This window comes from Bufo bufo, chromosome 8 (assembly GCF_905171765.1).
Source record: "Bufo bufo chromosome 8, aBufBuf1.1, whole genome shotgun sequence".
NCBI classification, from domain to species: domain Eukaryota; kingdom Metazoa; phylum Chordata; class Amphibia; order Anura; family Bufonidae; genus Bufo; species Bufo bufo.
In genome coordinates this window covers 19,226,536-19,287,483 of record NC_053396.1, presented here as the reverse complement: position 1 = coordinate 19,287,483, position 60,948 = coordinate 19,226,536, and the positions used below count along the sequence as shown (strand labels likewise).

Sequence of the window (60,948 nt, the reverse complement as noted above, 5' to 3'; positions counted from 1 at the left end):
GCAGTAACACAGTGATCACTATAAGCCCCTTTAACAGAGGCTTATTTAACAGTACTATGATGCTAGACTCCATATAACTATGGTGGCATCACTAAGTATAGACCCCTTTTTACCTGTGTGTGTGTGTGTGGGGGGCTGTTTTATTAGTGCTTGTTATAATTATGTCTGCACGCAGCCACCACTAGGGGGAGCTAACGACATATGAATATATACAGATGGGAGCTGCATACATCTTTAGGCATTGAGCTCCCTCTAGTGGAGGCCGCATGCACCTTCTATGATATTTCCAAAGCTAGCAGTTTAGTCAGCGCTGGTCTTCCAACCCCATAGCAGTTGTGCTCCCTGCTTATAGGTAGGTATGCCTTTCACAACGTGGGCCCCAAGGTCACTGGCATGTTTGCAAATGGAACTAACCTTTACTAAATGTGTGCCTCAGTTTTAATGTAAAATGTATAAAAAGAAAAAAAAAAGAAAGAAAATGACCTTATTAAAACAAAATGTGCCAAAAGGGCAATGTAATTGGTTTCTATGGACAGTACCGTCACTTCCTAACATCCTAATGTAAACGGGAGTTTAATTTCCGATAATGTGTGTTTCTATGACGTGTTCCTGCTTAAAAAAATATATATATAAAATTACACATTCATGCTTAAAAAGAAAAAAAAAGGAATATGAAACGTATAACATTTTTTTCACATTTTTAAAATTATTTAGAGATTAGTTGTTGTTTTTTGTAAATAATTATTGCATATATGGCATGGAAAGGGTTATACTTCCTTGTGACCAGCAGGTGTCGCTGTTGTCATTACAGCCCTGTATAGAAAGCAGCACTCTATAGACCCACATTATGTCACAACACTCGGTTTATTGAAATATATCACATATTTCCGGTGAATTTCTCTCTGTACAATAATCTAAAAAAAATCTCTGTTACATACTTGCTACATTATGATACAATTCTTCCTATGGATATTCCACTTTTAGGGCGGCATAATGAATCAGAAATTAGTAAAAAAAAAAATTATATATAATAAGTGTCCGCTCCTGGGAATGCATTCCGAGAATGCATTCAAATATATGTCTGCACGCGGCCACCACTAGGGGCAGCTAACAATATATGAATTTATAAAGATAGTATTGAATTGAATGGGCTGCATGTAGCCACCACTAGGGGGAGCTAATGACATATACATTTATAAAGATAGTATTGAATTGAATGGGCTGCATGTAGCCACCACTAGGAGGAGCTAATGACATCAATTTATAAAAATAGTATTGAATTGAATGGGCTGCATGTAGCCACCACTAGGGGGAGCTAATGACATGAATGTATAAAAAAAGTATTGAATTGAATGGGCTGCATGTAGCCACCACTAGGGGGAGCTAATGAAATATACATTTATAAAGATAGTATTGAATTGAATGGGCTGCATGTAGCCACCACTAGGGGGAGCTAATGACATATAAATTTATAAAGATAGTATTGAATTGAATGGGCTGCATGTAGCCACCACTAGGGGGAGCTAATGACATATACATTTATAAAGATAGTATTGAATTGAATGGGCTGCATGTAGCCACCACTAGGAGGAGCTAATGACATCAATTTATAAAAATAGTATTGAATTGAATGGGCTGCATGTAGCCACCACTAGGGGGAGCTAATGACATGAATGTATAAAAAAAGTATTGAATTGAATGGGCTGCATGTAGCCACCACTAGGGGGAGCTAATGAAATATACATTTATAAAGATAGTATTGAATTGAATGGGCTGCATGTAGCCACCACTAGGGGGAGCTAATGACATATAAATTTATAAAGATAGTATTGAATTGAATGGGCTGCATGTAGCCACCACTAGGGGGAGCTAATGACATATACATTTATAAAGATAGTATTGAATTGAATGGGCTGCATGTAGCCACCACTAGGGGGAGCTAATGACATGAATGTATAAAGAAAGTATTGAATTTAATGGGCTGCAATGCCGCCAACAGACAAGGGTGGCGTTGTTTCCAAAAAAATTATAAAAAAAGACTTGCTGCTTTATATGGAGCAAACCAGTGGTGGCAGCAAAAAAGAACATGATTTCAGAGCCCTGTATGGCAGTGGTAATCAACCCATGGCTCTCCAGTGGTTGCAAAACCACAACTCCCAGCATGCCTTCGGCTGTCGGCGCATGCTGGGAGTTGTAGTTTTTCAGCCCCTGGATACCCACAGATCGGACAATACCGCTCTATTATACAGAACCTTATTCATTTTCATTATACTTTGCCTTTTTACATTTTATACATATTAATTAACATTTCTCTCATATAAATATACAAAGACGTAAACCAAATCCCGCGACGTCCCAGTCCTTTCATGTACGTACAGCCTATTACAGTTCTGTGCTTGAAACAAGTGCCGGATTATCGGACTTTACGGGTTATCGGACGCCAGATTAAAACCATTTGACTACAGATGTAGCAGTGCTGAGTGTGTCATTGAAGAGCTGATAAGTTGTTTTATCACAATCTACAGCTTTAAGACACTAGGGTCAAGGGTCATGACAATCAATTAGTTGCACAAAACGGACGGGTCAGTAATAAATTCAGCTCTGCTACATCTGTATGTGTCCGGCAGGAGGTTTTACATGTCTTGGAGGTCTGATACCACATAGGAGAGGTAGTTTCCGCCTAGAATATCCTCCACATCTGTGTGTTTTACCAGCCAACATTTGGACATGTGCGTCTGCGAGGACGAGTCCTTCAAGGATTTTACCACGAGAGTCGCCGGAGCTGTGTGATTGCCTCTTGTCAGAGTTCCGGAGAAGGTCACATCATTGCCCTGTTTTCGATCAGTCACTTCTATGCGGGCGTTTTGGAACTGTCCTGAAACACAAGAACCAATTTTTTGGGTTAGCCTCTGTCATCCCCATTTAGCCTTCATCAACTCTGCTACTGCTATTCTGGTCTCAGTACGCTGCATCAACTCTGCCACATTACTCAGGTATTCCAGTCTCAAGTATGTTCAATCAACCCTGCTACATCAGTCCGCTATTCTGGTCTCTACTACACCACTTCAACTCTACATCGCTCAGCTACTTCGATATCTAGTGAGCTGTATCAACGCTGCTACATAACTCAACTATTCTGGGCTCTAGTACAGTGCATAAACTCTGCTACATCACTGAACCATTCTAGTCTCTAGTACACTACATTACTCACAATTGAAGACAACTCTACATTACTCAGCAACTCCAATCTTGAGTACATTGCATCACTCAGCTATTATGTTCTCTAGTACAGTGAATCAAATCTGCTACATCACTTTGCTATTCTGGTCTCCAGTACACTGCATCAACCCTGCCACATCACTCAGCTATTCCAGTCTCTAGTACACTACTTCAACTTTGATCTCTATGCTTCATCAACTCTACCACCCCACCCAGCTATTCCGGTCTCTAGTACAGTGCATCAACTCTGCTACATCACTAAGCCATCACCAGTCTCTAGTACACCACTACAACTCTACAACATCACTCAGCTACTCCAATCTCTAGTACGCTGCATCACTCAGCTATTATGCTCTCTAGTACACTACTGCAACTCTACTACATCACACAGCTAGTACTTCAATCTCTAGTATGCTGCCTTGACTCTACTACATCACCCAGCTATTACGGCCTCTAGTACAGTACATCAACTCTGCTACATCACTGAGCCATTCCAGTCTTTAGTACACTTCTACAGCTCTACAACATGACTATTACGCTGCATCAAGCCTTCTACATCACTCAGTTATTACAGTCTCCAGTATGCTGCATCAACTGTGCAACATCAGTCAGGCATTCCAGTCTCTAGTACACTACTATAACTCTACAACACCACTCAGCTACTGCGATCCCTAGTATGTTGCATCAGCCCTGCTACATCACTCAGTTATTCCCCTTCAGCACTTAGTTATTCCAGTCTCTAGTAATTCTACTACAACTCTACCACATCACTTTGCTACTCTGAGTGTACCCTAGTATACTGCATCAACTCTACTATACTGCTCTTCTATTCCACTCTGCCGCATCAGATCTCAGTTTAGCTACAATATATATACAGCTCCGCTACATCAACTCTACTAAACCAGTCTTCCTGCTCTGCTGCATGAGTGCCACCTATCTATGTGGTCAAGATCTCCATTTACAGACAAACGGCTTATCGGATCCACCTTAGCAGGTGAAAACAAACCAGTATAACTGCGTATGCAGTGAGCTCCCCCTAGTGGTGGCTGAAGGCAGTCAAATTTGTATCATTAAAAGTGATGCTACAGGCCACCCCTACTAAGGCTTATTCTCCTCAATTTATTTTAAGAAATTACCTTGTAATCATCAATCTTTTTCTTATCTCCAGTTACTCTGCTTTGCTAGTCTGCATCAACTCTGCTAGTTCTTTCAGCTTCTACAGTCTCTAATATGCTGAATCAACTGTGCTTCAGCACTCAACTATTCAATTTTCCAGTATGTTCAATCAAGTCTGCTACATAACTCAGATATTCCTGTCTCCAGTATGTTCAATTAACACTGATATATCACTCAGCTAATCTGGTTTCTAGTACACTACTACAACTCTAGAAAAACACTCAACTACTTCGATCTCTAGTACTCTGCATCAACCCTGCTTCATCACTCAGCTATTTTGGTCTCTAGTACAGTACATCAATTCTGCTACATCACTGAGCCGTTCCACTCTCTAATACACTACTACAACTCTGACCTCTAGTACGCTGTATCTACTCTGCTGCATCGCTAAGTTATTCCGGTCTCCATTACTCTGCATCAACTCTGCCACATCAGTCAGCTATTCCAGTTTCCATTATGTTCAATCAATTTTGCTACATCACTCATCTATTCCAGTCTCCTTACGCTGCATCAACCCTGCTTTATCACTCAGCTATTCCACACTAGTACAGTGCATCAACTCTACTATAGCACTCATCTATTCCACTGCATCAGCACTGCTACATCACTAACTAAACCACACTAGTACAGCACATCAACTCTGCTACAGCACTCAGCTATTCCACTCTGGTACAGTGCATCAACACTGCTACAGCACTCTGATCTCTAGTATGCTGCTACACCAGTGACACTTGTTGTGTGCACTTACCTAGCAGTCCTCCAGAGCTGGAAGACAGCCCATCTCCTCTCACAATGTAAAAGCCCAGGTGGTTTATCTGCAGGTAGGTTGGATGTTGGTAGCGATGAAACAGGATCAGCAGCTCCACATGACGACCGATCCACACAGTGATATTGGAGGACGGCGCGATCTTGATGGTCAGTCTGGGCTTCCTCAGCAGAGCAGCTCGGTTTAAGGGGAGAACTATCAGTTTTTCTCCCTTCAACATCAAACTGTCCAGGGAGACATTGATCACGTAGCCGAACCGCGGCTGGTTAACGGTGATCGTAATGATGTCTAGGTAAGTCCGCAGGCGGTTTTCATGGCCAATTCTCACAGGAGCCTTCATTAAATGTCCATTTACGGTGATTCCTAGAGAAACAAATACAACAGTTACACCCTATATCATAGTTTAGAGCTGCATTTACAATTCTGCAAGCTTCAGAGCTGAAATCTTCCAGAATTATTTGCTTATATGGAGGTTGTGCTGGTGATTTGTATTCTAAGAGGTACGGACCCATGCAGTAATGTGTGGAAAACTAACTGCATTCTAGGAGATGTCATGGGAGTGTCTAACGACAAGCTTGTCGACAGATTCCAGTAGAAACCAGCAGAATTATGAATTCAGCTCAGGGTACTCATCTGTAGAATATCATGGCCTGACACACGAATTTAGAGTGGTTTCTCAGAGGTGGTTGTAGCTCACCAGTGCCGATTCTTGGTTACATTTTTGTTCCTGACCCAACCTGTCCCTGACAATGTCTTCTTCAGTCCATACAGCCTTCTACAGTACTTCTGGTCACTACGCCTCTCACCAGTAGGACACGTCTAGAGGTTGTGAGTTACTGGTGACCATTCCCAATGTTCTTCACCTTGTTTAAGGTCCCTTCATTACATTTAGTGGCTTACGGGAACTTAGTCCAAACTCAGAGGACACTGTGTATCTGGTCAAAAGTAGGTAGAGGTTCAAGAGAGATACCTGTAACTGGATCGGAGAGCAGCTTCAGAATATCTCCCGGACGTCCATCTAGAGTGAAACACAACTTCTCCCGGATTTGAGGCAGGTTGACCACAAAGTGAGGATCACCATCAACTGTGACAACAGAACGCCATGATAAAATCACTAAATTTATCAAAATTTGTGGTCAATTCTTCAATTTTTAAAAAAAATATTCTGTAACATCTCAAATCCACAGATGATAAAATTGTTAACAAAATTCAATCAATTCATTTGTAATTCTATACATTAGGAGGAAGTTCTCACCAGAAGACATGAAGGTCTGAAGTCCAGGAACACCCCCAGAAGCGCCTGTTTTGCAGAAGGAAAATATGTGAGTTCAGCAATGGAAAGCAAAGTTTATAACATAATCTAGCACTGAGTGACTGGAGCTCATCCGCAATACCGGATATGGCCCGAGCACAAGAGTGGGCTCTTTAAGTTTCCCCAAGTAGCACCCTGCCCCTTAGCTTGCTCCTAAAAAGCAGCCCCTATTTGTATTCCCACCAGTCTCCACCCACTTTGATCTGGCCTTGAGGACCTGTAATGCCTCATGGTGGCCCCAATTTAAAGACCCCTCCTGACATGTCTGTTTTCGAAACTACTTGCATTCCCCACGTAATAACAATTCTGCAGCATCTATTCTTAGAACTCTATGTTGTGCCATTCCTCTATTATTCACACTAGAAATTATAAATTAATTGCCAGCAGTCTGCAATGAAGTTCCAGATGGGTGTTACCACTTGAGGGAACGGGTTGTCCCCACACAGTCTGACACTGACAGCACTGATTGGATAGTGCTGGATAGTGCTCCTGTCTGGTAACACCCATCTGGAACTCCACTGCAGACTGCTGGCAATTCTTCATAACTTCTAGTAAAAAAATAATAGAGGAATTGCTCAACACAGAGTCATAAGAATAGATGCTACAGAACTGGTATTATGTGGTTATGAAAAGGCAATTGGTAACTCCCGTCTGGACCTTTATTGCAGACTGCTAGTAATTCATTCATCTATTACACATATGTCAAGCTTGTGGCCCTCCATTTGTTGCAAGCCTACAACTTCCATCATGCTCAGACAGCCTACAGCTATCAGGGCATGGTGGGAGTTGTAGTTGCGCAACAGCTGGAGGGCCACGAGTTTGACATCCCTAATCTAGTAGGATTAATCAGGGGCGGATTGTCATAGACCCTACAGGGAATTTTCCAGGTGGGCCGATGCCCATAGGTACCTACTACTGGGCAGGGGTGCGCCTAGTCTTTCTTCTGCCTGAGGCGAAAATTGAAACGGCGCCCAACCCCTCCAGCCCTACTGTTTAAGGCATACTGTGATACAGTTGAATATAGAGAGATATTTCCACCGCCCTGCCACCGCCCCCACTTGTCTCTAGGTCTTGCCGCCTGAGGCAATCGCCTCACCTGGCCTCATTGGTGGTGCACCCCTGCCACTGGGGGAACAATAGGGGTCATTATTAGAGGAAGTCCAGGAAGCATGCTGGAGGCTCGGTGTTCTGGCCCACATCTCATCTTCGAAGCCCCTGCTCTATATCCATATTAGTGAAAAATGGAGGAGAACAGAACATGGCCACCACAGAGGGACAGCTTGGGATGGCACTCTGTGCTGCATTATGATATTACTGACCCTGCCACCTTGTATTGGCCCCATCTACTTGTGTTGCCTCACCTTCTGTCAATTTGGACTCTTTTAATTTTAGGGCCACTTTAATTTCCCAGTCTGTCCCTGGGATTAATAGAGGAATAGCACAGCAGAAATTATTCAGAATATTATTACAAGAGGGTTGCAAGTAGTTCCTAAATTAGGCATGTCAGGAGAGGGGACGGGTCCTCTTCATTATCCAGTCTCTGTACTCAGCTGCTGAGATTCTTCCTATATCCGCAGACCTTTACAATACTCACTGACATGGTCCGTATCTGGTCCCCCGACTAAATAGTCTATGTCATAGTCCATGTCCGCTTCTCCTATATTTTCGTAAATGGAACCTGCAAAATCAAAGAACATTGTAAAAATGGGCTGCAACACCAGATACAGCCTAAGGTCAAGGGTGGCGCTGTTTGCAAGAGAAAAAAAAAACAAAACAGCTTTTTATAGTCTCTAATTTTGGATTGAAGTAGTGTGTTTACTGGGTCAGCACCAGTAGCCGCAGAATCCGCAGGCAGGGTGGGAGAGCCTGCCCTACAGAATGTGTTTAGCTGGCAATGGGCGCCATGTGCAAACACACAGCGCCGATTTGTGGCTTGCAAATAAACATCTCGGAGGGTCATTTAATATCTGCTACCTCAGGGCTATGACGGCTGCTTGTTATTTCTGTAATCGTCCACAGCCCCACAATCTGTCAATGTGATGCCAATGCCAATGATGTGCAGTCTGGCAGGACTGGGCAGAATCCTCCTGTGGGCGCCGGTGATTAATGCTACCGACTATACAGGATATGGACAGAACAGCAGAGGCGACTCTGCGTGACCATTTATCAGTTACAACAGCTATTTTATTTCAGATTTTTCCAGAATTTTAATATTGATGACCTGTCCTCAGCAAATCTGATTGGTGGGGGTCTGACTACCGGCACCCTGTTAATCAGCTGCTGGAATGGGCCACATCGCGTCCATCAATCACATGGCATTTCTGCAGCTCAGTCCCATTCGAGCAAATAGGACTGACCTGCAATACCAAGCACAGCCACTATACAGTGTATGGCGCTGTGCTTGGTATACTATGAAGAGGCCGCAGAGCCACAATCCCTATGATTGATAAGGTCTAATAGGTCATTTGTGAGTCACCCTACAAGAAATATTGGAAGGTGTTTGGCTGCCAGTTGAGTTGTCTTCTGCTAGACCTTGGGTGCCAGTTAGCCCGTTAAAACCTAGGCCCACTGGAGGATTCTCTGGCACCCTGGTGGGCCACTCCGACCCATAACACCTTATAGCATTTCGTTTCTACAAGTTAATTCATCCCTTTCCTACTAAATTTACCTGCAATCTCCTCAAAATAGCTGTAAACCGGGGGAGGATTCAAGGACTCCACAAAGGATGAATATGAGAAGGTCCCAGGTAGAAGTTTAGTATCATCAGGAAGAATAAGAAGCCTCAGGGAAGTAGGGTTCACAGGGACAGAAGTCGGAAATACTGTGGTCTCTTGTACTTCATCTTGATCCTGTTCTTCCGGCATAACTGTACCTACAGAAGAGGTCGAAAGATTTCCAGTCTGTGTCTCTTGGGTGGGTTCTGTCGTTGAGATGATAGGCCCACTGCTTGGAGCCACTGAGATCTTTGGCAGGTTAGAATTCGAGAAAGTAGAAGACGTTTTTTCTGTCTTGGAGACAGCTGTCACTGTGGGTATAAAACTGCTCGGTTGAGGTGTTCTGGTGGGAAGCAGAGGGGTATTGTGGTGGTAATTTGTGTGAGTAGTTGGAAATGGACTAGTAGCAGAAGCCATCGCGGTCATCCTACCTAAGATACCAGTCGTGGTAATTCCTGGAGTTACAGTAGCTTGACCTCTAGTTCCTGTAACTTGAGAGATGGTTGATGGTCTTGAATTGGTTGGTCTTGTTGTGCTTATGTTTGCCGTATTTGATGTTCTGGATGTTTTATTGGCTGGCCTGGTAAGTCTGGAAATGGTGGTGGTCTTGGCTTTTACAGGAGGAATAGTTGGAGTAGTGATAGATACTGTAGTAGGGGAGGTCACTGGCATAGGTTGAGCTGTAGTGCTAGGCAGTGATGTAGTAGAAGTAGTTGTCGCTGGAGTTGTTTTGGGTTCCTCTGGATCATCAGGCTTTACTACAATCAGGGAAGTGACTGGTGTCACAAAGTTATACTTGAGGGACAAATTGGTGGCTTTTTCAGTTAGGATCTTCCGAGCAATAGTATCGTTTGTCTTGAACTTTGCCTGTAGTAAGTCCTGAATGGTGAAATAGGCCCAAAGCCTTTGAACAAACCACTGAACTTCATCCACACTGCCTGAACATCCAAAACTTAATTGCGTGGCATTGTCCTCCACTGTGATGTCATTTTCTAAGCTGATCTTCTCTTTCTGGTCATGAGCAGTCATCCTAACCTGAAGGTTCTTGGACCCGGATTTTACCTTCCCGGTGACTACCAACTCTGAGCCTTCAAAGTAATTGGGAAAAAGGGTCTGCGTTACGTTTTGAGCTGTTTCTCCAAGGTAAGCCAACTCGATATCGAAGAGGAGAGGACTTGCAATCTCATCGTAAAAGCCCTTCAGCTGCAGTGTGGCATCAGAGTACTCATATATGCGTCGTGCTATACCGCGGTTCTCTAGAGACAGTCTACGCATGAGGTTGTAGTCAGCATCATCGCCAAATGCCAGACAAAACAGTGAGATGGTCCCCTTGAGGGCCTTTTTTGCGTTTTCCAGTATTCGGGTGGAAGCTGTAACACCGGAGGTGGCCTCTCCATCAGTCAGGAATATGACGAGAGGAATCCTCTGCTTTGTTCCACCTTTCTCCGGTTTAAGTGATGTCTGGTTAAGGATGGAAGCAGCAGCCAGGATTGCACCATTGATGTCAGTCCCTGAAGAGACATGCAACGTTAGTTTTTTTCTGACAATTCATCACAAACTTATCATGAACTTTTTTTCTACCCACTGGACCAGACAAGGCCTTGCTAGGACCATGTACTAGTATCATTGTACAACATGGTGGCTGCTTATCCCACATATTTAAAGGAAAACTCCAGTCATAATTGATAGGACCTGCTCAGTTCCATCATACAACTGCCTTCTGATCAGTGACTGGGAGAGAGCTGCATCAAAAGGTCATTCCTCCTGAGCGGATATGCTCCCTGTGCAGCCGGCTATATATAAACCTAGTAGAGCAACTGGAGCAATGAATGGGGAGGTCTCTGGATCCATGTTAGGTAGAGGGCTGGTTCTAGCTTTGTTAGAAAGAGACTGTCATGGACTATATAATGTTTGATTTTAATTTTTTACATTAATCATGGGATAAGCCTTTTAAGAGCATCTCTGGAGGGCCCAGCATATGCACAGATTACATGGACACCATGTAATGCTTCATTTATCCTGGGTGGCACTGCAGAGAAAATTATCCCTTGCTGCTAGGTTTCCTGCAAATCGCAACTGATCACTGGAGGTCTCATCATATTTTTGAGGGACAAACCCAAACTTAGAAATTAGAAAGGCAAAGCAACCGTACACTTGTCCATCTTGGTTGTCTGGGAACTAGGCCAAGAGCCTATTTTTGGTTGCTATGTACATGTGACAACTCCCTGCACCTGGTTAAAGATCACCAGGTAGAAGTCAGTAAACTTTCACAGCTGCTTCCACCTACAAACATTGAAGATTCCCAGTTCACCATAGAAGCTACTTGGCCCTCTCTTTACAGACATGAAAGCAGAAACTTCCAGGAACATGTGGAGTTTGTTCTACTCCCTTCCAGAATAAATAGCCCCAATATCCTCCTGTCTACTTTTTCCAGGGATTTTTTTTTACTAATTACATTTTTAAGTCTTAACCTTAGCGTCTCCGAAGCTCGGTGAAGTCATCTTACTTACATCCGTCAGCTTCAAATTTATTCACATACTCCTTAGCACTCTTGACGTTCTGGTGTGTTGCCTGGAGGGATGTGGCAGGTTTCCAAACTTTTACCACATCTGAGAAGGTGATAATATTGAAGGAGTCATCTCGGTGGAGGTCACTTAAGATGACATGCATTGCACTTTTTGTCTGAGGGAGCAAAAATAAGAAAAATTATGAGAACAGTGTTGGTATACATGGCGGTCTACAGAAAGGTGGTACATGCTTTACAAATAGAAGCCAGTGCCAAGCCAACATTGGGATGAGTAGCTGAGTCATGTGGTTGCTACAGAAAACTGCCTAGCAACCTCAGTCTTTTCAATGAGTTTGTCAGACAGCCCCAAGACTGGGTTTAATTTATGGGACGTAATTATAGGCTCCACGCAGTATGGTTTCCAAAATAAGAGTGTCATGTGGATATACAGTACCACCACCACCATAAATAGTACAATTTCCAACATAACTAGCAAAAATAGCAAACGGTAATGTGACGCACAGTGTTAAAATGATTCATATTGGTTTACTCAAGTCCTGACTGAAGATAGAAATGTCACTAAAAATGGAGAAGTAATAGCCAAATTAACCATACTTTCACATCCGTGTTGAAGGCACATTTAGGTATCTCCACTGCAGATTCAACAAGTGGACTTTTTTGTCCAGAAACTGAACGAACACCATTATAGTCAATGGGGTCCATTTGCCACTGTTTGGTTTGGTCAATGGAGCAGACATTGATAGCACTTTAAACAAGTTCACCCAAAAATTCACCTGTTTCATTTTGGTGCCAAACATTGACCCACTGAGGTCTATAACAAAGATCACGTTCTTCTGGATAGCAGGAAGTCCACGTGGAGCGAAGTAGTGAACGAAATAACCATTGTAGATCTAAGGTGATCAAGATGAAATATGCTGAATGGCTTCACGTTAAGTCATGTACTGTAGGTCTAGGAGTCTCGATATCACATTACTTACCTGAACATCACCTGCAAGGTCTTTCAAGGTCACATCATACTGGGTGACAAAATCGGCAGCGATCCCAGTGTTGGACTGGGCAGCCTGTTCCTCGGGTGTTGGCTGGAAGGTGATTCGGGCACAGTGTGGACTCTTCTCTATCTCAGTAGATGGGGGTGCTGCTGCTTCACCTGCAAGAACAAATCATAGATATTTTGCAACCAAAATCAGTGGATTTGGTGTCACCTTAGCTTTCCGTTCAGTTATTTATACCCACCTCGTACATTATTAGTAAGCAGACGACTGGACCGTAGAGGTAGCACTCGAACGTACTCTATCCCTGTCCTTTCCGAGATTGTCACCTGCACGGTGAGGTTCTGGACTATCTGACCAGGCCTCACACTAACAGAGTGCTCATACTTCCCCAGTTGCCTTTTCAGCAGTTCTTCATAGGTCAATGTGAAGGTAATTTCTCCACCAGCCTCGACGTTCGCAGAAACGCGGAACTTCTCGGTCTCTCGATCCCTGTGAGTATGGAGGGCTAAACACATTACTATGGAACCTCAGTGGAGGGACATGAAGTCCTGCCCCCTAGTGCTCTCTTATTATTGCTCTAGTACTGGGGAGCAGCTACCATCTTGCCTCCTAGGGTCTGGTGTGGAACTACTGGTGGTGTAAACCAACATATGTCATACATTTGGACATGTCACTTGCTGAAAGTTTTTGGACAGCTGCTTAGAGGGATCAGACAATTATTCATTGGGTGGTCAGAATCCTTAAAGGGATTGTCCCATCTTTAAAGCCTATACTTAGAATGAAACAGTCCTTCCTAGTGATTAACTGAATGATGCAAGTCCATATTCTCTAACCCCTGAAGGTCATCTGTGTGGTTGCTCATTTCTGCTTCAAATGACTGAGTGTCCATATAATAGATGGTGGTGTTGGGTCTACCAGGGTAGGACCTGCTTTTATGATGTCCATATGCCTTAATAAGTCATATTGAAAGGGAATGTTCAGATGGGAAAAAAGCCATCCGTCCACCCAGTTCAACCTATTATCCTGCCATGTTGATCCAGAGGAAGGCAAAACCCCCCATGATGTAGAAGCCAATTTTCCTCATCTTGGGGTAAAAAAATTCCTTCCTGACATTCCAATATGGCATCAACCGCCCTTCTCCAGAAATCTACTAACCATAACTTGTAAAACTGTTAACCTTAAAGAGGTTGTGCCACGAAAAATAGTCTACATTTTTTAAATCAGCACCTGGATCTGAATACTTTTGTAATTTCATGTAATTAAAAATGTAGTATAGCCACTGAGCTATTCAATAAAATGTATCTTTATAGTGTCACCTGCTGTTTGGTATTTTTCTAATTTCTTGTCCACCTCACTGAGGTGGTCGCACATGCTCAGTTTAAAACTTCAACTGTCACCAGCTATATCCTCTGTTAGAAGATGTGGCTTTTACAGGGAAACAGCTACAGCAGAAAGGACACCCCCCTGAGAAAGGACACGCCCCTTAAGCTGTCAGCCTGAAATAAATCTAGCAGAACAACTAGAGCAATGAATGGGGAGATCTCTGGATCCATGTGAGGTACAGGGCTGGTTCTAGCTTTGTTAGTAACAGATGTCGGGTTTTCATTTTTACATCTATTATGGGATAACCTCTTTAAGAAAGGTAACCAGGCCCCTCTTGAGCTCTTTTAGTGAGTTCACCATCACAACCTCCTCCATCAGAAAGTTCCATAGCCTCACTACTCTTACAGTCAAGAATCCTTTTCTATGCCGGCTTATGAACCTTCCTTCCTCTAGATGTCTAGATACAATCATGTCCTCAGACATACAGAAAAGAGAAGTTGAGTCTGTGAGACATATTATTATCTTACCACTGATGTTCTTACCTTGTGCCAACATGAGCTGTAGTCTTTCCCTGACGTCTCGCTTCATCGTACATCTTCTTGGCCTGGTGCTTTTCCTTGACCTCCGCTACATGGGTCTTACCATTAACTGTGCTGCAAGTACAGGATTCAAACATGACACTTAAAGAACTTGTCTGATTTACTAAATCCATTCTCAAACACCCATCACCATATTTAGGCATTCTGAGGTAATATAGGTGGGTCCTCCACCCCAAATTCATCTATCTGCCTGCATTTGAAATATTATTATCACTTAGCCTGTTTAAGCCTATTTATTCTCAAATTTTTGAATTCCCATTAAAACACTGCCTGAATGGAAAGTGCCTATAAAGAGTGTCTTTTCTTTTGGAGGACTCCACATGTCTAGGCTATACATGAACAAGACATTCATTTTAGTTTAGTGGGTAAAATTTAATGCATAATTTTTCCTGTGGTGGCGCTGCAGGGGAATTGTACACTTACTGTCCGGTCCCCCCAAAGATTAAAGCTGATCACTGGGGGACTCTCTTTGCACACTCTACTTACATAGATTAATCATGTCTGGACACAGTGAGAGGGATGTGACAGGTAGACAGGGGAAGAGACTCTTTCGGTGACCCGGTGACGGAAAAATTTGCCCTATGACAATTTTTGGTGGGGATGGGAGATCCCAAGTGACAGCATTAAACGCCCTTCATCCTGAATTACATTGACCCCCATCATCAAAACCTAATAATCCCTTTAAAGTGTACCTCCAGTTATAAACGCGTTTTCAGAAATGAATAAACACAGAATATAAGAATGTTTGTAATATATCTTATTAAAGAATCATGCTCCCCTGGGCTTTTCAGGGTGCTTTCCCTCCTCTTTCACGTTTCTTACACTCTTATCTCTAATAGCTCTCAGTCTGCAGACTCACATACAAGTCTATGGAGAAAGGAGGCTGCTACTACTAGATATAGTAGAGTCAAATGTGCTAAGTGAGTGTAGCTTAGTTTGGAAACTGCAGTTTGTGTGTCTCTAATCCAGCAGCCTCCTCCTTCCCCTGCTCACTCCATAGACATCAGTGTTAAAACTAGGAAAGAGCAAAGCAGCCTGATAAAAGCAGATAGAAGCATTCTTCTTTAACAACGTATATTACAAAGTTTCTTATAGTCACCTGTACTATCCATTTATGGAAAGTTGCTTTATAACATTACGTGTGCTTGAAAGAGGTCCTGCCACCTCCCCTGATTGCATTCCTCATGAAATAATGATTGATGTCCCTGTGTATTGCGCTGTTCCTCTGTTATTCCTCCTAGGAATTTATTAGTACTTTTATGGGGGGGGGGGGGGGGGCCCCTGCACACTGTCCAATGAGTGCTGACTCTGCTGACACACCCCTCGAACAAAGGATGAATGGTAATACTTAGTTTTGAATGTATTCATGCATTTCATGGAGGAATAACAGAGGAACTGCACCAGAAAAGATGCTCCAGAATAGTTTTTTTTTTTCATGGGGAATCCAAGTATTTACTAAGACAGACGTGTCAGGAGAGTTGACAGCTCCTCTTTAAGTGAACAGACCACCTTTCTTTCAAGCAAAATTAGGACAGACTGCAATAGCCGCACCATTCAGGATGTCCATCATTATACCTCGGAGAGCACTTTTGTTGCTGGGCGACCTCCATCTGAATAAAAGGAATGATCTTTCTCCCCAGCGGTAATTTACTATCCAGCACACTGTGTCCTGATCTCAGCCGTTGCTAGGATTCATTAGAGATGGACATTAGGACACAGATTGGTCATCGCTTGTCACTGATCTTGCAGTCCATGTTGATTCCTTCTTCTGTAGAGAAGAATCAGGAGGCTGAAGACAGCGGCTCCTCTGTATCTGGGTCTCCAGGCAAGCTGAAGTCTCCGAGAGACATGCATAGACGGCCGGCCAGCGTAAACCCAAGGAGGACAGGGGCCGGCCAAGATTAACTTGGCTGCAGTGACAAAACCTTCCCTTGTGACGGGGGGCTGTGTGCGAGGATGGCTTGCACCGTTTCTTTCCTCTTTTCAGTTTGTTCTTGGTCACTTTCCAAGCTGTGCTTCAAAGCACAAGGTTATTTTTTGAATTATTATTTTGCGGCCAAAATCATCAAAGCTGTAAGAAAAACGGCAGCAACCCTCTCCGCGTGAGGATTTTACAGCGACAGGCCTACTTACACTCTCACCAGCAGATCTAGACGGTTTATTATTGCCAGGCATGAGTGAATTCCTCAGGGGACACAATGTATCAATCTCGTAGGCTCCTAAATGTACACAAAAATTCACTTATTAGAGCAGCAGTTTGTGCTCCAGAGCTGCTCTTCCTACACAGCAGCAACCCTCTCCAGATGAGGATATACAACGACAGGCCTGCTTACACTCTCACCATGGTTTATTACTGTCAGGCATGAATAAATTCTTGGGGGATAAAGTGCACCTGTCTCATATGCTCCTAAATGCACAGAAGTTCACTTGTTAGAGAAGCAGTTTATGCTTCAGAGCTGCTCTTCCTACATGGCAGCAAGCCTCTCCGTGTGAGGATATACAGCAACAGGCCTACTTACACTCTAATCAGCAGATCTAAATGTTTTATTACTTTGGCCTCATGCACACGACCGTTCTGTGTTTTGCGGTCCGCAAATCGCGGATCCGCAAAACACGGATGGCGTCCGTGTGCGTTACGCAATTTGCGGAATGGCACGGACAGCCATTAATATAACTGCCTATTCTTGTCCGCAAAACGCGGACAAGAATAGGACAGGTTATCTATTTTTTTTGCGGACCACGGAAAGGAGCAAAGGATGCGGACAGCACACTATTGAAGTGAATGGGTCCGCATCCGAGCCGCCAAAACTGCGGCTCGGATGCGGACCAAAACAACGGCCGTGTACATGAGGCCTTTCAGGCATAAATAAATTCCTGGGGGATAAAGTGCACCTGTCTCATATGCTCCTAAATGCACAGAAGTTCACTTATTAGGGCAGCAGTTTGTGCTCAAGAGCTGCTCTTCCTACAAAACAGCAACCCTCTCCGCATAAGGCCTCATGCACACGACCGTTGTGTGCATCCGCGGCCGTTGTTCCGTTTTCCGTTTTTTTCCGCAGACCCATTGACTTTCAATGGGTCCGTGGAAAAATCGGAAAATGCACCGTTTGGCTTCCGCGTCCGTGATCCGTTTTTCCAGTCAGTGAAATAAATATGACCTGTCCTATTTTTTTCACAGACAACGGTTCACGGACCCATTCAAGTCAATGGGTCCGTGAAAAATCACGGATGCACACAAGATAGTCATCCGCGTCCGTGATCCGTGTCCGTTTTTCCTATCATTTTCAATGCAAACTTGACTTAGTTTTTTTTTTCACTTTTCATGTCCGTGGATCCTCCAAAAATCAAGGAAGACCCACGGAAGAAAAAACGGTCACGGATCACGGAACAACGGAAATCCGGCCTAAGGATTATACAGCGACAGGCCTGCTTACACTCTCACCAGCAAATCTAGATGGTTTATTATTGCCATGCAAGGATGAATTCCTTAGGGGATACAATGTATCAGTCTCATATGCTCCTAAATCAACAGAAGGCCACTTGTTAGAGCAGCAGTTTGTGCTTCAGAGCTGCTCTTCCTAAACCACAGCAAGCTTCTCCATGTGAGGATTATACAGCAACAGGCCTACTTACACTCTCACCGGCAGATCTAGATGGTTTATTAATGCCAGGCATGAGTAAATTCCTCAGGTATACAATGCATCAATCTCATATGCTCCTAAGTGCACAGAAGTTCACATTTTATGAGCAGCACTATGTGCTCCAGAGCTGATCTTCCTACTTGAACTAAGAAAAGGAAGTTTCATTTTGAACTAATGGAACTGAATCTTCTGGTTCTGCAATCAACCAGTAAACAAGTATTCCCTCCTCCCTCCTTTTTGCCTCTCTCTGACGGTCATCCATATTTTTACCAACCCTAACCTCGTGTCTTCTGAGTCTGCTTTAAGTGAAAGAGAAGCTTTCAGCTCTTCTGTCTGTTTTAGTTCTGCATTCAATAGGAAATAACAATATCTTTTCTATGAACTCCGTATTGTGTTGTTCCTCTGTTATTCGTCCTGGAAATGTATGACTAAATTAACTGCTGGGTGTTCTCATTCTCCTAGTCAATGAGTTTGGTCCCTGCATACTGTGTAAAGACACACTCTGTTGGAAAGTAGAATATACACTCACCTAAAGAATTATTAGGAACACCATACTAATACGGTGTTGGACCCCCTTTTGCCTTCAGAACTGCCTTAATTCTACGTGGCATTGATTCAACAAGGTGCTGATAGCATTCTTTAGAAATGTTGGCCCATATTGATAGGATAGCATCTTGCAGTTGATGGAGATTTGAGGGAGGCACATCCAGGGCACGAAGCTCCCGTTCCACCACATCCCAAAGATGCTATATTGGGTTGAGATCTGGTGACTGTGGGGCCATTTTAGTACAGTGAACTCATTGTCATGTTCAAGAAACCAATTTGAAATGATTCGAGCTTTGTGACATGGTGCATTATCCTGCTGGAAGTAGCCATCAGAGGATGGATACATGTTCTCATTCTGTTTACGCCAAATTCGGACTCTACCATTTGAATGTCTCAACAGAAATCGAGACTCATCAGACCAGGCAACATTTTTCCAGTCTTCAACAGTCCAATTTTGGTGAGCTCGTGCAAATTGTAGCCTCTTTTTCCTATTTGTAGTGGAGATGAGTGGTACCCGGTGGGGTCTTCTGCTGTTGTAGCCCATCCGCCTCAAGGTTGTGCGTGTTGTGGCTTCACAAATGCTTTGCTGCAGACCTCGGTTGTAACGAGTGGTTATTTCAGTCAACGTTGCTCTTCTATCAGCTTGAATCAGTCGGCCCATTCTCCTCTGACCTCTAGCATCTACAAGGCATTTTCGCCCACAGGACTGCCGCATACTGGATGTTTTTCCCTTTTCACACCATTCTTTGTAAACCCTAGAAATGGTTGTGCGTGAAAATCCCAGTAACTGAGCAGATTGTGAAATACTCAGACCGGCCCGTCTGGCACCAACAACCATGCCACGCTCAAAATTGCTTAAATCACCTTTCTTTCCCATTCTGACATTCAGTTTGGAGTTCAGGAGATTGTCTTGACCAGGACCACACCCCTAAATGCATTGAAGCAACTGCCATGTGATTGGTCGACTAGATAATTGCATTAATGAGAAATAGAACAGGTGTTCCTAATAATTCTTTAGGTGAGTGTATAACACCCAGAGGCAAATGTAGTCATACATTTCAAGGAGGAATAATAGAGGAACCACACTATGCAGAGATCTAAGAAAAGGAATATAGGCATTTACTAAAACAGATATGTCCGAAGAGCCTAAGTATGTAGAAAGGTCCACTTCTTTGGGTATGCTCACATAATGCAAATTCGACATGTATTTCCTACAGGGATCTGAGTCCCATGCTTAGATTTCTGCTGTGGATATGCAGTTTGATATACTATGGATCTGCACAAGGTTTAGCCCCATTTAAAGGAGCGGCACACAAAAAATACTTGACATTTTACGCAGGGTTGTAGGAACCCCAATACCATTCAAGGAATGTGGCGAGTTGGCAGATTTTATGGGGATTCAGAAACCAAAAATCAACACTAAAATCCTGAACTAAGGTTTCCATTCACTTCAATAGAGGTTGCAGCCTGGGAGGAAAATCAGGCAATTTTTTGAACATTTGGTGACCTGAGTTACAGAAATCTAGAATATATCAAAGAAGATTCCCACTACTTACAGCGTGAAATTAGATACGAATGCCGAGCTGGGTAACTCCAAATCAAAGATGGCCTCCTTAGATTCATCATGAGGGTTGACCATAACAGTCTGCACCTTGGTAAAGGCATAGCGGGACACTATGGTAGATTGGATGTGGAGACTGCTGATCGTCAACTAGGAGACAACAAATATATTCGTTATAATTATGCACATATATTAATACATAATTAAGTTTTTAGAGCAGCAGTTTGTTCTCCAGAGCTGTACCTTCCTACTATAATAGGGAACAGGAATGAGCTTTTCAGACCCTGCTGCTTGGAGAGGTAACAAGTTAAGACACCCTACACAGATCAGGAACGACTTGGCCAGTCGTATCATTGAACCTGCATGCCATTGTGCGAATTGCAGGCATTACTGATAGACTACAGTTGCCAGCCAGAGATTCGAGAGAGAGAGAGTTTAGCAAGAGAGTGTAATCAGAAGGCCATTGCTTCTAGCACTGCCTAACTCATGCACAGTCATCTAGGAAAAGGATTTGCACTGTGTACAGACTGTTGTTGGATGTACTACACTCCTAATTTGCATTCAAGTAAAGAAGGACATTTTATTTGTTGAACTGGGCCTGGTTACTGATTCCTACTACACAATTCGCTAGCCCTTGTGTCGCATAGCGCCTACCACACCTTCTGCCAGGCCCACATACAACCACCAACATCAAGGGCACCCCAAACTACCTTCAAGCAGGAGCCCCAACTATTAGGAGTGCCCAGAGGGAACTGCACTGGACCTAGGGAGTGATGGCATGGGGGAGACCACTGTGACACATCCTCTAGTCGGGGTCACTACCACTCCGATCCTCCGTTCCGACTCTTTAGGTGCTTGCTGCAGATGCTGGATTTAGTAACCAGAGTAGTTGTAGAAAATAAATGGCTCTTTTTACTAAAGTACAGAGTGGGAGGTGTAGTACATCCAACGGTATCAAAACACAGTTCCAAGGCAAGTCACAGTGCAATGTCTGCATATAGGCAAACGGCAATGATGATAATAGGAGTAGTAGTCCCTGAGCTCCTTCTAAACACTTTACAACCTTTCCAAGATGATCACATGTGTGCAAAATTCTCAAAAATAAGTATTGCAGTTCCCACGGCAGGGTGCAAATCCTACAAACAGTCAGCCAATCTGTTATAGAAGTGTGAAAGGTGAAGTTAACTGTTAATCCTTCCACAAGCTGCAAAGTCTATAGTCGTAAACACTGAATGCGTTGCTAGCATGAACAGCCTTGTGATCCTGGACAGTCTATGAACGTCTTCTCCAGCTTTCACTCATGGATTGTTCTCTCAACAGGAATGATGTTTCTCCTGGAGCTGAACTGGCATCTGCCCTGAATGACAGGCAGAGCTAAACTGAAGTGGCTGATGCAATACTAACTAAAAAGCTCAAGAGAAGAAAGCTAGGTCCCTCTGCTGAGTCAAAATGGCACCTACAGACAGCTTTTGGGAACACATACAAAGCGCAATACAAAACATGAATCATTTTAGTAATGTACCAAATTAAACCCTTTGCAGGATCCCAGTTCTGGGTTACTGCAATTGCAACCAAAGAGAAGAGGGGTAGGAGTATATTACTTTGTCTTAGAAAATGCTGGCATAAATATCCCCTGACTCTGTAATAGATATTCACCAATCACAGAGGGTAGAGACCAGCTGGAGACTAAGGGTATGAACACTTTTGCAATCAGTCTTTTCGACACAAAAGCATTATGTATGCAGCTCCTGTGCAGACCTATGTGTATCTATGGTGACGGACTACAAACAAACCTTGTCCTGGTATTTCCCATGCAGTGTGTATGTGGACACGTGTGACAATGTGAAACTTCATGTTAAATATATGGCTTCATGCGTCAGAATGTAATGACCTTGATGGTATTGGGGTCATTAGTGCAAAAAAAAAAAAAAAAAAGGTTCTTGATTCCAGTTTTTACAAATGAAAAAAAAAAAATTAAAATATTTTAAGGAAGTAGTGGTGACAATTTAAGCATCTACTCCCTAGTCCCCGTAATGTAAATGATGTTATTTTCAGCCACATGAAATTTGGACATGAACATCAGACAGAAAAATCTGGGCATGAGAGGGTAAGTCAGGCTAGGCGGGGCATGAGTGGCAGATGCTGTATGGGTGCATCTCTGATGATGTATGGGTGCATCTCTGATAATGTATGGTGGCATCTCTGATAATGTATGGTGGCATATCTAATAATGTATGGAGGTATAGCTGACAATGTATGGTGGCATATCTGATAATGTATGTTGGCATATCTGATAATGTATGGTGGCATATCTGGCACAGTATGCTGGCATCTCTGACAATGGTATAGCTGACAATGTATGTTGGCATATCTGGCACGTTATAGGATAAAGGCTTCATGCGCATGACCATGTCTTTTTTGGAGTCTGCAAATCTCAGATCTGCAAAATACGGATGCTGTCCATGTGCCATCCACATTTTTGTGTGTGGACCAACGGGTCCGTGCTTGGCATTTTGCCCGGATACGGAAATGCGGACCCGCACTTCCGGATCCTCAATTCAGTTCCCGAAAAAAATAGAACATGTCCTATTCTTGTCCACAATTGCGGACAAGAATAGGCATATTCTATTAGTGCCGGCGATGGGCGGTTCGCAAAATGCCGCTGTTCGTGTTTTGTGGATCCGCAAAACTCGTTACGGACGTCTGAATGGAGCCTTATTCTATCTTTTTCTGGAGCTGACATACGGATGCAGAAAGCACACAGATGATCGGAAAGACAGAACATGTCCTATGCTTGGCAGCAAAATGCAGATCATGGACCCACTGAAGTCAAAGGGTTGGAAAATAAATGCGGATCCACGTTTTGCGGACTCGAAAATACATACAGTCATGTGCGTGAGACCTAAGTGTGACACTGTATAGACTATCTCTTGTATAGAAAGCCTCCCTAGCATTATCTGGGACATCTCTGACACAGTACGCTGGCACACCTGCCACTGTAAGGGGCATCTCTGTTGTAGGTGTTCTGGAGGGCATGGCTAGAGAAAATGTTCATTCCTTCCACTTTCTGCAGTGACTGTTCCCCTGATTCTTTGCCTATTTTTGTCCTATAATGTCTTACGAGCCTCCTTAGCACAAAGTGCCATAGAAAGTGCTGCCCCTTTGCCTCCTAGAATCAGCCTTTTCTTTGGTGTCCATATGTTTAACCTGTCAGACAGCTGTCTATGGAGAAACACATGAAAGTCCTGCAGCCTCCACTCTACGGCGGCAGAGGAATCATTAAACACCTGCTTCCTCCACCGTGACTTCATTACACACAGCCACTGGAAAATCATCTGGCTTGTCCAAGGTCCTAAAGACTGAGGATTCTGACCTGCTGTTCCCTCAGGCTCTCCAGGGAACAAGGGAATATTTGATTTCACTTACTCCTATGTAACTGCCAGTCCTCACTGGCACACTGTTATTAGAATCCTGCACCAGGCTATAATCTGTAAATGTTGAGAACAGAGGGACTGTTACTGTTCGCTGACGACCAGGGCTGGCCATAGGGGTGTACAACCTGTGCAGTCGCACATATGGCCTGGCACTTGACCATGATGGTGGTTAAAGGAGTTTTCCAGCAAAAAAATTGGTGGCAATGGGCTCAGAGTGGCTTAAGAACATAAAGGAACCGATACTTCACTGATCTCCCGTCTCGACAAACAGGAAATGCTTGGAAATGCCCTCTCAGCCAATCACTGGTCACAGCAGTGACCCACCTCAGTCGGTCATTGGCTGAGTGAGCATTTCCTGTCTGCTGAAACGGGAGCAGGAAATGAAGGGCAGCATGGACCCACATAGGCAACTTCGTAATGGTAGCAACAAGGAATCGGTAAGATTGTCTATGTTTCTTAGTCACTCTTCACCATATACATTCTGGGAATGCAGGAATATGTACGGTATATACTCAGTTAAACGTATAGCAGCTGACTGTAAATGTGACCCCATCATGTTGTGTGCTTCTCTACCTTCCTGATATGACACATTAGGATATTACTAGGCCTTTCATAAGTGTGGACTCCGGACAATAGTCCTTCCATACCAGGCAAAACTAATGGATGAGACACAGGGATACACATCGATGGCCTATCCACAGGATAGGACATCACTGTGTGATCAATGGACATCTAACAGCCTAGGTCCTAAACGATCGGCAGGACAAAAGGGATGCTAAGCTTGCTCGAGCTCTACAATCCTGACAAAGTTTTTCCTGATACATCACCATATTCATAGACTGTGACTGTGCCACGTGGTGGTACAACCTCATTCAAGTCAAACAGAATAGGCTACCAAAGTACTCTATATTCCTGGAAAACCCCTTGAAGGAAAGAGCATACATTTCTCATCAGTGGAGAAACCTTACTGATCACGATTAGTGATGGACAATGGGCCCATTTGACCTGTTGCTTGGAATTATTTTATATCAGTGATCCCTCGGGACTCATGTGACTCCCTGGCAGTAAGTATTTTATGGGTACCAATGGGTAAGTTTAACATGACCTTATGGAGTGCTGTACTTTGGACCATCCTTACTTTTTAGAAAGATAGTCAAGAGATACATTGATCACATGGCATCCTGCTGCTTGGACCATGAGAAATGAGCTTGGGGAGGAGACCAACAGAAACTGTTCAATTTTCCTGCAGCACCCCCACAGGGGAAATTAAGTATCACACAATGAATTAATAGGCTGGTCATGTAACGTTCCGATGTGCTGGGTCTCCCAGAGTAAGATATGCGCTTTGGAACCAATCTCCAATCGAGCAAGTCTTGAACTATGGAACCCTGTCTGCTAATGCCTTCAAGGGATATAGACAAGGTTCCTTTGGCTATAAAGTCATAAGCTATTGAATATATTCACCATCCAGGTATCGAAAAGGCAATGTAATGACCGGCGTCACGCACAGGGAGGGAAAAGGGAAAGCCCTGCCCAAGGGAGAGGGAAAGGTGGTGACCCCTGACTCACCTTGCGGCTGGCACCTGACTGCCCTGACGTCCCTAGACGGGTTCCTCACCCGTGCGGCGATCACGTGCCTAAACCCTGGCTTTCCCTAAAATGAGCCCTAGATAGTGAACGGGCCGGTGGGATCGCTAGTCCGCACCACTGACACTAAGAGGGAAACACCAGGGAGAAGACAGACAATACAGACAAACACATACACCCAGGTGGGCGACCACAGCAGACCACAAAGGTCCAACAGGGATCCGGAGGGTAACGTTCTGGACCAACAACCAAAGAACGCAGCAACACAGCTCCAGAGGGTCAGTGTAGAAGTCCAGGCAGGAAGATCTATATCTGGCAACCAGAGAAGTGTGAGAGGGGAATATAAGGAGGTTGGGAGTGCTGGACAAGGAACAGCTGAGGAGAAGAAGCTACGGATCCCTGAGTGAGCCAAAAAGGGTTGCAAAGCAAACCCAGAAAGCTACCATAAGGAAACATCCCTATCTTACATAGAGCGTGCAGCCAACCGCTGCGACTTCCTGACCCCGGGTATAACGGAGTCAGGCGTGGTTCTTGACACTCTCGTGACAGGCAAGGATCGTTGATTATTTTACAGCCATGGGATGCTTGGATGATAAGCGGCTTCAAAATTATGAAAGGTTAGGTGACCACGTTCTGCATGTCTATTCATAGAGGACTGGGACAGTGGGAAACTTCAGTGATTGGGACTTTTATACTTTTTCTTCCATCAGGCGAGGACCGCAAGGTTGTCGTGTAAACATCCTGTCCACCTCACATTCCTGAAATGTTTCTCTTAGTTGAAGGGCGCACAGATCTTTGCAAGAGGTACTATATAATTAGTATGAGAGTCAGTACCCTATATGCATGCAAGATGGCATGAGTAGAAGCAATAATAATATGTCCGCCGATACATGTTGAGATGCTTAGGGAAAAAACATATTTCAGCGCTGATGTCACTTTAATCACAGCTGATTATAAGTTCTTTGCTGGTTTGTAAAGATTGCATTCATCAGGAACATACATATTCTAGAGGAAGACCATAAAATCAACCCCATACCCTATCCTGAATTAAATTGCATCAGCATACCCCCTCATTCACCCGGTAATAAGTTCCATATTTGTCTGAGGATCCCCACTGACCTTGGGTCTTAGAGCATTGCCCAAATGGTCAGGCCATCTCGTGCATGTGGATAGTTAATCCCATCTCCATTCCTTAGAAATTGAGCTTGCATCCCTCTTCTGCAAAGGCCACATCCCATTTGCAAGGGGTTCTTAGAATATGTTCCCTATAGCATCTCTTCTTGCACGTCAAAAATTGTAGAAAAAAAAATTCACCCTGGAAAAAGACCAGAATCCCAAAATAAGGAACATGCCCTTTATTTTGGGGAGCTTGGTGCCCCTTGTTCTCAGTAATGGTTAGGAGTCCCAAAGGTCAGACCTATTACACAGGTCATAAAATTTAAATATGGACAGCAACCCCTTTAAACTCAAAAAGTTCCAGTATAAGGAGAGTCTATGGTATTCTCGCAGCTCCACTTTTTTCGGTGGATTTTATGTTTCCTAGTAGCCATCGTAATCCCTGTTTGGGTGACTACAGTTTGAGTACATGCGCAGAAATAGTCACAGTAATTCATCTATGTATTCTGTCTGATGTACAAAAGTCTACCTCTCCATACTACAAGATGTTACAGCAGTGGGTATGTAACCACTGTGTCAACCAACCGCTGTACAGGGATCTGGACTTTACTGAAGGGGAGCCACCAGGCCACTACCTCCTGGAGTAGTCCCAGTGTGGTTGACAGCTGACCCACAAGAGTCAGAGACAGAAGTAGATTACATGCGTATATGTGAAACAAGTCTGAGGTCACGCCTAGCAGCAGAGGGTCACTATGGTAAACAGGCACAGGTCAGACAGCGGAGGGTCAGAATCCGGTAAACAGGCAGAGGTCAGTACATGGGCAGACAACAGGTACAAACACCTTAGCAAGGTACTAGCAAACTAGGAACATTATTGTTCAAGCAAAGAATGAGACAAACAGCTAGGCATATATACCAGCAGCTGATTAGCAATTGGAACAGCAGCTGAACAGAGCAAAATGAGGATTAACCCTTGCAGTACTGCAGCATGAGGGGAGGATCGATGAAGAAAGTTTCTAATATTCACATAGGACACCGAAGCCCAGGTCACTGCTGGAGTGCTGGAATTGCAACAGACACAGGGCGAGTGGAACAGCACCCATGCCTGCGGCGGACCTGAGAAGCCAACATAATACAGAGGAATGCTTCAGGCAACAGGAAGCATGGGAGGAACAAATCATAAAACTTCAAGATGAGTCCAAGAAAGCCTTAAGGGTTAACTTTAAACTTATTGGGAGGCTTGAGGAAACAACTAATGTAGGTGTCACGGACACTACCGTGACAGGGGCCAGGAGATCAGAGAGACTGGCAACAAGTGGGTTAATCTGAATGGTTCCTTGTGGATCATTTGTGTCTGTGTTGTTTTGGTAATGACCACACCTCTGGCAGGTGTTGTTGGTTTGGTCATTTAACTTCCACTATTTATTACCGCTTACCCCTTTAAGGGGTGCGGTTTATAGCATCAGTTTCTGGACTCTGGGCTAGCTGGTTGTTGGTTCTCGGTTAAGCTCCTGGCGCTGCCTTTGCTCCACGTGAAGTTAAGTGTCGTCTTTCCTATTTGTATTTTGTTTGTTGTATTCCCCTGTCTGTTGTATCCAGGCCTGTGGGGGGCTCCTGTTCACCCTTCTGGTAGAGGAAAGGGTTGTCTCAAGTCCTGTCACTATACCAGGGCCCTACAGGGTGTGTTAGGGCTCTAGGTTCCTGTGTATGAACTTTCCTACCATCAAGGTCAGTTCATACTGATAGTTAGGACTTGGATTAGGGTTGTTCTAGGAGGTGACCTTCTCCTTTACCCTAGTTTCCAGGCCTTGTTCTTATCCCCCTACCTCCTGTGCTCGATGTGGAGTTTTCCACCCACACCACATCCGTGACATTATAACCGTCATTTTTGTTTGTCTGTATCAGTTCAGCCATGGATGCTATCGCTGCACTGGCCGGACAGCTGCAGGGGCTGTCTCTGGAGGTAGCTGACCTCCGCACGACCATCTCACAGATCCAGAGACCACTGTTGGCTGATCCTAGTGGTGGTTACCAGGCCTGTCCTGAACCTAAAGTTGCCCTCTTGGATAGATTCTCGGGGTGAAGTGATAATTTCATTCGGTTCAGGGAAACGTGCAAATTGTACTTTAGGCTACGTCCACACTCTTCTGGTAATGAGAGTCAGAGGGTGGGTGTGATTATTTCATTGCTTAAAGGGGACGCCCAGTCTTGGGCTTTTTCTTTGCCGACTGGATCACAGTCCCTCCGATCGGTGGAAGAATTTTTAAGAGCTTTGGGTCTCATCTATGATGACCAGATCCGACTGCCCTGGCCGAGACCAAGTTACATGGCCTGCGTCAGGGAGAGCATTCTGCGGAGATCTATTGCTCTGAATTTAGGAGGTGGGCTACGGATACTGAGTGGAACGATCCGTCTCTCCGTAGTCAGTTCTGTCAGGGATTATCTGAGATGTAGAGAAAGACTCCTGAATTCCACTTATTTGCTTTAAGTGCAGTATTTTTTTGCATAGGCGGTTTTCCAGTTTACATTAAACGTTTTTAGGCATATAGCCTTCCTCAGATCACTGGATAAGCCGCTTGTGTGCTAATATTTCAGTGTGGACTGCTGTGGTCTGTTGTATGGGGGCTCTGTGGCTACTGGGCACTTGTGGGATGTGGGCAGTTGCCCTGTTTTTTGGCACCATGTTTTTTGGCGGGATTATCTGAGAGGCTGAAGGACGCTTTGGCTTTTCATGAGAATCCTGCGTCTTTGGAAGCCGCGATGTCTCTTGCTGTATGTATTGATAGACACCTGAGAGAGAGATCAAAGGGCCCACTCTCTCAGGACGTTCTATTACATAACGTATTGTCTTCCTCTGACACTTTGGGTGAAGCTACTCCTGGGTTTGGGTTGGGAGACGAACCTATGCAGTTAGGGGGAGCTACCCTGGATCCACTGGTAATAGGAAGGGAGTGTGGGGTTTTTTTGCGGAAAAAGGGGACATTTTATCAATGTATGTCCAGACATGCAATGGAAAAAGGAGAGAAAAAAGACATTTAATTCTCATTTGACTCTTGGAGGAATGAGAGGAGAGTCAAAAAATGTGCATTTGTCTTTTACTGCCGATTTCTCCTGACTGCTGAGGTGGCGCTAGAGTCCTAGACTGTGGGGATTGAGGTGTTTATCGACAGTGGGGCAGGGGTGAACCTGATTGATGCTCAGTTTGTCCGTATGCATGGGTTGTCACTAAGTGTATTAGAAAAAAACATTCCCGTATTCGCTATTGATTCTGCACCGCTTGCTCAGAAGTGTTTGTCTCAAGTGCATGATATCAGATTAACAGTGGGTGACTTTCATCAAGAATTTATCTTGTGTTTTGTTTTGGAAGGTCTCCCTGCACCGGTGGTTCTGGGTTTACCGTGGCTTAGCAAGCACAATCCAACTATTGATTGGCAAGCTAGACAGATTCTGGATTGGGGTGATTATTGCATTGACAATTGTCTTAATACATCTTTTTCTGTTGTAACTACCAAGAATTTACCCTCTTTTATATTTGAGTTTGCCAACATGTTTTCTGAGAGTGGATGTCAGGATTTACCTCCACATCGGTAATATGATTGTCCTATCAATCTTATTCACGGAGCTAATTTGCCTAAATCTAGGTTGTATAACCTTTCTGAACCTGAAAGACAGGCCATGAGAGAACATATTGCCGAGAGTTTGGCCAAAGGACATAAAAGACCTTCCAAGTCTCCAGTGGCAGCAGGGTTCATTTTTGTTAAAAAAAAAAAAAACTGAGGTCTTCGGTTTTCTGGATTTCCGTGAACTCAATCAGATTACTGTCCGTGATCCTTACCCTCTTCCTTTGATTTGCGATTTGTTTAACCATATTATTGGCGCCAAGGTGTTCTCCAAGTTGGACCTAAGGGGGGCATATAATCTGGTTAGGATCAAGGAAGGGGATGAATGGAAGACGGCTTTTAATACTCCTGAGGGGCACTTTGAGAACCTGGTCATGCCTTTCGGGTTGACCAATGCATCAGCGGTGTTCCAACACTTTGTGAATGACATCTTTCATCACCTGGTGGGGGGGTTTGTAGTCGTGTATTTAGATGACATTCTAATTTATTCTCCAGATGTGGAAACACATCAGGATCATGTGAGACAGGTGTTACAGATCCTAAGAAATAATAAATTGTATGCAAAATTGGAAAAGTGTGTTTTTGCTGAACAGGAGGTGCAGTTCTTGGGCTACCTGCTGTCATCTTCGGGTTTTCGAATGGATCCAGAGAAAGTCTGTGCTGTATTGAACTGGGATCGACCCGAAAATCTGAAGGCTCTTATGCGGTTTTTAGGGTTCACCAACTATTACCAAAAATGTATTCAGAATTATTCGACAATAGTAAAACCCTTAACTGACATGACTAAGAAAGGGATGGATGTCTCTGTATGGTCTGTTTTGGCATTGTGAGCCTTTTCTGCGATTAAGGAATGCTTCTCTTCTGCCCCAATATTGGTGCGGGCGGATGTATCACAACCTTTCATTGTGGAAGTGGACGCGTCCAAGGTGGGGGTAGGAGCAATTTTATCACAAGGCCCGTCACCTGGTAAATGGCGACCATGTGCATTTTTCTCTAAAAAAAACTCTCTCCCGCTGAGAGAAATTATGATGTGGGGAACAGAGAGTTACTGGCCATTAAGTTGGCTTTTGAGGAATGGCGTCATTGGTTGGAAGGGGCGATTCATCCGATCACGGTGTTCACTGATCACAAAAATCTGGCTTACCTGGAGTCGGCCAAACGACTGAACCCGAGGCAGGCCAGACGGTCATTGTTTTTCACCAGATTCAATTTCACTGTCACCTATCGTCCTGGGTTAAGAACGTCAAGGCGGATGCCTTGTCATGTAGTTTTCCTGGAGGTGGTGATTTTGAAAACCCAAGTCCAATACTGTCTAAAGGGGTAGTGATATCCGCTCTTTACCATGATCTTTAGGTGAAGGTTTTAGAGGCTCAGGGAGATGCACCAGATTCATGTCCCTCTGGGAAACTATTTGTGCCACCTGAATTGTGTCACAAGGTGTTTGAGGAACATCATTGTGCAGATCCAGTGCTGACCTCAAATCTCGTAGATTCTGGTGGCCGGGGTGGCGTAAGTATGTTTAGGACTATAGGTCAGCCTGTACTATCTGTGCACGTGCTAAGGTGACAAATACTGGGCCTTCCGGATCTTTACTTCCATTGCCTATCTTGTCCAGATCATGGACTCATGTATCCATGGATTTTATCACTGATCTACCTAACTCTTCAGGAAAAACAGTTATTCTGGTTGTAGTTGATCGCTTTAGTAAAATGGTGCACTTTATTGCTTTGCCGGGCCTACCTAATGCTAAAACACTTGCACAAGTATTTATTGACAACATTGTGAAATTCCATGGCATTCCCTCTGACGTGGTCTCGGATCGTGGGATTCAGTTTGTTTCCAGATTCTGGAAAGCGTTCTGTACTCGACTGGGTACCTTTTCTTATGCTTTTCATCCTCAGTCGAACGGACAGACGGAGCGCACTAATCAGAGTCTGGAGACTTACTTGAGATGTTTTGTATCTGAGAACCAGGAGGACTGGTCTTCCTTTTTGTCTTTGGCAGAGTTTGCCATAAACAATCGTAGTCAGGAGTCCACTGGTGAGTCACCATTTTTTGGGGCATATGGGTTTAACCCGCAGTTTGGCCCATTTTCTGGTTCTGTTACTTCTGGTATCCCTGAAGAAGAACGTTTTTCATCATCATTGTCATCAATATGGTGAAAAATTTAAAAAAAATTTAAGAATATGGGCAACAAGTATAAACGTGTGGCTGACAGGAAACATATGAATGGTCCGGACTTAAGAGTGGGTGATTCTGTGTGGCTGTCCACAAGAAACATTAAGTTGAAGGTACCTTCCTGGAAGTTGGGTCCAATATTTATTGGTCCATATAAGATCACTGCCATTATTAATCCTGTAGCGTTTCATCTTGAACTTCCTCAGGCCCTGAAAATTTGTGTTTTACAAATCTTTGTTAAAGAGATATGTTGAACCTTTGAAGCCGTCTTCCTTGCCACCCACTCCTGTCATTGTGGATGGTAGTTTGGAATTTAAGATCGCCAAGATAATCGACTTTCGAGTTCTCCGTGGATCTCTTCAGTATCTTGTCCACTGGAAGGGTTATGAACCAGAAGAGAGGATGTGGGTACCCGCATCCGACATGAATGCCAGTCGCTTGGTGAAAGCCTTTCACAAGTCTCCCCTGGATAAGCTCGGCCCTGGATACCCAGAGGTCACCCGTAGAAGGGGGAGTACTGTCACGGACACTCCCATGACAGGGGCCAGGAGATCAGAGAGACTGGCAACATGTGGGTTAATCTGAATGGTTCCTTGTGGATCATTTGTGTCTGTGTTGTTTTAGTAATGAACACACCTCTGGCAGGTGTTGTTGGTTTGGTCATTTAACTTCCCCTATTTATTACTGCTTACCCCTTCTTGGGGTGCGGTTTATAGCTTCAGTTTCTGGACTCTGGGCTAGCTGGTTGTTGGTTCTCGGTTGAGCTAAGTGTCGTCTTTCCTATTTGTATTTTGTTTGTTGTATTCCCGTCTGTTCTATCCAGGCCTGAGGGAGACTCCTGTTCATCCTTCTGGTGGAGGAATAGGTTGTCTCAAGTCCTGTCACTATACCAGGGCCCTACAGGGTGTGTTAGGGCTCTAGGTTCCTGTGTGTGAACTACTTTCCTACCATCAAGGTCAGTTCATACTGATAGTTAGTAAGGACTTGGATTAGGGTTGTTCTAGGAGGTGACCTTCTCCTTTACCCTAGTTTCCAGGCCTCGTTCCTATCCCCTTCCCTCCTGTGCTCGGTGTGGCGTTTTCCACCCACACCACATCCGTGACATTAGGGATGCTCAGGGGCGCAGCTATAGGAAGTGCAGAAATAGCAGTTGCAACCAGACCCTGGTGCCTAAAGGGGTCCAAAAGCTCTTCTGCCACATTATAAATGGTATTTGGGGGGGTTCTGTTACAGATTTACACCTCTGGAGAGGGTGTAGAGTGTAAAGGGGTGGACTTGTGGAGCACATAACTACTCCTTTCAAACAAACTGCCAGTGGAGTAACTGGTGACCACCAGTATGTTATGTTACGTGTGCTGAAATATGCCACCTATTGTGCTGGGCAGAGATATATGTGTGAAGACGAACATGCATTTTATTTTGGGCACTGTGTTTTTGAGTGTATTGTGCCCTTAATAAAGGGAGTCTGTCATCAACATTTCACCTTTGTAACCCTTCCCATAGGTTTCTAGCATCCTTACAATTAATAAAAACGTTACCTTTAGCATCAATCCTGGACTTATAAAACCGGCAAAAAACATCTTTGTAGCATATGCAAATGAGGGCTCGCAAGTGCCCAGGGGCGGCGTTACCCTCGTAGGTGCCCTGCTAGCTCAGCCTTTTCTTCACTTCCCCCCGCCCCTTCCTTCCCCTCTGACCGCCTATCTACTAACTTGTTGTTTCGCCGAGATCCCGCGCCTGCGCACTCAGTCCGTCGTCCGGCGCATGCGCACTGCGATGGCCATTCCTTAAACGGCATCACAGTAATTATTGTGCATGCGCCAGCTAACGGTGCGAAGCGGACGCATGCGCATTAATTACATTAAATACATTAATTAATGCGCCGGACGACGGACTGAGTGCGCAGGCGCGGGATCTCGGCGAAACAACAAGTTAGTAGAAAGGTGGTCAGAGGGGAAGGAAGGGGCGGGGGGAAGCGAAGAAAAGGCTGAGCTAGCAGGGCACCTATGAGGGTAACGCCGCCCCTGGGCACTTGCGAGCCCTCATTTGCATATGCTACAAAGATGTTTTTTGCCGGTTTTATAAGTCCAGGATTGATGCTAAAGGTAACGTTTTTATTAACTGTAAGGATGCTAGAAACCTATGGGAAGGGTTACATAGGTGAAATGTTGATGACAGACTCCCTTTAAGACCGTAGTGGTGGTCATACGTGTGGATGCTGTAACATTGCTCTACACAAGTTAAGTCTTAGGCAGGCTCAGATTATCAATTAGAGGAGCTCAGAGATCCTCATGGTCAGTGTACGGCTGTTGAGCCTAAGTGCACCTGTCACTAGTTAGCCAGCAGTGAGGAGGATCGAGGGTTGGAGTTGGGCCAGTGATAAAGGAAGAGACGGAGTTGCAGACCTCTGCCTTTGTTGTGGGCCTGTTCTGGACCGATGTCTCTGATTGGGCCTCTGGAGTAAGCACTTGCTCCAGGAGAGGAGACTGGTGCAGATAACGCAAGTGGATTGAGGCTACTTTTGGCCTGGAGACTGTAGAGTGGTTGCACCAGACCTGATACTCTGGAGTAAATCGTGGCCAGATATTGTGACCAACCAGCCTACCAGGCCCTGCAACAGCCTGCTGTAAGTAAATTCAGGACTGTGAATGCTGGCAGGGGCGGATTTGCCATAGACCTTACAGGGAAAATTCCCGGTGGGCCGATGCCCAGGGGCCCCCCTGAGTCCTCCTCACAGCTGGTCAGTGGAAGCTTTTGGGTATGTATTTTTTGCACTGCTGGGGTATTTTGTGATGGACTGTGGTATATGGCTCTGTTGGGGTGCTATAATGTGCCACAATATGGTATTGCTGGCCCTGCCTACTTGTGTTAGCCCTGCCTTCCATGAATTTGGACCCGACTACAAGACTTTTAGTATTTTTTCCAGGGCCACTTTAAGTTCCCAGTCCGCCCCTGAATGGTAGCCCTGTTAATAAGATGCCTGGTTCTAGAAGCTGTCCTGTTACCAGCAGAAAATGACTTTGGAGTTTAGAGACTGTCCCAAAACTGTTAGCAACCACCAAGCTCTGTGCCACAATACTATGCGTAACCACGAAGTTTGTGCCCTCTGTAAGAGTTCACAACCATAAGCTTGTTGCTTGTTGCCTCCATCTGGATCTGGGCAGAGTCTGTGTGAGTCACTGCGCCATCCTTGAGTGGGATACCGTGTAGAGGTCATAGGCCACCCCCATATTTCTGACCTTCTTACTTAGGGACAACATATGTTTTTTCTCCCAGGATCTTACGAGATCAGTATGAAGTCATACGTCTACTGAAGAAGATTCTTCTTCTTTTTTCTCTCTTACCTCAGTCTTGGTTGCTCGGATCTGACGCTTGAATCTCTATTGGAAAAAAAAGAGGCAACATTTTTTAAATTTTTGTAAAATTTTGCATCATGAGTATTAGTATTACATTAACATTTTTACGGGAATTACATTCTTTTCTGCCAGTATTTTTGTGGACACACATGACAGCTGGTTTGTCTTATTTGTCCCAATTTTGGTGCCATAGTTCGTACCCATAAATATCAACTGCGAGCCCAAATCTCATCTATTTCCTTTTTTTCTCTTTTTTTTTTTTAAAGCCCCTTGGGGCTGCTCAGAAGTTGTTACTGGTAAACACAACTTTGCAAAGCTTGGGAATCTGCCAGAAAATCATTTGCAATACTCAAGAGATAGAGAAGTAAAAGCTCCAGTTACAAACTCCTCTGCCGACAAAGCTGCCTAAAAGACCTAGGAAAAAGTGGAATTTTGTTTTATATTTGCAAAAATTTTAACCGACCCAAATGTTCAAACTTTTCGTATCTTCCAACCACAGGAATATATCACGTAACTTGTGCTAGTTGTGTTAGTAGATAATACACTGTATTACCTGAGAGTAGACTATGTCTAACCCCAAAGGACAACCATTAGAATTCCCAGGGCCCCTCAAAGCTAAATGGTATGGACTCTCTGTGATATCCCAAATAAGCAATTTGCCTTTTACAACCTCAAGATCCGACACTGCGGCCCCTTCACTGTATACCAACCACAGCACTCAATTGAATGGAACAGCTGCAGAAAGACCAAATGATCAATAAATGTAATGTCACAGGCCCAAAGAAGAGGTTGCATGGCACATCCCTTTAATAATTTCTAAAATAAACTGAATGAGAGCTTTATAAATCTGTTTGCAGTGAGCAACCTCTAGTGGCGCATACTGTCAGCCAGAATTTTATTTTTTCACTCCAGCTTTGTGGCTGTTTTCCTAGAGGTAGACTGGCAGGCAGGACCCTGACTGCAGTCTCTCCTGCACTGCTCTGGTGGTGGCTCTGTGCTTCATAAATGCTTCCTAAAACAATCTCTGTCTCTAATTCCTGGAGCTCCTTTGTTTACTCCTCCTGCATAGCTACTACTTCTCCACTCTTCCTTCTACCAACCTGCTCCTTCTCTTGTCTCCTACCTAGTTGCTCCTCCTCTTCTCCATCTTTTATCCTGCCTTTTATCTCCATCTTCTACCAACCTGTTCCTTCTCTTGGCCTCCTGCCTAGTTGCTACTTCTCTTGCCCTCCTGGCTGGTTGCTCCTCCTCCACCTTTCCTCCTGCTTTTATCTCCGTCTTCTTCCAACCTGCTCCTTCTCTTGCCCTCCTTACTAGTTGCTCCTTCTCTTGCCTAGTTACTTCTTCTCTTGCCCTCCTGCCTAGTTTTTTCTTCTCTTGCCCTCCTGACTAGTTGCTCCTTCTCTTGCCCTCCTGACTAGTTGCTCCTTCTCTTGCCCTCCTGACTAGTTGCTCCTTCTTTTGCCCTCCTGACTAGTTGCTCCTTCTCTTGCCCTCTTGCCTAGTTACTTCTCTTGCCCTCCTGTCTAGTTGCTTCTTCTCTTTTCCACCTTTCCTGCTGCCTTTTATCTCCTACTTCTTCTACCAACCTGCTCCACCTCTTGCCTAGTTGCTCCTTCTCTTGTCCACCTTTCCTGCTGCTCTTTATCTCCTACTTGTACCAACCTCCTCCTTCTCTTGTCCTCATGCCTAGTTGCTCCTTCTCCACCTTTCCTGCTGCCTTTTAGCTCCTACTTCTTCTACCAACCTGCTCCTTCTCTCCTCCACCTTTCCTGCTGCCTTTTATCTCCTGCTTCTTCTACCGAACTGCTCCTTCGTTTGTGCTCCTGCTTAGTTGCTCCTTCTCCACCTTTCCTGCTGCCATTTATCTTCTACTTGTACCAACCTGCTCTTTCTCTTGCCCTCCTTCCTAGTTGCTTCTTTTCTCCTCCACCTTTCCTGTCCTTCTTCTTCTGCCAATTTTATCCTTCTATTCTGGTCCTGTCTAAATGTTTATTCTCAATAGTGACTGATGTGAATCTTCTCTTTCATAAATTATTCTGCAAGAGCTGAATGTTACATAAAGCTGAGAATGGGCCAAAATATGTGCACAGGTACCAGCTGTGGCCATAGGGGTGACCTTCATGTGGCTTGGAACTGATGGCAGCTGCAATTCCTACTGTGCACCAATAAATTTGGCACATAATAACAGTAATGTGATTGCCAGTTGATGCCAGGTACAATCATACTTGGGTCAGGCTCATAACCAACTGTATTGGTATTACTATAATTCTAATAATTGAAGTGGACACCGTGGCACTTTGCCCTGAAAGCTGAGTCCAAGGTACACACTGGTAATCTAAGAGGGCACCTAAGGGGTTCAGATATTCACAAGGCACCATGTTCACTGATTCACTGGCTGAATTACTAAATCTACAGGGTGGGCCATTTATATGGATACACCTTAATAAAATGGGAATGGTTGGTGATATTTACTTCCTGTTTGTGGCACATTAGTATATGTGAGGGGGGAAACTTTTCAAGATGGGTGGTGACCATGGTGGCCATTTTGAATCCAACTTTTGTTTTTTCAATAGGAAGAGGGTCATTTGACACATCAAACTTATTGGGAATTTCACAAGAAAAACAATGGTGTGCTTGGATTTAACGTAACTTTATTCTTTCATGAGTTATTTACAAGTTTATGACCACTTTTAAAATGTGTTCAATGTGCTGCCCATTGTGTTGGATTGTCAATGCAACCCTCTTCTCCCACTCTTCACACACTGATAGCAACACCGCAGAAGAAATGCTAGCACAGCCTTCCAGTATCCGTAGTTTCAGGTGCTGCACATCTCGTATCTTCACAGCATAGACGATTGCCTTCAGATGATACGAGATGTGCAGCACCTAAAACTACGGATACTGGAAGCCTGTGCTAGCATTTCTTCTGCGGTGTTGCTAGCAGTGTGTGAAGAGTGGGAGAAGAGGGTTGCATTGACAATCCAACACAATGGGCAGCACATTGAACACATTTTATAAGTGGTCAGAAACTTGTAAATAACTCATGAAAGAATAAAGTTACGTTAAAACCAAGCACACCATTGTTTTTCTTGTGAAATTCCCAATAAGTTTGATGTGTCAAATGACCCTCTTCCTATTGAAAAAACAAAAGTTGGATTGAAAATGGCCGACTTCAAAATGGCCGCCATGGTCACCACCCATCTTGAAAAGTTTCCCCCCTCACATATACTAATGTGCCACAAACAGGAAGTTAATATCACCAACCATTCCCATTTTATTAAGGTGTATCCATATAAATGGCCCACCCTGTATTAATAATGCCATGTACTACTCCCCCCCATCAATGTAAAGGTCATATAGTAAAAGCCCCCTACTGTATTACATAACTCTTATGCCTCCTTGTGCTCATAAGCATAGTGGGCATTTCATATCGTTGGTGGTCCGCTTTGCACAACCCCTTTTTGTTTGTAGGGCCTCACTGCTGCAACCCCCGGCGATCCGCTGTAGTCCTTGGGTGAACCAAGCAGAATGTGTTTAAGTTCCCTGCAGCGCCACCTTAGGAGAAATGAAGCATTACACAGATCTCCCTTTAAACCAATGGGCTGACTGTGTAATGTAGACATGACAGGTCCTACAGGGTAAGATGACTCTTGTAGGCTCTTGTAGCTTCTAATGCGGGTCCTGACACAAGGGGACCTCCATCCATAGAATAAAAAGGAACTGAAAAACCAGACAACCCTCTTTAATACCAGATATAAATAATGCAACATTTTGACCTACTGCAAAAATAACAGTATCCAGCAAAGAAATATTCCAAAAACTAATCCAAAATGGACCAGACCATTACTGTTTATTATGACACCAGCTACACTGTAGGACAGGGATGTGAAATGCGTGGCTCTCCGGCTGTTGCAAAATTACAACTTCCACCATGCCCAGACAGCCTACAGCTATAAGGGCATGCTGGGAGTTGTAGTTTTTCAACAGCTGGAGGGCCATGAGTTTGGCATTCCTCCTGTAGGATATCAGAGAAGTTGCCAGGAGACACGGACATGTATACAGTTTATCTTATACTATTATGGCTATACAAAATTATGGTGAAGACACACCAATGGCTGTCATCTCTCAACTGCTATCATAAAACCTTAAAAAAAAATCCATAATCCCAAATTGCATCTTTGCAACACAACCCCAAAAATTGTGGAAAAACCCCATTCCCCACGTGATTGCAGTTCAGTATATCTGCTGTACCCAGCAGAAGGTCATGACAGAGAGTTCCAGGTTGACTTACCTTCACGTAGGGACTCGTTGGGCTCCTCTGATCAGTGAAGGACAGGTCCATCAGGAACAGGAGCACCATCAGTAGAAAATAAGTTCTTGATAAGTTCCCCATAGCAGACATTGAAAAATTGCTGGTGAAACATCTAAGGAGCATCACTAGGAAGACTCTGCTCGTTGACTTCACTCCGTACGGATGGACTTTCCTTTGCACTTTTAAACCTAGAGCATTTTTTCTTTTGGGTGTTAAGGTCTATAAAAGATGCATTCATTCCTTTACAAGCCATGATTGTCCAGATGAGTTAGACTTGGGACGCTTAATTGGAGACAGGCCAACTTCTTCCAAAACCTTCCCCCCCCCCCCTGCACTAAATGAAACCAAAATATTCTGAAGTTCAGCCCAGTTTCAGAAGTGTGTCAATAGCTCTTTAAATAAAGTCGAATGCAGCCCCGGACATCAAAGAGTCAGAGGGGAGGTAGAAAGCTAAAAGATGTATTTACCCATTTACTGCTGGGTCAAAGCGGACAACTGCCCTAGCTAATATTCAGGAGATTAGTGGTCGCAACCTCTTCACAAGGTGACCTATCCAAACCACCCTCATCCACCTCTATACTCTCCGGAAATCTTCTAAAACTTTTTCTTTAGTTTTTTTTTAGATACGTTTGTTCCTGTGGAAAAAGGCTGTTTAAGCCAAAAAAAATAAAAAAAAATTCTGACAAGTTTTATTGGGTTATCCCACACACTACAAATATAGATGTGCTTTGCAAGAGCCCTCTGGAGGTGGGGCTTCAACCCACTTACCAGAGGTGTAACACCCCAGAGGTGCATTACCACTTCTGCACCCTGCTACTGTCTCCTATATTTAACCACGTGTCAGCCTATGTATTAATTTCTAGGTCCTGCAAAATGTGTATTCATATTTCTTATTATGTAACTGTTTACATGTAATGTGCCTGGATCAACAGCAGGTGGCAGCAAACATGGCAGATTTACAGGTACATAGAATGGAGCCTTCTCTTCCATTCTAACACCCCCCTCTGTGGTGTGGTGGTCGTGTCCCACTGCCTGCAGGAAGGGTGGAGACCAGTCCTAGTCAGTCTAGCTTACCCCCTGCTAAGGGAAGGTCTAGCTTACCCCCTGCTAGGGAAAGGTCTAGTTTACCCCCTGCTAGGGGAAGGCAGCAGGTGCACCTCCCTGTTGGACGAGCCCTGTATAGGCCAGCTGGAGCACCTTCAGCTCAGCTGGATATGGAGGCAGAAGATGGAAGCCTCTGAAGCCAGGAGTAAAGTTTCCTGGACCAGTTTAGAGACAGACTACAGAAAGAAGTTGCAGCCCACAGCTAAAGCTAAGTTATACAACCAGCCTGCAAGCACAGCAGAGCCAGAGAGCAACAGATGTAGCAGAAAGGAGTTTGCCTGCCACAGTTAATGCCAAAGCCTGCTGGAACCAAGATAAAGTCTGCACATTGTTTGGAGAAACGTTTATTCAAGTAAAGCTGCTATCAACCTCATCAAAAAGTCTGGACTCAATTTATTTCTTCATCCCCTACCCTTTTGCTCTGCTTCCGACGACAACACCTGGGGTTCCAGCATATCCAGGTAGGAGCACCGTGACACGTGCACAAACATTAAGGGACATTTAGGCTGCCCTACACTACTCTGGAATTCCTACACCTGTGTACCACCTACTACATCACGAAAAGGGGTCCTGTGCCCTTGTTGCTTCACTGCAACTGGCGTCACAACAAACACGTACTTTAAGGAACCCCTTGCCGTGCATCCGAAGTTACTGCAGAGGCAATAAAAGCAAAGGTCTGAAAAAAGTTGAGATGAGAAAAACAGGGCTGCTTTCTTCCAGAAACAGTGCCACTCTTGTACATAGTCTATGTTTGGTATTGCAGCTTAGTTTAGAATAGGGATAAACCAGACATGAACCATGGACAAAAGTGGTGCCGTCTCTTTAACAACCAGAAACTTGCTTATTGATTTAAAGGGGCTTTCCAGGATGCCTCTGGTTTTTAACAGATATGTTCATGTAGTTGCTTACCTCATGTACATCTTTTCCATGCTTTTTTTTTTCAGTTTGTACTCTCCTGACCTGTTTTCAGCATGTAAACCAATCACGGTGGTTTGTTTCCCTCCTGTATGTATCACTTCCTGTTGCTGTATCCAACCAAACCCATGATGCACTTCTCCTTCCTCTGTCACAGCCCCTAACCATGCCCAGCTAGTTTCTAGCTCCTCCCACTGAGCTATTTACATAGACACTCCCCTATCACTGACACCCCCACGTGGACAGGACATCACAGGAAATAGGAAAGAGCTGCATGGACATGGTCATGTGACCACGGCCCAGAATGAGAAGAAATACATTACAAAATGACAGCGACCTCCATAAATGATTACTTTAAAGGATGTTGATCCAAACTGGAAAACCCCGGGAATCTGTCATCATAAACATGCAGCCCAATCTACAGGCAGTATGTTACAGTTTTGTGTGAAAAGATTCAGTAAAACTTACATCTATGCAGTGACATCTCTGCTCTTTCCATGCTTAGGAGTCCAGTGGGCGGTCCTATTAGTGAGGACTATGCACAGAGATGACTATCAATCACTTTTAGGACCGCCCACTGGACTCCTAAGCATAAAAAGAAGGGGATTTCAATGCATAAATTACAAGTTCTACCGGACATTTTCCTACAAATTCATACATCAATCTGCTCAGCTCCTCCTGCTCTATAACATACTGCCTGCAGATTGGACAGGATGCTCATGGTGACAGGTTCCCTTTAAATCCTCCATAATAAGTGTCAATGTACCTTCAGGATCATTATCCTCGGAAATGGGCTTCTTTGTAAATTACAAGGTCTTTCATTTATTGCACAAGGCTGTTTACCCTCCTATCGGCGGCGTAGCCTCCAGAGTAGGAAGTTCAGTGACTCAGATGTTGACCAATGCTATTAATAAAGACGTTTTACACATTTAGAAACCCAAGAGGAAAGGCTTGGTCTGTCGGTTTTAGGACATTTTCAGGACTTTATAGTAGGACCTGGCATTCTCTCTTAGGCCTCTTTCACACGGGCGTCCCGGATTTGCTCCGGATGTGTTGCGCGTGCATTGCGGGAAACCCGCGCGAGTAGGCACGCAGTTGCAGTCAGTTTTGACTGCGATTGCGTTCCGATGTTCAGTTTTTTGCGCGCGAGTGCAATGCGTTTTGCACGCGCGTGAGAAAAAACTGAATGTGGTACCCAGACCCGAACCCGGACTTCTTCACTGAAGTTCGGGTTTGGGTTAGGTGTACTATTCATTTTATTATTTTCCCTTATAACATGGTTATAATGAAAAATAATAGCATTCTTAATACAAAATGCTTCGTAAAATGTGGCTTGAGGGGTTAAAAAATAAAAATAAAAACAAACTCACCTCATCCTCTTGTTCGCGCAGCCGGCATAGTCTTCTTTCTTCTGCTTTCAGGACCTTTGATGACGTAATCGCACTCACCACATGGTGAGCGTAGTGACGTCAGCGCAGGTCCTGCTGAATGAAGATAGAAGGATCTTCTATCTTTATACAGCAGGACCTGCGCTTACGTCATCAAAGGTCCTTTTGCAGGTCCTGAAAGACGAAGAAAGAAGACGATGCCGGCTGCGCGAACCAGAGGACTAGGTGCTTTAGAAGGCACCGGCGCTCCTATGCACTGCGGCCTTCTCCAGCTTAGCCTAGGCCATGTGATGCCACGTTCATCGGTCACATGTGATAGGTGCAGCTTAGCCTCATCGGAGTGAATGGGGCTGAGCTGCGATACCAAGCACGGCCACTATACACGGTATGGCGCTGTGCTTGATGAGCAGTGTTGCCAACCAGAATTTTTTTTTTTCTGGACAATTTATCACAAAACCACAGACAGGCAACATTTTTTACGGACAAATTGGAAAACCATAATTAGTGATCAAGTGTATAAGTAATCCATATACGTATAAGAACTCCTTACCTGCATTTACTGTGAGCTGTAAAATGATGATAATTACCACCGAAATAATCTAGTCCAGTACCACCAGCCTAAAAAAAACAAAAAAAAAAAATCATGAACACATCCAATTTGGTTCACGGACACAGGAAAACTATTTTACGGACTGGCCAGAAATTTCTGGGCGGTTGGCAACCCTGTTGGTAAGCTGAGAGAAGGCTGCCATGCTACGTGGGCGCCGGTGCCTTCACAAACAGATGAGCGGCGGGGGTCATGGGTGTCGGACCCCCACCGTTCAGATACTGATGATAGGTCATCAGTATAAAAGTCTCAGAAAAGGCCTTTAAAAGAAACATGCACCCTCAGCTGAGCCAAGTGTGCATGTCTACAGTGGACTCGTCTACAGTAGAATCTTATGAGCCATTTTTCCACCTCTGCTTCCCTGCCAATCACTCTCATCATCTCTACTCGCCAGACAGCCTGGGGCTATGAGCTGCCCGCTGCCCATGGGCGTTTATCACCCGTAGAAGTTCAGCTTCCATTTACTTAAAGCTCTTTTGTTCATTGCCCAAATGTTATAATTAGAGGAGCTCATCCGGGATGATGGGACAATAATGGTATATATTGTAAAGAGGTTAATGAGTGCGGTTCATTCATTCAGATGTTGTCCTCAGCCCATGTCAATGAATAGCCCTCCGTACCCTCAGCTCTAAGTGAATTAGTGGGAATATGTCTCTTCTTGATGGGCACAAGGGGAAGCGGTGCAGAATAAAGTTATTGTAGAGTATTCATTAAAAAAGGATTGCATTGATCAGCTGTTTTTGGGCCGCCGCCGCCGCACCGGGGGCTGCCAGGGTGCAGAGCGGAAGGAGAAGACTCCATACACTGTTTAAAGGGGTATTCCCATCTTAGACAATGGGGGCATATCGCTAAGATATGCCCCATTTTCTGATAGGTGCGGGTCCCACCGCTGGGACCCGCATCTATATCGAGAACGGAGCGGGGAGCGCTGTGGCTGGAGGACCCCAGATTTCCCGGGGTCCATCCACCACCAAGCGCTAATCCCCGCCTCTCCCATAGAAGCTCCCATTCATTTCTATGGGGTAGAGGGCAATAGCCGAGCCAGCCCTCGGCTATTTTCGGCGGCCCCATAGAAATGAATGGAGAGCGGCTGCGCATGTGCAGAGTGCTCTCCTTCACTTACGGGGCTCCGTTCTCGATATAGGTGCGGGTCTCAGCGGTGGGACCCGCACCTATAAGACAATGGGGGCATATGCGATATGCCCCCATTGTCTGAGATGAGAAAACCCCTTTAATTAAAGCTCAGTTGCCGTTCACTTGAATGGAAGCTGAGCTGCAGTACCCTGGCACGGCCACTACACAGTGTATGGCACTGTCTGCCTCCAGCTCCACACGCTGTAAAGCCTCCGGCACCGTGGAAGCCTGAAACTGCAGATCGGTGGGAGTACCAGGTGTCGAATCCTCACCGATCTGATATTGACGACTTATCCGGAGAATAGGTCATCAATATCTCTAACCTGGAGAGCTCCCTTAATCCTCCGTCCAATGTATAGTTTCCGGAAACAGTTTATCGGTGGTGGTGCCAGATATTCTGATATTGATGACCGATCCTGAGGATCGGTCATCAATATCTAAGTCCCAGAAAAACCCGTTCTACTATACTTGTACTTCTAAGTTAATAGGGGGGCTTGTTTAAGACCCTTATCTATAAGCCAGAGCAAAGAAAGGTTGCAAAGAGTGTCTCTTGCTTTGGAGGACCCAGCTTGTCCATGCTTTGAATGGTCAGCCCACTGATTTAAAAGAAAATTGAGTAATACTTCATTTCACCAGGATAAATACACACTCTCTGCAGGGTAAATGAACATAGATTATAGCTGATCGCTAGAGGGACTAGTCTAGTGTCCAGAGACCATTCTAATAAAAAGGGACTACCCAATGTAGACCACCCCTTTAATGGCGGTGTACGTACAATCTGATTATCAAAACTAGCTCTCATGGTCCATTTTATAGTTAAATGTTGCGTTCACTTTGTGAGCCCCCGTCTATGTTATACGGACCCACTGCGTACATTTTACAGTCAGCTGCCTGTGAGTTATGGACATTCCCCCGCTGGCTCATCCTCCGCTATAGCTCTGTCACATAGCGGCCCTGCTAGGAAAATAATGATGTCATTTGTCCATGAACTGTGAATGGAAGTCTTTTCAAAACATCGAAAAATGCTGTAAAATTAGGAAAAAATAATCATAGTGACAGCGCCAATACCGTCTGGGGCCAAAAGCGCATTAATAATGGTCTACTGACCCTTGCCCTCTGTACTTAGGTTGTCAGGGCCAGGCATGAAGACGCTTTCGCTGTCTGGCCCTGTCAGTTAAAGTACAGAGGACGTGGCAGTTGCAGAGAGACTGAAAACTAAAAAAATGTTGACGGGATGGCGTTACCCCGACGCGCGTTTCGGCGGACTGTGTACATGTCATCCACAATGCTTTTTGTGTGAGGACCTTTGTATTTTTGGCTTTTTCCGCCAATTGCTGGTCCATTTTTGTCCTATCCATGTTATTTATGCTGTGGGCTCACCTTATTATTTATGAGTATGCTATGTACTTGACTCGAGGATTTTTGACTATAAGTATTCTACCTTTATTCCAGTGATCTGACTATGCCCGGATGGTGTTTTTTTCTTCCCCCTTTTTTTTAATCGCAACATATACTATATTTATTATGTAACAATAAAGTATTTTTCTCAATTGGTTGTTTATGAGCTCTATTTTTGTTTTGTTTTCAGTCATAGATTTAGTGAGCTTTACCAAGTTATTTTTGTGTGGACGGTCCCTATATGTAGCCGCAATACTTATTGGTACTTTTTTCGTCAGGGATACCCATGGTCATATTTGTTTTTTCAGTTATAGAGAGAGCAGAGCCTCTAGGTGTAATGATAACGCCCCCGTTGCTCCTAGAGGCTCATTTGCATATAGTAAAACAGCATTTTTCCCAGCAATGCAGGCACATAGGAACATGGCACCAACACAGATTCCTTCAGCTGCCAAGTGCACATGTAACAGGTCAGCCAGTGTCATAGGTACAAAACTGCTGACAGATGCCCTTTTTAACATAAAGAGAAGCACAGAAACAGACGTGGATATCATATACAGGTAAACCAGGCTTACCGTTTAATATATACAGCTCATAGGCAGACCTATGTGTAACACCCCAGAGTGGTGTTACCACTTCTGCATCTTCCTACTGTCTTTATTGGTCTAACCTCATGTCATCTTATGCATTTATTCCAGGTCCTCCACACTGTGCATTTCTAATATTATGTAACTGTTCATGTAATGTGCCTGGTTCACCAGCAGGTGGCAGCAAACCCGGCAGAGCTATACTTAGATAGTGGGCTTGTCCTACTTCCTTCAGGAAGGGTGGGGACCAGTTAGAGTCAGTCTAGCTTACCCCCAGCTAGGGGAAGGATGTGCCTCTCCTGGGTGTGCCCACGCCAGCTAGAGCACCCTAAGCTCTGCTGGCCATGGAGGCCAAAGCTTAAAGCCTCAGGAGCCAGGAGAAAAGTTCCGTGGCATAACCTAGAGTCAGACTACAAAGTGAAGTGCAGCATACAGAAGAAGCTGAGTTATACAGCCAGCCTGTCAGTACAGCAGATTCAGAGAGAAACAGATATAGCGGAGTGGAGTTTGCCTGCCAGTGTTAATGCTAAAGCCTGCTGGGACCAAGATAAAGTGTGAAATCTGTTTTGGAAAAACGTTTACTCAAGTAAAGCTGCCATTGAACTTCATCTCAAGGTCTGGACTCAAGTTATTCTTTTATCCCTCAATTATTCCCCCTATTTATTGCTTCAGAGCCAAAGCCTGGGGTCTAGCCGTATGCAGGTAGGAGCAGCGTGACACACAATAGAGACATTTTAGGCTGCAACATACCACTCTGCATTTCCTACACCTGGGACGCGTTATATAGAGGGCCCTAGGGGGAGGCGCTCGATGCATATGTGCCTCCACAAACTCTGATTTACATCTGATTTGTTAATACATCCGTATCCTACTTCACTGATGGCCGATATCTAAAATATCCCCCCCCCCTTCAATGCCTGGACCCCTTGTATGGATTATACTTACCTGCTTCCTGGCACCCGCATTGATCGCTGCGACGGTGACCAGCCTCAAGCAGCGGCGGCCGTGCAGGGATCCAGAGCGTTGCAGGTGCCGGAGAGCAGGCAAGTATAATCCACACAAGGGGCCCAGGCATTGAAGGGGGGGGGATATTTTAGATATCGGATAACCCCTTTAAATTCACCATTATAGCAGTATTATTTAGACACTCTGTATAGCAGAGTTTTTGTTATTACATTATATAGGAAGCTGTTATTTGGTCACCATATGTTGTTACCATTTGGTGGTTTTTACTGTACAGTATGGTGGCAACAACTGTATGGAAGTGTTATTTGAGAACTATATTTTGCAGGTTTTGCGGGACTAGAACACTGATGTCCTATTCTCTGCATAGGCCATCAATATCTAATTGGTGGGGTCTGACTCCTAGCACCCCATCTGATTAGCTACTTGAAGAGGCCAGGGCGCTGCGGACTCTTGAAAGGCCAGTGATGTCACGTTTTTGTCGGCAACGTGGCCTAGGCGACGCTCAGTTCCATTCAAGTGAATGGCCCTGGGCTGCAATACCAAGCACAGCCACTACACAATGAACGGCGCTGTGCTTGGTAAGATGTGAGGAGGCGCTCACTGGTGATTGGTGGTGGTGCCGGGTGTTGGACCCTCACTGATCTGACACTGATGAGCTATCCTGAGAATAGGTCGTACTCTGGGAAAACCCTTTAAAATTAGGTATTTCTTGGTATGATTATTTGTGTACTGTATGACTGTACACCATATAGGGGAGCGGACACCATAGGGCACCATTTAACATAGGACTGGCCATGTAAAATAGTATATATCCGTATACCTATACTGCAACCAAAATTGCATTATATATACAGGGGTGCACCACCAATGAGGCCAGGTGAGGCGATCGCACCAGGAAGGGCCAAGAGGGGGGCAGCGGAAGGGCCATGGGCAATGAGCGCTTTCATTGTGGTAAAGGGGTTAGGTTAAGAAATTGGCATTGGGGGGGCGCCGTTTCAGTTTTCGCCTCAGGCAGCAGAAAGGCTAGGTGCACCCCTGTATATGTATATGTATATATATATATATATATATATATATATATATACACATACATACAAAATTATTATGAGGGTCGTTCTCATTCATATAGATGGAGAGATGTTTTTTTTAGAAACTTTACGTTCCTGCCTGGGGTGTTTTCCAGTGCCCCCTGCCTTGATTATCATGGAAAAATACGTAAAGAAGTAGAAAATTTAATTTCATATAATTGGCCTGGGGGTGAGATCACCCTCTTAGGAACGGTAAATTCTTTAAAATGAAGTCATTCCGAGTGATAATGTGAATTTGCAACTTCCAGGCTCCACACCCACGATTGAGTTTCCTTGAGTTATGTTCCTTAGAGTTATAATTTTTAGGGCTCTACATGACATCGGGAAGGAGAATCTGGGGCCTCCGCACGCCATTGTTGTGGTGGTTGAGGAGATCTGTGTAGAGGTTTTATATGAAAAAAAAAGTAATTTTACAGCGCGTTTCGGGACCATAAAACTGGCGGAAGTTGGAAACTATAATTACATCTTTCCACTGATTTGGAAAATACGTTCATTAGAAACTGAGTTCATAAACATGGATAACATATTACACTAGTATGTTGACTCTCAATCAGAGCTACACTCGTTCTTTCTGGAAACCGGTAGAATTTTAAGCACCTGCACCCCCAGCGATGTGACCATTAGATCATATTTAGGGTCCATTCACATATCCGCAATTTTGCGGAACGGAATTGCAAACCCATTCATTTCTATGGGGCAGCACGATGTGCTGCCCGGATCTGGAATTGCGGATCCTGCACTTCCGGGTCCGCAATTCCGATCCCGAAAAAATAGAACATGCCCTATTCTTGTCTGCAATTGCGGACAAGAAAAGGCATTTTCTATGAGAATGCCGGCGATGTGCGGACTGCAAAATGCGGAACGCACATCGCCGATGTCCGTGTTTTGTGGATTCGTGGATCCGCAAAACACACACGGATGTCAAATTTAATTTTTTTTATGCTTTTATTTTGCTATTATTTTTTATGCTTTTATTTTGCTATTATTTTTTATGCTTTTATTTTGCTATTATTTTTTATGCTTTTATTTTGCTATTATTTTTTATGCTTTTATTTTGCTATTATTTTTTATGACTTTATTTTGCTATTATTTGTATGCTTTTATATTTTTTTCCCCATTTGTCTTTTAAAAAAAAAAAATCAGTGCTATGCCGTGACAGTCTTCCAGCTACAGTAGGTCAGAATCCAAGTCAATCTCATTACTGATCTCAGGAAAATAGGGTTAGGGTGGGTTCACATCACTGTTATGGATTCCGTCATTGTTTTCCGTTATAACATCGTTATAACGGAAAATAACGGAATTCATAAGACGGAAAGTCAAAACGGAAGCCTTTAAGAGGCATTCCGTTTTGATCAGTCATAATAGAAGTCTATTTGCAATCATAACGCATGCGTCTGGTTCCAGTTATGCAAGACGGAAAACAAAGTCCTGTCGACGGAACTTTGTGTTCCGTCTTGCCCTTAGGTTACTTTCACATTAGCGTTTTTTGCGGATCCGTCATGGATCTGCAAAAACACTTCTGTTACCATAATACCACCGCCTGCATCCGTCATGAATGGATCCGGTTGTATTATGTCTTCTATAGTGATGACGGATCCATCATGAACACCACTGAAAGTCAATGGGGGACGGATCCGTTTTATATTGTATTGGATCGGTCCCCATTGACTTATAGTGTGTGCCAGGATGGATCCGTCTTGCTCCGCACTACATTGCGGACAGAAAAACGCTGCTTGCGAGAGATTCACACATACGCTGCGGGTACTAACACCAGGCTAGGATCACAAGACCAATGTACATCACATGCTCCCGGTGGTGGCCGCGGCACAGGATCGGGGCACAACCTGGATAACCCCTTTAAAAGGGTCCTCTAGGATAGAGGGAGTCTTTCTAAAAGAGCACCACACCTGACCATGGGTTGCATGTGGTATTGCCCCTCGGCACTATTCAAGTCCAAAGGGTTGTTGTCCCACCATAAGAATGTATCCCCTAACGGTTAGGGCCGGCCACTGGGACTCCCACTGATTATGAGAACAGGATCCTGGACTCCCCGGAGTGAATGGAGCAATGTTTGCGCAAGCGCCCTGCCACTCCATTAGTCTCTATGGGACTGCCAGAAATAACTGTTCATGTGCGACCTCCGCTCCACTTACTCTAAGGAACCTCTTCTCCTGATTGGTGGTGGCCCCCGCAGTGAGATAGTTGTTAAGTTCTTATGGTGTGACTAGCCCTTCAATATTGCTGAGCTTCAATACCACATACAACCTGTGGTTAGGTATGGCACTGTTTTTGGAAGAAAGCAGCCATGTTTTTCCAAACCTGTACATCCCCTTCAATAAACTACTGTAAGTCTTCTGCATTACAAGTTATGTCCAATGAAGATGCATTTAGTATGGTGAAGATGGCAAAATCCCAAGGTCTACGTACCAAATTGCTCCCCATGTCATTGCATTTGACCCCCTGTGGGTAGGTTCCTAATCCTCAGTTGGTCTCATCCACTTTGCTATTGGGTGGAGAGAACCTGTGCAGGACTCGCCTCTACAGAAGAATTGAATTATTAGCAAAGAAGGGGGTGAGAAACAGGCAGGCCCAAAGGTTCTGGTAGGAAGATAGAGACCAAGGACCTTCTGTCCTCAGTGGCAAAACATGGCAGGATAATGGGAGAGGTCAATTTTTGTCTTTTCTTTGAGTGTCACATCTGTGACAGGTCTCAGAATGTCTGAAAGATTATCTACGCATTAGTGATCTGACAGCCTCTTTTGGTTTCACTTTGTCTGTGTGTTGCTGGTATGTCCACACCTCCTGTTCAGGTGTGGATCATGTGACCTTTACCTCGCCCTATTTAGTCTGACTTTACCCATCACTCCTTGCTTGGGATAGCTTCATTTGGTTTTGGAAGAGCTGGAGTGTGGTCTTGTTGGAGTCCTGTTCATCCATCATCCTCAGAAGTTAAGTGTTCCACTTGTTGTGTTTTGTATTCCCCCCCCTGGTTGTTTACTAGGCCTCAGTGAGATGCTAGTTCCTTTACCAGGGAAGGAACGGGTGGTCTCTGCCCTGTCATTATCCTTAGGGCATCCAAGGGTCACCAGGGTTTTCTAGGTTCCTGTGTATGGGTATCTCTACCATTGAGAGGTGCCCATACGGATATGAGTTAGGGCCAGGAGCAGGGTTTTATAGGTGGTGACCCTTTTCCTTCCCTAGCGGTGAGGCCTAGTGTCTTTCCCCGTCCTTCTTGTTGTCTTTTGGTGTTCTCCCCTACTACATCCGTGACATTATCCCAAGCCCATACCACCATTTTTGCTCTGATCTGTGCAGCTATGGATACTATATGTCTGCACTGAACAGCTGCAGAATCTGACTTTGGAGGTAGCAGACCTCCGTGCAACTGTCTTGCAGATACAGAGTCCACAGGCTGCTGGTTCCGGTGGTGGGTCCCAGGCCTGCCCTGAACCGAATGTGGCTCTCCCGGACAGGTTTTCCAGGGGTAGTGACAATTTCATCCGGTTCAGGGAGTCATGTAAATTATACTTTAAGCTGCGTCCATACTCTTCTGGGGATGAGTGTCAACGTGTGGGTATGATTATTTCATTGCTTAAAGAGGACGCCCAATCTTGGGCTTTTTCTCTGCCGACCGGATCACCGTCCCTCCGGTCAGTAGATTAATTCTTTAGAGCCTTTGGTCTCATCTACGATGACCCGGATCGGATCTCTCAGGCCGAGACCAAATTATGGAGTTTGCGGTAGGGAGAACGTTCCGTAGAGACCTATTGCTCTGAATTTAGGAGATGGGCTACCGATACTGAGTGGCAGCCAATTCTGTCAGGGTCTCTCTGAGAGACTGCAGGACGCGTTGGCTTTCCATGAAAATCCTGTGTCATTGGAAGCAGCTATGTCCCTTGCTGTACGTCTAGATAGACGCCTGAGGGAGAGATCTAGGGGTCCTCACCTTCAGAACGTACTGTCCAATAAGGGTACTGCTTCCTTTGACACTTATGGTGAAGAGACACTGGTGGTTGCGCCTTGCGAGGAGCCTATGCAGTTAGTAGGAGCTACTCCTGGTACTACTGGCAAAAGTTTGGGGCATGTGAAAGGAGTCTGCTTTTATTGTGGCAAGAAGGGACATTTTGTGAATATTTGTCCGTACTTGCAGCATCAAGGTGTAAACAAAAAGGAAAATACATTTAATCCCCAAATTACTATTGGTGGTGTGGATGGGGAGCAAGAAAACCTACTTTTGTCTTTTACTGGTAGTACCCGTTTTCTCCTGTCTGCCGAGGTGGCGCTAGAGTCCAAAACTATGAAAATCAAAGCATTTATCGACAGTGGGGCAGGAGTTAACTTGATTGATGGACAGTTTGTAAGCATTCACGGGTTGAATACTAATGCATTAGAGAAAATAATTTCTGTCTTTGCAATTGACTCAGCACCTCTCGCCCAAAAATGCCTGTCGCAGGTAGTGAATGACATTCATTTAAGAGTGGGTGATTTGCATCAGGAATCTATCTCCTGTTATGTGTTGGAGGGTCTGCCTGCTCCGTTGGTGTTGGGCTTACCATGGTTAAGCAAACATAACCCTAACATCGACTGGCAAGCGAGACAGATTCTCGATTGGAGTGATTTTTGCATGGACAACTGTCTTAATGCATCATTCTCTATGGTTACCACTAAAACTGTACCCTCGTTCATTTCAGAATTTTCTGATGTTTTCTCAGGAGTAATCATAGAGTTGCCTCCGCACCGGGAGTATGACTGTCCCGTCAATCTTATTCCCGGAGCTAAATTGCCCAAATCTCGGTTGTATAATCTTTCGGAACCCGAAAGAAAGGCTATGCGAGAATATATTACCGAGAGTTTGGCAAAGGGACATATTAGACCATCCAAGTCCCCAGTGGCTGCTGGGTTTTTCTTTGTAAAGAAAAAAGATGGTACCCTGAGACCATGTCTGGACTTCCATGAGCTCAATCGTATTACCGTCCGTGATCCGTACACCCTTCCTTTGATTCCGGATTTGTTTAGTCAGATTGTCGGTGCCAAGGTTTTCTCTAAATTGGATCTGAGGGGGGCATATAATCTGGTAAGGATCAAGGAGGGGGATGAGTGGAAGACCGCATTTAATACCCCTGAGGGTCATTTTGAAAACCTGGTCATGCTCTTTGGGTTAACCAATGCTCCTGCGGTTTTTCCACACTTTGTCAATGACATCTTTCATCATCTGGTGGGGAGGTTTGCCGTTGTATACCTTGATGACATACTAATTTATTTGCCTAATATGGAGACTCATCAGGATCATGTGAGACAGGTGTTACAGATCCTAAGAGAGAATAAGTTGTATGCTAAGATGGAAAAGTGTGTATTTGCTGTACAGAAAGTGCAATTTCTGGGTTACCTGCTCTCATCCTCAGGTTTTCGTATGGATCCCGAGAAGGTCCGTGCCGTGTTGGACTGGGATCGACCCGAAAATCTGAAAGTGCTTATGCTGTTTTTGGGGTTTACCAACTACTACTGTAAATTTATCTTGAACTATTTATCGGTGGTTAAACCTTTAACTGACATGACTAGGAAGGGTGCTGCTGATATTTCTGTCTGGTCTGATGCGGCATTACAGGCCTTTTCTGCTGTGAAAGAATGTTTTACTTCGGCCCCTATTCTGGTGCAACCGGACGTGACTCAGCCATTTATTGTTGAGGTTGACGCGTCCGAGGTAGGGGTGGGAGCAGTCTTGTCACAGGGTCCTTCACCTAGTAAATGTGCCCATGTGCATTTTTCTCTAAAAAACTCTCTACTGCTAAAAGGAATTATGATGTGGGGAATAGGGAATTGCTGGCCATTAAGTTGGCGTTCGAGGAATGGCGGCATTGGTTGGAGTCGGCTAAGAGACTGAACCCAAGGCAGGCCAGATAGTCATTGTTTTTCACCAGATTTAGTTTGGTACATTTTCTGGTGCTCAAAATTCCGGCATTCCTGAGGAGGAACGATTTTCCTCTTTGTCTTCTATGTGGCGGAAAATCCAAAATAACCTGGAAAAGATGAGCAACAGGTATAAGCGTGCGGCTGACAGGAGACGTATGAATGGTCCGGACCTGAGAGTGGGTGATTCTGTGTGGTTGTCTACAAGAAACATTAAACTTAAGGTACCTTCTTGGAAGTTGGGCCCAAAATTTATTGGTCCATATAAGATCACTGAATTTCATATCAGCAGGATTGTGGACTCCGAGTGCTCCGGAGATCCCTCTAGTATCTCGTTCATTGGTGAGGGTACGGACCAGAGGAGAGGATGTGGGTTCCAGCGACCGATGTTAATGCTAGTCGTCTGGTGAGAGCATTCCACAGAGCTCATCCTGATAAGGTCGGTCCTGGGTGCCCGGAGGTCACCCGTAGAAGGGGGGGTACTCTCACATCTGTGACAGGTCTCAGAAGGTCTGAAAGATTATCTACGCATTAGTGATCTGACAGCCTCTTTTGGTTTCACTTTGTATGTTGCTGGTATGTCCACACCTCCTGTTCAGGTGTGGATCATGTGACCTTTACCTCGCCTATTTAGTTTGACTTTACCCATCACTCCTTGCGTGGGATAGCTTCATTTGGTTTTGGAAGATCTGGAGTGTGGTCTTGTTGGAGTCCTGTTCACAGGCCCGGTGCTATAATAAGAAAGACAAAAAAGGGGGTCAGTCAGCACATACCAAACCGCAGGAGCACATTGCTAAGGCAGGGAACAACATTAAAAGACGAAAACATGCAATGCGACAATTCACTGCAATATAGAGTACAAAATTGCATAATAATAACAATAGCTACACTATAAGTGCGAGATACTTGGCAAATCGTTTTGTACAAAATTATTTGAGCCTGTCTGCCGAGCGTCAAGGCGATCTTTGTTAGACGGGTTCCTACGCTAGATTCTACCTGTTAGGCGCCATGACGGCTACCATACACTTCAGGGAGTGTAGGTTCCACAGCAGGCCCACTCCACAACACCACCGGTGCCAAATGGCTACCAAGGACAGCCGTGAGAGTCCACAAACTATCTCACTCCTGGTGCCATGGCTTCAGTGAGTGAGGGGGAGCAGGCCTGACTATGTACTAACACTAATTAAAATCAGCCTATAGGGCAGACAGGGTGGTCAGGAGTGCATGACTGAGGAGGCAGCCACACCTCCAGTACAAACTGCTAAGAAAGACAAAAAAGGGGGTCAGTCAGCACATACCAAACCGCAGGAGCACATTGCTAAGGCAGGGAACAACATTGAAAGACGAAAACATGCAATGCGACAATTCACTGCAATATAGAGTACAAAATTGCATAATAATAACAAGAGCTACACTATAAGTGCGAGATACTTGGCAAATCGTTTTGTACAAAATTATTTGAGCCCGTCTGCAATTTTGTACTCTATATTGCAGTGTATTGTCGTATTGCATGTTTTCGTCTTCCAGTGCTATAATAAGGCAGACCAAGCGGCCGCCTTAGGGCGCTGAGAAGGGGGAGGGGGGCGGAAAAATGAAACTTTTTTTTTTTTCATTAATCACTTGCATGCCGCCGGCCTCCTGCGGCTGTTCTCCTCTGTGTGGTGGTCCTGATATCTTCTCTCTGGGCTCCTGAGTCCTGACAAGTTGTTTGAGGACCTTTCCCACAGCTGTGTTACGTGTCAGGGCAGGGATTTCCTGCTAAGCCAATCACTGGTCTGACACATGACACAGCTGCAGCCACTGATTGGCTGAATGGGAAAGGTCCTCAAAGTCTTGTCGGGAGCACAGAGAAGATACCAGGACCACACAGAGGAGAAGGGGAGCTGCTGCAGACGACCAGGGCCAGGTGAGGAGCATAATGTTTATTTTTACACAACATTAATAGAGGGGGGAAATGTGACATGGGGGGGGGGGGAATGTGACATGGAGGGGGAGAAATGTGACATGGAGGGGGAGAAATGTGACATGGGGGGAGAAATGTGACACAAAGGGGGTGATGTAAAAAGCAGGGGGTGATGTGACATGGAGGGGGAGAAATGTGACATGGAGGGCGAGAAATGTCACATTTCTCCCCCTCCATGTCACATCACCCCCCTATGTCACATTTCTCCCCCCTCCATGTCACATTTCTCATCCCCCTCCATGTCACATTTCTTATCCCCCTCCATGTCACATCACGCCCTCCTTTTTACATCACCCCCACCGAGTTGTGGGGGGGGGGGGGCGCCAAAATGTAGCTTCGCTTGTGTGTGCAAAAATCCTTGCACCGTCCCTGCCTGTTCATCCATCATCCTCAGAAGTTAAGTGTTCCGCTTGTTGCGTTTTGTATTCCCCCCCGCCCGGTTGTTTACTAGGCCTCAGCGAGACGCTAGTTCCTTCACCAGGGAAGGAACGGGTGGTCTCTGCCCTGTCATTATCTTTAGGGCATCCAAGGGTCACCAGGGTTTTCTAGGTTCCTGTGTATGGGTATCTCTACCATCGAGAGGTGCCCATACGGATATGAGTTAGGGCCAGGAGCAGGGTTTTATAGGTGGTGACCCTTTTCCTTCCCTAGCGGTGAGGCCTAGTGTCTTTCCCCGTCCTTCTTGTTGTCTTTTGGTGTTCTCCCCTACTACATCAGTGACATTGAGATCCCATTTCCTTATTTTACCCCCCCCCCCCCCAAAGTCTTGGTCTTCAAGGTATAGACTCCTTCCTACAATAGAATTTACTTAATATTTTGGAAACAGGTATGAATTAAATGTCTCCCTTGTGGTCTTCGCTTTCATCCAAATGTGTTCAGTACCACATGTTGTTTTGGAGCTAAAATAGCAAGATCTTTGCAGATGGTCCACATAAAAAGCCTCCTGCCCACGCTTTATTGGTTTCAGTTCTTGCCTCATCTCTTTTAAAAATCCTTCATCACGCAAATCCTTCCAGATGTTCTGGCCGAGGCCAAAGGTGACAAAATACTTTCTACAATGAAAACAACCCAAACGAGGAGAGTAAAGTGAGGTCATAGTAGGGACTTATTAGGATCTTGGACATGAAAATATGGGGATTGGCATTGGACTCCATATAATTGTGGGTAGCTGCAACACATGGAGTGATGCCCTATGCTACTGTACTGCAGCCATAATGCATGCGATTGGGTTACATGGAGGAGGGCAGGTTCCGTAGACATGTGTTTTGACAGACTGTGTTTGAGATGGAAATAACTTCCGCCCAAACCCTGATTTACATATATGCATATTCTGGCGAGTCTCACCATTTAGAATTACCTGCCACCTGAGTAGATGTAGTTAGATGATACCCATGTATACTGTACTCATTGCCTTTAAAAAAAAAAGAACCTCCTTGAAGGTGTCACATATGACGTAGGAAGTATTAATGTTAGTGAGACGCCATTACAAGATGGCGCTAGCACACAGATGTTTACATTAAGTTCACATACCAAAGTTTGTAAGAGTGCACAATGCGCAGATGCCAAGCATTATCTCTTTTCTTCTTATCTCCTTTTCCTTCTTAGCCAATGAAATAATGGCATGAGCCTCAGAGGGGGGGCGCCCCCCTCTGAAGATGTATAAATTGCTTTACTCATTGTAATAAACAGAGAGACTGTCTTTGACCTGCCTTTGTGTCAGCGTATGTCTCTGCCACGCGTGGATATTAACCCCTTGGGTTGGAGCACCAGAGTGTATAAATGCTTTAATTAAAAGCAGCTTCAACATAGACAACCAACTCTAGGCCACCAGGGCCCAAACACTCAAGTTACCATTTACTGGATGGAGGGCTCTACATTCTAGGTTCTCAGCCCGTGGTATGTGTACCATGTGTGGCAGAGGTATAAGTAGAAGCTCTTGGACCCCAATGGAAAATCTGTAACAGTATGTCAACCTACTATGTGCAATTTATAATATTAGTGTCTGGCATAGAGGCCTTTTGGCCCCTCTAGGCAACAGGGTACTTGTGCAACTGTTACCTTTTGTATGGTGGATGGTAAAGTACTCAAGGGGGGTGTATAGTCCTCAGATTGATGAAGCAAAAAGATTCCAGAAAAGCTGGGTTGTTTTAGTAAAGGGTAGTTTGCTCAGGCACTTTTCTTTAAAGTGTATTATGGGCGGGATTTTTTATGGAATGGCAGATGTTATGTGGGACTTGCCATTCCCTCCCCACTCCAGTACAATCATTTCCCATAGCTTGAGGCAAACCAAGGTGTAGCTGCTGGGATCATTACTGGGGAAATAAATACAGGGATAAGTGCCTCATTTAAGGTCAGAGCCTGGAAACTGGTTCACCTGTTGGCTGTGTAAAGTCTGATCTCCCTAGACATACTGGAAGCAATACCGTTATCATCTTTAAGTTAGGGAGGGAAACTATCGCAATTATTCATAATCCACAGAGTGTACAAGACGCCAATATTTTTATACCGTCTGGGGTATAGATCGGATGCTAAGTGCCCAAGGTGTTCAGTGGACTCTGCAGATCTCTTACATATGTTATGGCAATGTACAGCATTAACACGGTTCTGGGAAAAAGTGTTGGAAAGCGTACAAAACGCGTACAGTGTACAAATACCAAAGGACCCCAAGGTCTGTATCTTGGGGTATACTACAGAACTGACCACTGATAAGGTAAGTAAGATAGCGATAGGGCGTTTTTTATATGTGGCGAGAAAGTTGGTGGCGCAGCATTGGATACAAGCTGAGCCGCCGAGGTTTAATGAATATATAACCAAGGTTAATACCATGCTCTCATATGAGAAGATTATCTTTCAGAGAAGAGGTTGGCCCGCCAAATTTGATAAATTGTGGGAACCTTGGAGGGAATACGTGACTTCTACAAGGAATGATAGATAGAACAACCGACACTGGAATAAGGTGGCGGGGGGATTAGGGGAAGCTTGAACAGTTATATTGTAAATTTGTGTATTAGTGCTATAGAACAGCAAGGGATGATCTATGCAATTAATATGTGGATTGCCTTAATTGTAAATTGAAAATTGAATAATGTAATGTTTATCAAAACGTTCGATAAAAAAGATCTGATTTAAAAAAAAAAAAAGTCTGATCTCCCTGTGTTTGCTGAAAGCGTCTAGGTGAGGAAAAAAAATATTTTTAGTTAGCGCCCAGCCGGGCAAGGATTTTTTTGTTGGTGTAGATTTTGCTGTGGAACTATACAAGTCATTGGACTTTTAACCTGTTGGAGCCTGTGGATCTGACATGTCACGTACAAGACAGTAAGGCCTCCTGCACACGAACGTGTGCTTCCCGTTGCCATATTACGGATCCGCAAACACGGGTGCCGTTCCGTGTGCATTCAGCATGACGGATGCAGACCCATTCACTTCAATGGGTCCGCAAATCCAGAGATGCGGAACGGAACCCAGTTCTCAACAGGTGCTCGGAGCATATTGTGGCTTCATAGGGTGTTTTAAGGTGGTGCAAGAAACCGCATGCGTTTTTGCAGTTTTGGTAAAGTTGTAAAAAAACAAAACAAAACACAACCTGCAAAAAAAAAAACATGGCACAAATGCATGTAGTTTTGACTGCACCCTTTAAATACACCCTTAGGGGGTAACAATAGGGGGTTTAAAGTTTGCAATTGCAGCTGACCCCCCTGTAGCAGATCATCAGTGGTAAGCCCAGAGATGCGTGCAATAGGGCCTGAGAGCTTAAAGGGGATGTCCACTTTGTAGTCAAATTTCCAAATGCCCTAAGCCGTTGTGTTCTGACATCGCCGCTTCCTATCCCAGCGCTGCATTCAAAGGCTCCCAGCTGCGCAAGGATCGGCTGTGGATGACGGCGGTGTCCCTGAGGACTGGACTCAAGACAGC

The 60,948-nt window shown here is 44.6% G+C and overlaps 1 protein-coding gene across 4 annotated transcripts; it reads right to left on the bottom strand.

The window, feature by feature from the left end:
• Window positions 1–1,788: 1,788 nt before the first annotated feature.
• ITIH6 (inter-alpha-trypsin inhibitor heavy chain family member 6) lies at window positions 1,789–42,854 on the bottom strand. 4 transcript variants are annotated; one of them, XM_040404940.1, is made up of 15 exons: window positions 42,768–42,854; window positions 39,962–40,170; window positions 35,656–35,691; window positions 20,372–20,526; window positions 14,572–14,682; window positions 12,948–13,195; window positions 12,692–12,861; window positions 12,488–12,604; window positions 11,698–11,869; window positions 9,142–10,698; window positions 8,068–8,151; window positions 6,417–6,461; window positions 6,132–6,245; window positions 5,144–5,524; window positions 1,789–2,875 (listed from the first exon to the last, which is right to left on the bottom strand). In XM_040404940.1, the coding sequence occupies exons 2-15, from the start codon at window positions 40,103–40,105 to the stop codon at window positions 2,634–2,636; spliced, it is 3,576 nt and encodes a 1,191-aa protein (XP_040260874.1). In that variant the 5' UTR covers window positions 40,106–40,170; window positions 42,768–42,854; the 3' UTR covers window positions 1,789–2,633. The 4 variants fall into 4 exon arrangements, with proteins under 4 accessions (XP_040260874.1, XP_040260875.1, XP_040260873.1 ...); XM_040404941.1 differs by lacking the exon at window positions 39,962–40,170 and having other exon boundaries at window positions 42,768–42,797; XM_040404939.1 differs by lacking the exon at window positions 42,768–42,854 and having other exon boundaries at window positions 39,962–40,465.
• Between the last annotated feature and the right edge of the window lie 18,094 nt (window positions 42,855–60,948).

Bases quoted from the DNA above. Each gene is read 5' to 3' on its own strand.
- ITIH6 (XM_040404940.1), bottom strand. From the start codon at position 40,105: ATGCTCCTTAGATGTTTCACCAGCAATTTTTCAATGTCTGCTATGGGG. The intron at 12,862-12,947 runs GTGGGTATAAAT...TTGTTCTTGCAG, and splicing joins GCTTACTAATAATGTACGAG to GTGAAGCAGCAGCACCCCCA. The intron at 8,152-9,141 runs GTAAATTTAGTA...TTGATTTTGCAG, and splicing joins CTATTTTGAGGAGATTGCAG to GTTCCATTTACGAAAATATA.